The following is a 58815-nucleotide window of genomic DNA, read 5'->3' on the forward strand; positions in this document are numbered from 1 at the left end:
TCTTAATTAAATCAAGAACATCTCAGAATTTTTCCTTTACCTCTTTGTCTTTGGCTGGAGATATGAGGCAGGCAAAGAGTTTGGTGAAGGACCTATCTTTAATGTGTATTACACCAGACACTTCCCTTCTGATCAAGTCTTTGACTTTGTTCTAGGGTGGGGTAGGGACAACTGACTTGTCTGAAATGTGAATTAAAATTTCCTTCCTGAGATGAGGACAGACACTCTACTTTCCTCCATCCTTTCCCTTAATAACGTACAGCAGAGACAAAGAAGACCGACAGCTCATCTAGACAGAGAGAATATATTTTGGGGGGTGCACTCCCCACCTGTTCATTAAAGAAAATGACAGTGCTAGTGCTCTTTAAAGGATACAGAGGAGGGGGAGCCTAGAGGCTGCCCTCACCCTCCGTGGTCTCCATTGGCAGAACAACATTTCCGAGGGGAACCTGGGGACCTAGGGTGGGTTTCTGTATTGAATGGCATAAGCCAATTGAGGACAGTGCCGAGGACAATGTCGGGGCCGGCCTGGTGCTGAGACAGAGCCAAACTGTCGAGGGCCTGGCCGGAGCTTACTGTCTGAAATGTGGGGAGCAGTTAAGAAGGATGCGATCACTGACTTCTCAGAGGGCACAGACTGGGCCTTGGGCCCTCTGCAGTTCTCTGTCTTAGTTTTCTTGGTGGGGCTTTTGGCTTGAGGCAGACCCTTGTCAACATTTTCTTTACTGGTTTTAGCCGCTTTTCCAGGTATTGAGACCATGGGTTCCACATGTGTTTTGCCTTTTATCTTGGGGTTAATTGCATAAAAAAAGGATTTCATCTTAGTTTTCAAGCCAGCCTCTGGAAGGCTGGGGCTAGCATGAGGAGAAATTGGCATCACCTGCCCCTCTGAAATGTGGTCTTGCCGAGTTTGGCCCCCAAAAGGCTTTCCCTGAGTTGGTGGGCGAGGGAAAGGAAGGCCCCGGGAAGCCTGGGAGGCCACAGGCTGGGGGACCTTAGCAACCTTTGCAGGCTTTGGGCTGACATTTACCTTGGCTTGACTGTCTTGCATGTCATGTTCAGGCTCTCTCTCCACCAAGACTTTTGGAGGTGGCTCTGGGAACTCAAGGTCAGGGGGCTCCTGGGGGCTGGGCAGACGGGAATTCTCAAGATGAGAACTCTGCCTCTGCTGTGAGGAGCCTTGGGGTGTCCTGTGCAGAGGCCCTTTTTCTGGCTCCTCATCTCCATCATGGTGCGTTTTTTCACTGGTCGGGGAAAGCCCAAGATCTGCATCCCTCTCTCCAAGGTCCCCCACTGCCTTGGGTTTCCCTGGCTCTTCACTCTTTTCTGTCAGCGTGGGGACGTGGGCTGAGGACTTGCTCTTGCCTTGAGGCTCAGTGCTAAAGGGTTTCTCTAGGCTGGGCTCGTCCCCACTGGTCTCCATCTGAATACAGTACACTTGGGACTCCATCTTATTCCTGAATTTTGAGGCCTTGGAGCCCCACTGGGCAGAACCATGGGGCACTGTTCTGGAACTAGGTTGGCTTGGCTTGTGGCACACAGGCTGCCCTGCAGTGGCTGGCTGTTTTTTAAGGTGGACCCTGTTTGCGTCTGGGGCTGGAGGAGAGTCACTTGAGCCGGGCAGTTTCTGGAGCTCGGTGCCTTCTGGGATACCTAGACTCCTGACAGGCTCCTGCATGGATTCACTCTCTGGGCTGGTTAGAGCTGGCTCTTTGTCCTCCCTTTCCTTCTCAGAAATTCCAAATTGCATTGCTAGGACCTTTTTTTTCAGGTGGAAATTCAGTTTCGCCAAGATATGTGAGTTTAACGAGCGGGCACTGTCATGAGTCTGGCTATCTAGAGGCACCTTCTCTGTCCTTCCTTCCATCTGCACGTCAGGCTGGACCTCTCCTGTAGTGTCCACAGAAGCCTCTTTGTCATCTCGAGTACAAGGCTCAAATGGACCTTCAAGTGAGGTCAGCTGAGTCCGAGGATCTGGTGAGCTTTTGACAGGCCTGGACATCATCTCTGTTGTTCTAGGTTGGCTAGTGACTGTTGGGGATATGGGCCTCGAGAGAGCCACACAGTAAAGGGCGGGCAGGCCTGACAGGAAGGCCAGATACTTATGCTGTAAAGTTGTCTCCAGCTTCTTAATCATTTCCTTAGACAGAGCGTGGGGCCGCTTGCAGTGTTCAACGAGAGTACCCGATGAAGCCCGCTTCTCCTGGTCGAAGGCCCCTGGTTCCAGAGGAACAACTTTGCGATGTAGGTCAGGGTTGCTTTTACTTTCTGCTTGTAGTTCCAGGTGTTGGCCTTGTGGGATTGAAGAGAAGGGAGTCACTACTGCCAGGGTTCCAGGAATTTTGCGTTCCCAAGAGCTCCAGACTTGGGCCGGGACCTTGCCCTGGTGGATCTGTCCACATTTGGAATCAATATGGTTCTTCAACATTGCCTTTGTCTGGGAAAACAAGCGTGGCGTGGAAATTGACCCTTTGTCCACTGCAAGCGCAAACATGTCACCAGACCCATCAGCCTCTGGGTGGCCTGGCTGTGGGATGCTCACATTGGGTAGCGCCCTGCTGCTGCAGGACTGGAACTGTTGGTCGGTAGAGGAGAGTAGTGAGTGAATGGAGCGTTGGATTCTCTGGGGCAGGCCCCAGCGAAGGTGAATCAGCTGCTTCTGGAGGTGGAATTCCAGCAGCCTGTGCACATGCTCTGGGAAGGAGAACTCCCTGGTGGGATATGAGAAGGGTTTCCTTGGCCAGTAAGTTTTTATAGTTTTAGCTTTACTGTGTGGTTCACACAGCGTGTGGCTCCAGGTGTACCGTTTTCTCAGGAAGACAGCTGGCAGGCCCCACTGAAGCTTCACCTGCCTCTCTAGGAGGTGGCATTCCAATGCCTCACACTCAGCCAGAGTCAGAAACGGGACACTGATCTGTGCTCTTTCTTGCTCATGGGGAGTCTTCGCATTTGGAGAGGCTGAGGAAGACGAAGGGACTGACTTACACGGAGTTTTGGGCAAGAAAGGGAGTGAGAGCTCCCTTGTGGGCTGGCAATCCATGGAAGAGGACTTGGATATGTTCTTGGAGACACCTTGAGAGCTCAAGGAAGTAACATCCAGGGACTCACTGTGAAGAGATGGAAGGCCACAGAATAATTGGCCACGATAGTCACTCTGAAGATTGCTCTCTGTGTCATTAGCTTGTGCCTTGCGGGGTGGATAGAAGCCACTTAGGTGTTCAAGTTCATGAGAGGACAAGTAAGTGCAGATTTGTTGCCAGGGCTTTCTTTGTTTCAGGTTTATAAAAGACCATTCAGAAACCCAGCAGGTTTGGGTGGGCTGGTCTGTCAAATACAGTCTATTGGTCTGGCAGGAAATGGTCCCAGTTCTGTCCATAGTGATCTCAGAACCACTGCTCAGAATGGAAGAGAGCGTATTTTTTCTAGATTGACACAATAATGTCCGGTCTGGCATAAGCTGCTTCAGGGACTCCTCCACACGTCTTGGGAGGCCCCACTTCTGGAAATGTATCCATTTTTTTACATGTAGTTCAAGAATCCTTCGGACTTTAGGGCTGAGTAATGGCACCTGGGAAGGCAATACTGAGCTCATATGCAAGGACATGGTATGTGTCAAGTTAGTGGTCTTTGGGTTCAGGGGTAGTAAAGACACAGAGGACTTCAAGTGATGGCGGTCTTGGCTCTCCTGGTCAAACTTTGATTCGTTTTGCGTTAGTTTTTCCTCAATCATTAAAACCACAGGCTCCTTGATCCTCGAAGAAGCCATAGTCTCTGAAATCATGGGCATGTCTGCCAGAGGAAATTTCTGATCTAGCTGGGGATGATCAGCCCAGCATTGTCGGACAGCAACTGCACTGGTCGACTGTGTTAAGTGTTCTGTCAGGTGTGCTAGTATTGGAGTCCCAGATGCTGGTGGAAGACGTCTGGAGTGCCTGGGACGATGCTCCACGTTCTGCTCAAAAGACACTCTGGATATGGGCAACATCTCCAGGCAAGAAGAGCCCGGGGGCAGCCCCGACAAAGCAGGGGAGGTCTGGGTTCTCTCACTCTGCAGCAGCTGCTGGATCTCTAGAGATGCAGCATCACAGATGTGGCAGCAGGGGTCGACACACAGGAGCTGCCGCACATGTTCCTCCTTGGGGAGCCAGCTTTGGCTAGGAAGAGAAAAATGGCCGCCATTAATGATGGAATGATGTCTGCCCCCTTGGAGGAACGTGTCTGGGGACTGCTGTGCTCTATCCTCCGGTCCCACAGTTCCAAGCCTACACTGTGACAAATGAGGTCCTTGTGGGAACCATTCAAAGTATGGGATGTTCCTGCTGCTGTACCCAGGGAATCAATGAGATCATTCACACTCTCTAGAAATTAAGTAGAGGATAAGATGATAGGCTGAAGGTGTCCCAGCAACTGCCCCACCCCCCAGACAGACAGGAGGTGATGTCAGCGGGGTCCAGCCAGACCCAGGGCTTGCTTTGCCCTTGAAAGGGAGGAGCTGGAACAGGTATGACATGGTGACTTCTTCATGCTAAAGCCACTTTCTTGTCAATGTGGTGTCTGAGTGCAACTCCAGCAATGTCCTTTACAGAGTATGCACTAGTCAGTTCTGAACTGCAGAGATCCTAACAGACAGAACTGGGTATCGGGTGGTTCTTCCCTCCTGAGGTGTGAACCATCTCTGCCCTGACAACCCTCTCAGCTGGTGAACTTGCCTCCATGGCATTTCCCCTCCCGTCCATTAGCCCTTCCTCACCCCTGGCACAGAACCAGGCCAAGAAATCATCACAGTTTAGACCACAAATTTCAAGAGGTCACCTTTTCATGATAGTGAGCAGCTCCCAGGGCTTCTCAGCTTCTTCTCGGGAAAGTCTCCTGGCTGAGGAATCAGGACACAGTGTTATGTGGCGAATGAACATTTTAGGAGCATTCTATAGGAAGGCCTTTAGCTCAGCAAGAAGAATCTGAAGATCTAGACTTGGTGCTCTAAGGCATGTGTTTCTATCTAGCAGTACTACTTAAAATTGGCTGTCCTTGCCTAATTTCATTTGATGTTTACAACCATGTGAGGATCATCAGTATCATGCCTATTTTGTGAATGACTGAGTAAGTTGAATTTTACAGGGTCATAAAACTAGTTCTCGATCAGATGTTCTCTTTCCCGTGACAGAACACCTGTTATTAGTAACTTAAGGAAGAGTTTACTGTGGCACTGAGTTCCACTGGGGCAGGAAAAGTTTGGTGACTAGAGGGCCTGTGTGCGAAATTGTGAAAGGGAAGCCCAAGTTATAATGGAGGCCCTAGACTGGTAGACATGCAAAGTTGGACAAGGAGTGCTGTCGGTACCGAGCGTAGCCAGGCAGAGAGAGGGCCTACATGTGTAGCAAGCGGCAGGGCCATGGGAGTGGACCTTCGGGAATTAGGGCCCACCTTCCGTTCTGCCTGAACCTGGCTTCAGATGTACCCTGATGTGAGCAAGTCATGCTGCAAGCTCATGCTGCCATGAGACAAGCCACCCAGGCACTACGCCTTCCCTGCTCTGATGGACTGACCATCTCCGAAGCTGTGAGCAGAATAAGCCGTTCCTCCTAAGTTCTGCTAGGTGGGTCGTCACCATGACGAGAAGGGGGAGCAGAAAACCCTGTTATCTCTGCTGCACAGTGATCTGTATCACGTCCTTAATTGTTCATGCTCAAGGAAATTAGGCAGAACCTTTTTGGAACACTCCCATGTTCTCAGCTCCCACCCACAGCCATCTTCTGGGTAAATCACACATTGTGGAACTAGAGTTTCAGAAGTTACAACACCTGGCTCTTGGCAGTGGAACTCGAAGTTGGGTAGAGGCGGTGGGAGCTCTCCCGGGGGCGGGGAGTCGGGAGACACTGGGCCTTTACCTCTTGATGCTGCATCTCTAGCCCTCTGCCTGACTTTTCGGTGACGCTTCAAGAGAAAAACAGTACAGTGTGAAGCTGGGACTCCATTCTCTTCCTCATGTCCAAACTAGGAGATCATATACATGTCCCTCTACGTTGTATGCTCCCTTACATTGCCTTCCCTAGACCCCACCTTTCTTTCCACCTGAACCTTTCACTTCTCTGCTTATTTCTCATTCACTTAAGGCCCTCTGTCCTCCTTCTCCATGTCTCTACTTCTGTAGAGAGAGTGACACAGGGAGAAAATCTGAACAGACTCAAAGATATTTCTGCCAGCCCGAGGGTTGGCTGCTCACTAAGTCCTCCAAATGGAGAAACTTCCCACTCGGGAGGTCTTCTGAGATCCAGTGTGGTCGTTTTTCTATTATCTAACTCTCAAGACAAATAGGGAGCCTGTTGGCTTTTCAATTGGAGTACATTGCAGGAAGGGCCTGGAATGTAAGGAGTTATTTATAGGTCTTTGTAATCACTTCCTTTCTTTTCTTAGTCCCTGGCACAAAATGGGGGCAATCTAGAGAAGCGCTCAGAATTTAAAAGTTACTTATCTAGGCTTAAAGTAGTTCAAGTTTAATCAGTGTTTTCCTACCCGGCAGCAGCTCTTTTTAGGTTCCAAACTCAATCCCTGGTAACTCCGTCTTATTTGCCAGGCAATTAGAAAAATGATGAAGATGGAGCTATAGGTACATAAAGGATAGCCGATGTCCCACAGAGAACATGCAGAGCTCAACATGACCTAAATCTCCTTAGCACGAGGGGACCAGTCATCTCTGCATCTAGGCATTCAGGGGCCAAGTGCCCAGTGGCTCTCAGCACTGGGCACTGTCATGGCTGCCTCACAGAGGAGAGAGTTAGGACACCAGAACGCATCACAAAGCCCTCTGTTCCACAGAGGGTGTTCCAGTGGAATTTCATTCTGTGTGTGTGTGTGTGTGTGTGTGTGTGTGTGTGTGTGTGTGTGTGTGTGTGGTCATCTGTAAAGGTTATGGAGTCTGAGTCCATAGGTGCCATGCTCACTATATCTATACATAGATGAGATAGATAGATAGAGATCTATCTCCTTTCCTCTACTTCCTCTGTCTCCCATACCAATTTTTTTGTTCAGCTTCCTCATCTACAACTGTACAGTCACTTATCCTCAGAATCTTGAGTTCTTTGGCACACTGGGAACCTTGTGAGAAAGAGTGGCTGGAAGAGAGAACTCCACTAACTCCATACCTGACCTGGAGACACACAGGAGTTTACAGGGTACAGTACGGTTATGGCTTAGAAGTGGAGAGCTTTGATGTTTCAAACAAGGGGTCACCAGAGATCAGAACTACAAGAGGGGCTGGTTATGGCTGATGTGATAAAGCCAAGGTGGCAGTATCTTTAAATGACACCATCCAGGAAAGAAAGACATCTACAGTGTGCGGCTGGAGAGCAACTGTAAACACTGTCCTCCTCCAAGGTACATGGATGTAGCACACTTGTGAAACTCTACCCAAGACTTGAGCTTCTATCCACGTGAAAGCCTCTTCCTGCATGCTTAGGGTGATGAATGCTCCCAAGAGCGGGCTTAGTGGCCATTTCTGTCTGTGGCTACCAATGCCTTGTTGCTTATGGTTGGATGCACGGCTTTTGTCTGGAGTTTTTTTCTCTCTCAAATCTGGATTTAGGAAAATGTCAGTCAAGGCAGCATTTTTCAGTTCATGACCCATCATCACTCCTCCGTCCTAACTGAATATTCCTGCTTGGCCTTTGTGGCTACTGTAAGAGGTCTCTGATTCCCTAGCAGTTCCGAACACCTTTGAGAAGCTTATTCTGGTGACAGTGTTTGCAGGCAAAGGACTCTACGAAGAGACGTTTGTCCTGTCAGCACCCAGTCTTCCACCCTGCTGGTAGTGGACACACAATGTGCTCACCCCTAAACTGCAATGTCAAGAGTAAAGAGACATTTAGGGTGTCTGTGTGTAGTCTCGATCTCAAGAAACAAACAAACAAACAAACAAACAAATCTAGTTGCAAAGATTAATTCAAATAAAGTAAGAATTAACAACAGGATAAATAGAATTTTATGTTCATCTTAGACTTTCAACCATCCTATTTCTGAGAAGAGGAATCATAATAAGGGTCATGGTTGTCAGAGTGGGCTCCTGGACTCCTGGGTACTTAGAATTTGCTTAAAACTGCTGGCTCTGCTCCAGGACTGTTTCTAATAGAATGAGAACTTTCTAACAACTATATGAACCAAGGAATGGGCCACAAAGTTCATCTGGCAGTGGGAAATGCAGGTCTGTTCTTGAAGAGGTGCAGCTGAATGAATAGGTGGAAAGGCAAGAGTGGGAAGATATGAGCAGGGTTGAGACATACCAAGGGAAGACTGACATTTCTTTTATTTGAGTCACTAGCACTGATTTTTTTTCTTAATGTAGGCATATACAGTACAAAATAGGAACACACACATATGGTATAAAATAGGAACACACACACACTACACACACACACACACACACACACACACACACCATACATATACACCATAGGAAAGGCAGAAGGCACATTTCTTTCCCATCTTTATCTCCTTACACTTAATTTTCTTATTCATCTATCTTTCAAAATTATGTTAGCATAATGTTAGTATGGTGGTTTGAATGAGAATGGCCCCGTAGCCTCATGTGTTTGAATGTTTGATCCTCAGTTATTGGAACTGTTTGGGAAGGATTAGGAGGTGTGGTCTTGTTGGAGTAGGTGTGTCACTAGGGGTGGGCTTTTAGGTTTTAGAAGTCTATGCCAGGCTCAGTCTCCCACCCTCCTCTCCCTACAACTTGCATGTTAGATGTGAGCTCTCAACTACTTCTCTAGCACCATGTCTGACTGTCTGCTGCCATGCTTCCTGCCCTGGTAATCATAGACTAACCCTCTGAAACTGTAAGCAAGCCCCCAGTTAAATGCTTCCTTCTACAAGTTGCCTTGATCATGGTGTTTTATCACAGCAATAGAACAGTGAGCAAGACACATAGGAAGCATAAATAATAAACCTGGTCATATGGTTTTTAAGTCTTTGAAGTTGGTTTGTGGAAAGAATGTGGAAGAGTTTGGAGGCACAGATTAGAGAAGCTTTATAATGCTGTACATACAGCTTAATGGGCCATTCCAGAGGGAGAACAAAAGACCAGAATGCTGATAGGAACATGAGCAGCAAATACCATGCTTCAGAGAACAAAGACTTTATTGGGAACCGGACCAGATGTCATTCATTTACACTCTGGTAAAGCATATGGCAATATTAAACCTATGTCCTGAAAGTTTAAGTGAGTCTGAACTTAAAAATAATGGATTAATTTGTTTGACAGAGGAAATTTGAAGACAGCACAGCACCCAGGTTATGTCATGAAATTGCTTACTCTTAGCCAGAACCATGATGAGAGAAAGCAGAAAGATAAGACAAATGTGCAGTTTGGTCAGAAGAGGAGGGTGAACCCAGTTGTGGTAGTTTGAATGAGAATGGCCCCCATAGGCTCTTGTATTTGGTGCTTAGTCACTATGGAGCAGATCTATTGTTTGGGAAGGATTAGAAGGATTAGGATGTGTGGCTTAGTTGAAGTAGGTGTGCTCTTGCTAGAGGAAGTTCATTAGTGGGGGTAGGCTTTGAGGTTTCAGAAATTCACACCAGGCCAGTCTTGCTTTCTCTCCTCTCTCTCTCTCTCTCTCTCTCTCTCTCTCTCTCTCTCTCTCTCTCTGCCTGCTATCTCCAAATCAGGATGTAATGCCCTCAGCTATGGTTACAGCACCATACCTGTTTGCTTCCTTTCTTAATGATCATAGTCTAACCCTCTAAAACTGTAAGACTTCTTATTAAGTATAAAATCTTGGCCTTAGCTTAGGTTTGTTCCCAACTAGCTCTTATGACTTAAATTAACCCATTTATATTAATCTACATTCTGTTACATGGCTCGTTATCTTTCCTCAATATAGTGTATGTCGGTATTCTTCCTCCATATCTCACTGGCGAATTCCCCATGCTTCATATTCCAGAGTTTCTATCTCTCTCTCTCTCTGGAAGTCCTGCCTATCCTTTTCTGCCTAGCTACTGGCCATTCAGATCTTTATTAAACCAATCAGAATGGCTTTATGTGGGGGAGGTTAAATAGAGACACACCTTCACAGTGTACAAAAAGATTATTCCACAACATTTCCCCCCTTTTGTTTAAATGAAAAGGAAATGTTATCACTCTAACACAGTATATTATATATACAACAAGAACAATTATTAAGTAAGATTTTCAATGTCCAGTCTATTTGTATTTGGCAAATTTGGAGAAAGTATTCTATTATCTTGGTGCTTCCAAAGTTTTACACATAAACCATTTTCTATTATAACCTGTATTACCAGCCTAAATATCCCTTTAGACCTTAAAATATTTTCTTAGATAAACAACTTAAATTTTTATGTCTCTCAACCTTTATAAACTTTACATCTCTTTTTTGAGTTTCTTTTCTGAATTTGGTAACAAGGAAAACTGTAAGACTATAACTAATTTAGTCTTCACCCTCATCAAAGATCCCAGAAGGATAAAATATTACCTGGGTAAACAGGAAGTGCAAAGCAAACAACTTTCAAATGAAATGACAGAGACAGCTGGCTGCCAGGACAATCACCCAAGGTTCTTCTGTTGGGGCATCCATCTTTGACCTAAGGGCCTTGAATATCTGAAAGACTTTTCTGTGAAGCAGGAATTTTAAAGGGCTGGACTATCTTGTCTTGGCAAGGTTCAGAAGTTGACTTCCTTTGTGTTCTGCTTGTCCAATTTGGACAGCATGCTGTCAGCAGTTGAGGCAAGGGCAGTTTCTTGCCCAATGGCTAGCTTTGCCACATTGAAAGCAAACTCCATATGGAGGTTCTTTTATGCCTATAATTCTTTTTTGAAGTAAATTGGTGCTGCCAGGAGCAGATGTATCTCAATATTATGAAAAGCCTTAGGTTATTAAAACATCTTAAATGCCATATTCTGTAGATCTGTAAAGTGTTTGAAGACACCTACCTATCTAATAATATATGTTTGACCTTGAAAACATAACCTAACATGACTATAAGTTTGATTGTTATAGATAACTAACTACTAACTTGCATTTCTTAATTATCCTAAACAGTTTATAATAATATCTATCAAGGACTAGAACTTCACAATACATTTTAAAATGAGCTGCATAGGTACAATACCTTAGACAAGAATAGAAACATATATACAGTATATTATAACAAAAATAACCTTAAATTTGTATCAATATAAAAAAATCTATACCAATGTAAAATATTTGAGACTAGTAGTTGCTTTTTAGTAGATCCAATAATCTACCCTTCTATCCTATCATTCCTATATCCCCGTTATTTTCACTAGATAGGAGAGAAAGAAGGATAGAGAAAAGAAAAAGAAAGAAAAAAATCCCTTAATCCAACTTCCTCTGTTTAGTTTCATCTCTGACCATGACCAATAACAATTTGCAACTAACCCCCCTAAACAATTGCAAACATCCATAATCCACTGAATGACCAAACACCATCTACCTCACCTTTCAGGAATATGGGTATCATGTTCTTAAAATTACTTCCAGCTGTCTTGAGGCAACATCATCTTTAGGGGACCCTGAGAAAACTGGGATAATGGTCAAGTCCTGGGAGAGCTAGCTATATCATTTGTTGTTTGGTCTTTGTGGTGGGAAAGTTCAGAGCTTATCTGAAGTCCTGGCTAGAGTAGTCTGTGAGGCTGGACCATCTCAGCTAGCAGCTTTGAAGTTGTTCTGGATGTAGAATTTTGAGGAAATTATAACAGAGGCATTCTGCCATGGCTTCCCTGCACATCCCCTTCTGCTGTGGGATGTTCTGTATGTTAAATGTGTTGCTCTGATTGGTTAATAAATAAAATACTGATTGGCCAGTAGCCAGGCAGGAAGGATAGGCAGGACAAAGAGAGAGGAGAATTCTGGGAAGTGGAAGGCTGAGGCAGAGAGACAACTGCCAGCCGCCGCCATGAGAAGATGTTAAGATATTGGTGAGCCACGAACCATGTGGCAACTTATAGATTAATAGAAATGGGTTAATTTAAGATATAAGAACAGTTAGCAAGAAGTCTGCCATGGCCATACAGTTTGTAAGCAATATAAGTCTCTGTGTGTTTACTTGGTTGGGTCTGAGCGGCTGCAGGACTGGTGGGTGAGTGAGATTTGTCCTGACCCTGGGCCAGGCAGGAAAACTCTAGCTACACCCTGCACACAAACTCTTCCTACTTGAGCTGTTTCTGTCAGTCACAGAGGAAAGCAGTAACCAAGACACTGTGTAAGGAAGAGATGCCTGTCTTCCTACAGTGATTGTTAGATTATTTGAGGAGAGAGTAGAAGTTAGACAGAGGCACTGAGGTGAATTGTCCCTCAGGTGAGGGACATATTACAGAAGCTACTAACAACACAGATAGCACAGCTGGGTTCTGAGAAAAGAGCTTTTAGTCCCATCAAAGCAAAGTGTCTATTCTTAAAGGTTTTTGTAGAGAAGTCCTAAACCAAAGGCAACAGTCTCCCAAACTAGAGAAATAAAAACCACTTAACTACATTTTTATCTCCTACCCTCCTAGTTCTGAAGACTAAACTCAGGGATTCACTGTTTTGTTTTGTTATCAGCTTGACACATGCTTGGATAATCTGAGAAGAGGAAACTTTAGTTAAGAAAATACCTGTATTATATTGATCTGTTGGCATGTCTGAGGGACATTTTCTTGATTAATGATAGACATGGAATGGCCCAGTTCACTCTGAGTATGCTCCCTCTGGGCAGGTGGTCTTGGGTTGTGTAAGAAAGTAGGCTGAGGAACCATGGAGAGCAAGCTGGTAAGGAGTGTTCCTCCATGACCTCTGCTTCAGTTTCTGCCTCCAGATTCTTGCCTCCAGGTTCCTGCCCTGGCTTCCCTCAATGATGGACTGTGATTGGGATGTTGCATTTGGTCATGATCTTTACCACAGCAGTACAAAGCTAACTAGGACAGGGCCTTAAGCATACCAGGCAAGTTCTCCACACTGAGCTACATTTGTAGCCCTTGGCTTGTCATCTGGCCTTGAACTTGCTATCTAGCTCAGGCTGGATTTGAACTTTTAACTCTGTCTTCTGAGTGAAGAGATTATGGGCAAGTGTCACTATGCCCCGATTTAACTCAGTCTTTAATACTTTATAATATATGTCCATCTGTTTCCATGATAAAATACCATGACCAAAAGCCACTTATGGAAGAAAGAGGTTATTTGGCTTTCAATTCCAGAGGGGGAGTCCATAATGGTAGGGAAAGCATGGCTTGGTTGCAGGAGGAGGAAGGTGGCTGATCACATTTCATATGTACATAGGAAGCAGAAGGGGAGAACAGGAAGTGGGGAAAGGCTGTACATTCTTGAAGCCCACTCCCAGTGACGTACTTCCTCCAGTAAAGCTTCACCTCCTAAAGATTCCATTACTTCCCCAAACAGGGTCATCAGCTGGGTGCCAAGTCTTCAAATACTTAAGCCTCTGGGGGACATTCTCATTTAAATACTGTCTTAGTTAGGGCTTCAATTGCTGAGACGAAACACCATGACCAAAAAGCAAGTTGGGGAGGAAAGGGTTTATACGGCTTACACTTTCAGATCATAGTCCATCATTGGAGGAAGTCAGAACAGGAACTCAAGCAGGGCTGGAACCTGGAGGCAGGAGCTGATGCAAAGGCCATGGAGGAGAGCTACTTACTGGCTTACTTTCCATAGCCTTCTCAGTCGGCTTCCTTACTGAGCCAGGACCACCAGCCCAGGGATGGCACCAGCTACAATGGACAGGGCCCTCCTCCATTGATCACTAATGGAGGAAATGGCTTACAGCTGGGTCTCATGGAGGCATTTCCTCAGCTGAGGCTCCTCTTCTCTGATGACTCTAGTTCGTGTCAAGTTGACACACAAAACCATCCAGTACAAACACTATACATCTTTGAAAAAAGTAGTATGTGGTCATCTTTCTGATTTAATGGGTAATTTCAACACGCCATATTTTCTGTTTCCAGAATTTCTAGTTGATCCTATCTCTAACAGAGGTTGCTTTTGGCAAGTTTATCAGTGACACTGGAGAAAAAAAAAATCAGTGTGCATCAAGGTAATTCAATAGAAGTTATCCATGGTGAAATATAAGTGAAAAACAAAACAAAACAAACAAAAAACCAAGACCAAGCATCCAATAGTTGTGACACATATCAATAACACATTATACGTGCAAGACATCCTAGAAACAGAGAGAGAAACACACACACACACAGGGGCAGGGGGAACAAAGTAAGTATTAGAAGAAATAGCCAATAAATTTCCAAAATTAATGAGAAATCAATTAAAATCAAGAAGCTCCACGATTTTTTTTGTGATACTACTAAATAGCATTACTATTTAATAACCCAAATCTTCAAATGATTTACATGATGGAAGTGAAAGGTGAGCTAAGCTTACAGTGTGATATTTCTACATTGCACATGCTTTTCTGTGCTGGAGAGGAAAGTCTGAGTTTTAGAAAATACGTGGGAAATTAGGCACTGGTACAACAGTTTTTGAAAATCAGCTGTCAAATGAATGAAGGAAAAGAGGTTGAGAGCTACCGCTCTGTGGAACAGATTTAGGAGCTGAAGGAATTGCTCAGCTGTGAAGAGCACTTGCTGCTCTTCTAGAAGATGCAGGTTTGATTCCCAGCACCCACAAGGTGGCTCACAGACATCTGTAGCTCCAGTTCTTGGTAGCCAGTACATATTAAAAAGAGAGAGAGCAGATTTAGGGCTGGATGAGACAGGAGGGTAAGGCAGTTACCACCAAGCCTGACAAACCTGGGCTGTCAGGACCCATGTGATAGGAGAGAACCCACTCTTGAAAGCGCTTTCTCTCTCCTCTCTCTCTCTCTCTCTCTCTCTCTCTCTCTCTCTCTCTCTCTCTCTCTCTCTCTGTCTCACACACACACACACACACACACACACACACACACACACAAAATTAATAAATGGAAAAAAGAACAGATCTTGCCAAGATTAGGTCATCTTTGGCCTAGGGACGCTCTCAGTAGGCAGAGGAGGGATATCTGTCATGCCTTTGGAAGGTTTGTTTTTATCTGGATCCATGATAAACTCATGAATCACTTACTGCACTAGCCAGACAGGTGTTCAACAGGAATCTCGGGTTAGTTACAACTTGACAGGAATATATTGGCACTGAGCAAAGAGACAGAGTCGCCTCCTAACCATCAGCCTAGGGCAGAGGCTGGTGTCATTGCTGACATGGATGCTAACAGAGTAGCAGGGGTGTACTGAACACATAGAGATGGAGGAGGGGTAGAGCAAAGAGTAGCTAACTGGTAGACTAGCCCTGTGACCCAGGAGAGGTCAGGAAGGAGTTGAAATGGCCTGAATATAAATTCTTGAACGGGGGAATTGTTGATTCTGGTCCTGCATCCCCCTTCTGCTCTTCCATACCTGGTTTCTTGTATGGAAAGCTTCATTGGCCAAAACTGTGAGCCATACATAAGAGCAGTAGAGAGGACAACTCTATCTTCCTCTCATCTGTCACCTTCACTGCATGGGTAATGAGTTCACTGGAGTGTTCCAAGTAGCTGCAAATCTCTTGGAAGAAAACACAAGAAGAATTTCCTAGCTTTCGGGGGAAATGGTGTTTATAGTAAGGTGTAGCTAGGTGTCATGCCTGGTTTATTGTCAAAACAAGCTAAAGTCATTTGGGAAGAGCTCTCAATTGAAAAAATATCTCTATGAGAATTGCCTGTAGGAAGTATGTAGTGCATGTTCTTAATTAATGATTGATGTTGGTAAGTCCAACCCATCATGGGTGGGGCCACCTCTGGGCAAGTTCCTGCTTCCAGGTTCCTGCCTTGAGTTCTCGTCCCAGCTTCCTTGGATGATAGACTGCAAGCTACAAAATAAAATAAATCTTTTCTTTCTCCAAGTTCTCTTGGTCATGGTGTGTTACCACAGCAACAGAGACCCTGTCTAAGATGCTAGGTAAAAATGCTAGTTAGAATAAGGTTATTGTGGGAAATTAATTGAGTACCACAAGTCTAACCATGTAAAAATGTGACCTTGATAAAAAAGAACAGAAGGAAATACCCCATACTGAACCAGAGTTGCTTGTATGTGTTTTGACTCATTTTGGTGGGGCTCTCCTATGGTTTGAATAATTCCACCAAAATGCATGTTGAAATATAGTTCCTATCATGAGATGGGTTCTATTAAGAGATGCGATCACAAAATAAAAAGGAAAAAGAAGGAAGAGGAGGAGGGGAAGGGAGAGAAGTGCACGAGGTATTAAGAGGTGACCATTTGGAACTGGACAGCCAATCAGTGGGTTAGTTTCTGGGGGAAGACTGCCTCTCCCGGCTTTTCTCAATTGCCTGTTTTTCTTTATGTAGAGTTGAGGCCCTGTGGACTTTTTCCATTCACTTTGGCATAGCCATTGATGAGCAGGTTATATTTAGGAATATATATATATATATATACATATATATATATACATATATATATATACATATATGTGTGTGTGTGTGTGTGTGTGTGTGTGTATCTGTAATAATGATGAAAAAAGGGGCCATGAATTTGAAGAAGAGCAAGGAGGGCTATATGGGAAGGTTTGGAGAGAGAACAGGGAAGGGAGAAAGGTTGTAATTGTATGTATACTTATATATATACATACACACATATACATATCTATATAATGTTGTAATTAGTCTCAAGATAAATAAAAGAGGTGATTATGAGGGCTCCGTCTTTGTGAATTTATTAATCCCCTCATGGATTAATATGTCAGTGAACTAAAAAGTTGTTGCTTGAGTGTTTCGTTATAAAGTCAAGCTCTTTGTGCTTAGCTTGCTCTGTGTCACCATGGCCTCCACAGATGCCAGGTGGATGTTACTGCCTTGCTCCAGAACTTTGAGGAAATAGATGTTTTCTTTATAAAGTTTTCTTCATAAGTTATGCCACCTGTGGCATTCTGTTACAGCAACAGAAAATGGACTATCCCATGGTTTTAGGGAGGTCACAACAAATCATAAAGCTTCTAGAATACAACATAGAATGTCTTCATTAGGACTTTTTAAAAATAGTGCTGCAGATCCAACCAAGGGTCTGTGCATACCAGGCAAACAGTCTTCCACCAAGTCACATCTCCAGCCCTTTCACTGGGAAATTCTTTAGGGTAGACAAAATTTCTTTAAGAATCATAATAAGCACTAATCTTAAAGGAAGATGGATACATTGGACTATATATTTTTTTTAAAGAGTAGTATGGTGGTTTGAATAAGAATTGCCCCACAGGCTCATAGTTTGAATGCTTAGTGGTCAGGGAGTGGCACTATTGAGAAGGATTAAGAGGTGTGGCCTTGTTGGAGGAAGTGGGTCACTGGGGGTGGGCTTTGAGGTTTCAAAAGCCAGGCATAGTGTCTCTCTCTTCTTGCTTCCTGCAGATCCAGATGTGGATCTCTCAGTTATTTCTCCAGCACCATATCTGCCTGTGCGCCGCCATGCTCCCTGCCATGACATGGACTAAACCTCTGAAACTGTAAGCTAGCCCCAGTCAAATGCCTTCTTTTATAAGAGCTGCTGTGGTCATGGTGTCTCTTGACTATGGCCATGGTCACAGCAGTAGAACACCGACTAAGACAGCTGGGAAAAGATTTATTACTTGCAGCAAGGAAGAAAAAGCACTAGAGTAATTTCCAAAGCAGTGGCTCCCACAAACAAAGGAAGCATGAGGATTTTTATGGGGGGGGGGAGGTTATCCACAGTCACATAAGAAAGCACATTAGAATGGGCATATTCCTGAGTTTGCTCAGTTAAGGAGCATGTTCCTGTGTTGTTACAGCTTAAGGTCATTGTCTTTGTTAGGATTTCTACTGCTGAGATAAAGACCCAACCAAAGCAAGTTGGGAATTTATCTTACACTTCCAGGTAATTGTCCATCACTGACGGAAATCAGGCCAAGAACTCAAACAGGGCAGGGACCTGGAGGCAGGAGCTGATGCAGAGGCCATGGAGGGGTGCTGCTTACTGGCTTGATCAGCCTGTTTTCTTATAGAACCCAGGACCACCAGGTCAGGGATGGCCCCACCCACAAGGGGCTGGGCCTGCCCACATCAGTAACTAAGAAAATGGCCCACAGGGTTGCCTATAGGCCAATCCATGGAGGCATTTTCTCAGCTGTAGTTCCCTTTCTCAGATAATTTTGGCTTGTATCAAGTAGATAAAAACAAAACAAACCAAAACCCAACCAGGACAGTTCAAGAAAGAACAGTGGCTGACACATTTTGGCCCTGCTAAGTTCAAGGTTCTGGAACACAAGCTTAAGAGGTTAAATCAGCCGACATGCACATTTTGAGGCATGCCCCATTGAGGTCCTAGATATGGCTGACAGGAATGCCTATAGGTAGACTCCATTTTCTCCAACAAGTTTGAGTATTTTCACTCCTGTACCCTATTTCTCTGGTGTGATGACTCCAGGAAGTCAGACTTTGATATATGTTACAGATCTATTATTACAGGATGGAAATGTCCACAATCTCTCAAACCTTAAATCTCTGCCAGAGATCTCTTTCAGTCTTTCAGGACCTCTCTGAAGTGTGTGTGTATATACAGGTGCATGTGTGTGCAAGTATGCACATGTGTGTGTATACAGGTGCACGTGTGTGCAAGTACACACACATGTATATACAGGTGCATGTGTGTCCAAATGCGCACGTGTGTGTGTACATATGGCAGCCAGAGGACAACTTTAACTGAGATTTTAAAGATGCTGTTCACCTTGTGTTTTGAGACAGGGTCTATCATTGGTCTTGAGCTCACCGACTAGGCTGGCTGGCTAGTGAGCCAGATGTTTTGCCTCTCTAGCACTGAGATTTCGAGTATTTGCCATCATGCCCTGATGTTTAGGATGTGGTTCTGGGGCTCAAACTCCGGTCCTCATACTTGCAAGGCAAGGACCTTATAGACTGCGCTACTGTCCTTGGCTCTCCTCTGCAGTATTTATGGCCAGATGGCCTTGACAAGGCTTCCCTTTAAGACAGGGGCTCCTTTCAGTCTCCTGTGCCTCTGGAGTTAGTCTGGAGAAAGGTTATTTCCAAGCCCTGCCAGACCTCAGGGCCAGCATGTAATCTCAGACCTCAGGCTGACCCTTGTGTACTTTCTACTCCCTCAAGTTCTTCTTTACTCTGTTCTCAAAACTCTCATGGCCAACTCAGGGTCTGGCCCTATCCATTGCTTTTGTGAACAAAAGATTTGGAGTAGCTTCCAAGTCCACCCAGAAGCACACTAGCGGTGTTGGATGGTGGGATGGTCCTGTGCAGGGCACAAGCATGGCCCTTCTTCATGGACTCTCTTGTGTCAAGTTGACATAAGACTATCCAGTACAGACAGAGAACTAAACAAGACATGTGGGCAAAGGACCCAACGTGTTTCTTGGAAGAAAGCCTCTGTCCTGGTTAGTTTATGTCACTTGATGACAGTTAGAGTCATCAGAGAGAAGGGAACCTCAATTGAGAAAATGCATCCATAAGATCTGGCTGTAGGCAAGCCTGTGGATGCATTTTCTTAATTATTGATTGATACAAGAGGGCTCAGCCCCATTGTGGGTGGTGTTATCCCTAGGCTATGAGACGCCTATGTCACGCTCTGTGGACTCTGGGTGTCCACGGCACAGTAAAGGACCCTTACTCACTTGTTTCTAGGAAACGTGCGGAAGTCAGACTGTTTCCATTGTCAGGGTAGTGCCACAATTATCGTCATCAGGTTTCTCCAGGAAGCTGTTCGTGGCTGTAAGCTCAGAGGTGCTGTGGGTCACATAGCCTTGTAAAGAAAACTGAGCAGATGTGCCTCTGACAACCCCTCACAGAAGCGTTTACAGGAGCTCTGCTGTGTCTTCTGCTCATAAAATACTAATGGACACCTAAGATGCATCAAGGTTCTGAGGAGAGAAATTTTTTTTTTAATACATGAGCATCTTTGTTAATGCCCAAAGCCAAAGTTTTTAGCAAGTTTGACAGGAAAGCTCAACGTTGTGTCAAATATGAGACTGCCTAAGCTTCAGGTGGATTAGTACTCTATGCGCCGGTGCAGGGCAATCACCAGACAGGAGCCAGGGAGCGCTAGAGGATGGCACCCACACATCCTACATGCCCAGGCAGGGGCAGGCTCTGCATTAGCTGGAATCTTTTAGGTCAGTTGCTCGTGAATCTCAAGGCTGGCTTTTCGTCGGATTCATCAACGGCTTGTTAAAAACAAGGCTGGCTGAATTATTTGCAGGACCCAGGTGAAAATGAAAGGGTCAGGCCCTGTGCTGGCTGATTCTGTGCCAGCTTGGCACAGGCTAGAGTCATTTGAGAGATGAGAACCTCAGTTGAGGAAATGCCTCCATAAGATTGGGCTGCAGGCAAGAATGTAGGGCATTTCCCTAATTAGTGATTGGTGAGGGTGGAGCCACCCCTGGGCTGGTGGTCCTGGGTTCTATGAGAAAGCAGGCTGAGCAAGCCATGAGGAGCAAGCCAGCAAGCAGCACCCCTCCATGGCCTCTGCATCAGCTCCTTCCTCTAGAATCCTACCCTGATTTGAGTTCCTGTCCTGACTTCCTCCAAAGATGGACTACAATGTGGAAGCGTAAGCTATATAAACCCTTCCCTCCTCAACTTGCTTTTGGTGATGGTGTTTCGTCACAGTAATAGAAACCCTGACTAAGACAGGCCCCTTGTTTTAAAAGTAGGAAATATTAAAGGTAATAATTAGAAAAATTTACACCCCCCTCAATGGGGTTTCTGTGTAACAGTCCTGGATGACCTGGAACTTGCTTTGTAGACCAGGTTGGCCTTGAACCCACAGAGATCCACCTGCCTCTGCCTCGGGAGTTCTGGAATTAAAGGCGTGCACCACCACTCATGGCTGAACTTTACCCTTCTTCTCTCTCTCATGTTCTAAATCTCAAGGTTAAACAATATGCATGAATTTTAATTGTTCATGTTTATCCTGTATGCTGTCAGTTTTAAGCATAAGTATCAGAGAACTTTATGTATTTACTGACAGTCCATAATTCATACATATAGTTTACTGATACAGATGGATGTTCTTCTTCTTAGCAGAACCATGGAAATACTCATAGCATCATCATTTTTATTTTTCATCTTGATCCGTGGGCATCTCCACTGCCCTGTGGAAGTCAGTGGCCTCGCCAACACACTTATCTTATACTCACTTCAGGTCTCACCCACGGGTTCACCAGAATTCTGAGCTCCTGGGCATTGCAATGCTACATGTCAGTGACAGATAAACACTGCATGGGTTTCCTGTACCTGTGCCAATCCTCAGTTATACCACGGGGCAGCCCCAACAGATGACAAGTTCAAAGTTCAAATTATACCCCACACACAAGTTTCATTTCAAATGGCAACCCCAAAGCCACTCAGGAGTCCCCTCATGTAGCCTTGTTAAGTAGCTTAAACCCGAGTCCTGCTGAAGCTATGGACAATAGTCCAGGGGTGGATGGGGTATTTCTCAGCAGCAGAACACCTGCTGAGCATGCACAAGGCCTTGGGTTCAATTCTAAGTAGGCGGGTAGGAAGAGGAGAAGGAGAAGCAGGAGAAGGGAAGGGAGGGTGCGCGGAGGAGGTGAAAGAAGGGGAAAGACTCATACTCCGCGGAGCCACTGAAAATGGGAAAGAAACATATACAGGAGAAAATTTCCTATGTAATACCAGAATTAGGTTAGACCAGATCCGATGGTGGTTCTGATAAGAGATATATTGTAAGAGCAGCCACTAAGAAAGTAACTGTAAGAGAAAAAACATGAAATAAATCGAAATCATACTAGGATTATTCACTAAATGCAAAACAAGGCATCAAAGAGGAACACCAAGGAAAAGCAAACTGTGAGCCTTAAATTTAACCATAAAAACAGCATTGGAGAATATGTGCTAAATAATGCAGCTAGCGGGCAGATTGTTACCTCAGATCACAGATGAGGGCCTGATGGCTCAGCGGTAAGGAGCATTTACTGTTCTTGCAGAGGACCCAGGTCTGACTCCCAGCATTACAGCTCACAATGGTCTGTAACTCCACTTTCAGGAGACCTGATGCCCCCTTCTGGCCTCCAAGGACACCAGGCATGCATGTGGTATACACAGATACATGCAGGCAAATCACCATACACATCAAATAAACAGACCTTAACTATGAGGTGCCGGGAGGTGGACTCAGCCGGTGAGGTGCTTACCGTGAAGCTGAGGGCCTGAATTTGGATCCCCAGGACATACATTAAAAAACAAAGGCGGCAGAGCCAGGCGGATCTCTGTGAGTTCGAGGCCAGCCTGGGCTACCAAGTGAGTTCCAGGAAAGGCGCAAAGCTACACAGAGAAACCCTGTCTCGAAAAACCAAAAAAAAAAAAAAAAAAAAAAAAAAAACAAAGGCGGCCTTGTGTTCACATGTGCCTGTGAGCTTTGTGGATGTGCTGCTTCCTTTCGTCAACTTGACATAAACTGGAGTCGCTTGAGAAGAGGGAACCTCAACTGAAGAATTACTTTCATTAGATTGGCCCATGGTCATGTCTGTAGGGCATTTTCTTGATTAATGATTGATGAGGAAGGACCCAGCACACCCCTGGGCAGGTATTCCCCAGCTACATAAAGAGGAAGGCAGAGCAAACCACAGGGCAAGCCAGGAAGTGGTCTTTCTCTGTGGCCTCTGCCTCAGTTCCTGCCTCCAGGTTCTTGCCTTGGACTCCTGTTGGGGCTTCCCTTGGTGAGATGGACTGTTACCTGGAAGTTTAAGATGGACCCTTCTCTCCAGGTTGGTGTTTGTGTTTTATTACAGCAACAGAGAGCAAAGTAAGGGCCTCAGGACACCATCCTCTCTAGTCAAAGATTTCTATTACAATCTACCAAAGTGTGTGTGTGTGTGTGTGTGTGTGTGTGTGTGTGTGTGTGTGAGAGAGAGAGAGAGAGAGAGAGAGAGAGAGAGAGAGAGAGAGAGAGAGAGAGAGAGAGAGAGAAAGTGTGTAGGCCAGTGGTTCATATCAGGTATTTTGCTCAATTGCTTTTCCCTTATTTCTCTAGATGGTCTTCTCTCATTTTTCCAGATAGGGTCTCTTTCAGTGAAATTTGAGCTCCTCAATTCTTCTAGGCTGGCTGATGGGTTCCAGAAACGTACCTGTTTCCACCCCATCTCTCATCACTGGAATGGCAGGTGTGGGCCTTTATGTGGGTGCTAAGGATATGAATTCAGGTCCTCATTTGTACATGGCAAGGATTTGCCAACTGTCTTAGGGGTTTCTCTTACTGTGAAGAGACACCATGACCACAGGAACTCTTCTAAAGGAAAAACATTTAATTGGGGTGGCTTACATTTTCAGAGGTTTAGTCCATTATCATCATGGTGTGACACTGTGGCATGCAGGCAGACATGGTGCTGGAGTAGGAGCTGAGCATCTTGACATCTTGATCTGAAGGCAACAGGAAGTTAACTGAGCACTGGGTGTGGCTTGAGCTGAGACCTCAGAGCCCACCTCCACAGTGACATACTTCCTCCAACAAGACCACACCCACTCCAACAAGGCCACACCTCCTAAGAGTGCCACTCCCTTTGGGGGGCATTTTCTTTCAAACTACCACACCAACTAAGTCATGTCCCCAGTCCTGTTTATTTCTGCCTTTAATGAAAGGTCCTTCATGTGTGCCAAGAGTTCCCCTTTTATCATCTGTTCCTTTAACAGACATTCATCTTCCCCCTTCCCTGGGACTATATTGGAGGAATGGCTGGAGGGGAACATGGTTTGATATGGGCAAACAATTGTGAAAGGGATGCCAAGGAAAATGTAACTTAACTCACTATCAGAATACTAAAATTAGGCTGGGTGGTGGTGACTCATGCTTTTAAACCCAGCACTTTGGAGGCAGAGGCAGGTGGATCTCTGAGTTTAAGGCCAGCCTGGTCTACAGAGCAAGTTCCAGGACAGCCATGGATACACAGAGAAACCCTGTCTCAAACAACAAAACAAAATAAGTATCTATCTATCTATCTATCTATCTATCTATCTATCTATCTATCTACCTACCTACCTACCTACCTACCTACCTATATATGTAGTAGAATATTATTTTAAGGTGTGTGGCTTTTGTTTATGTTGCATTTGCTTAACTCTGTGAAGCTGTGTTACTTTGCCTGTCTAAAACACCTGATGGTCTAATAAAGATCTGAACAGCCAATAGCAAGGCAGGAGAAAGGATAGGCAGGTCTGGCAGGCAAAGAGAATCTATAGAAGGAGAAATCTGATAAGAGAGATCTAGGAACAAGAGAGAAGGAGGAAAACATCAGGGCTAGCCACCTAGCTATACAGCAAGCCATGGAGTAAGAGTAAGATTTACAGAAGTAAGAGAATGGGAAAAGCCCAGAGGCGTAAGGTAGATGGGATAATTTAAGTCAAGAAAAGCTGGCTAGAAACTAAGCCAAGGTAAAGGCCGGGCATTCATAATTAACACTAAGCCTCCATGTGTGATTTATTTGGGAGCTGGGTGGTGGGCCCCCCAAAGAGTAAAAAGCAAACAACAACTGTAGCTGAAGTTTTCTCCAGTCCTGCCTGGCCCACGGTCAGGACAAATTTCTCTCACCCTCCAGTCCCATAGCCGCTCAGACCCAACTGAGTAAACACACAGAGACTTATATTGCTTACAAACTGTATGGCTGTGGCAGGCTTCTTGCTATCTAGTTCTTCTATCGTAAATTAACCCATTTCTATTAATCTATAAGTTGCCACATGGCTTGTGGCTTACCAGTATCTTTACATGTTTCTTGTCATGGCGGCTGCTGGCATCATCTCCTGACTCAGCCTTCCTGTTCCCAGAATTCTCTTCTCTGCTTGTCCTGCCTATACTTCCTGCCTGGCTACTGGCCAATCAGCATTTTATTTATACAGACCGATATCCACAGCACTTCCCTCCCCTTTTTTTTTCTTCAAAAAGGAAGGTTTTAACTTTCGGCAGTGAGGTGTAAGAAGGAGGTTTTAGTTTCAGATCTTAGCTACTGCTCTGACCTCTTGGGCTTTTAACTCTGCATTCGGCTCTGTGTTTCTTATTTAATAAGACCGTTACATCTACATCTGGTGCCCAACATTTGTGGTACAACTTCACAAAAGAGCTGTTTGCCTGTGGCCTTGTGGGCCCCAGCTCAGGCCCGAGCTACAATCAGCCGGTTGTGGTGGTGCATACCAATTGGATTTACTGAAGGAGGCAGAGGCAGGAGGATCCCAAGTTTGAGTCCGGCCTAGGAGGCTTGTTGAGGAGAAGCTGCGGCTGGGGCTGAACTAAAAACAGTGATGGTGGTGGTGGCGGTGGTGTTGGCGGCGGCGATGGCAGTGGGACCATGGAGGTGATGGCTGCTGCTCCGAGTTGCCAGCTGCTTCCCATCTTGATGGTGGCAGTGATGCTGTTACTGGGGATGAAAGGTTTACTGCTGCTTGTTCAGAGAAGAATTGCTAGGACCATCATGTTACAAGAAAGCATCAGCAAAGGTCAGTTTGGAAAAGTTTGGAAGACAAATGGTGGGAAGAAATTGCTGTGAAGATTTTCTCTTCTAGGGAAGAACATTCATGGTTCTGAGAGATAGACATTTATCAGACTGTGATTGCTCCAAACCACAGAGGAGGCACAAAAAAAAAAAAAATCTGCCGGGAATCATGACCATGCCTAACAGCAACTTTGAAATCTACAAAAGGATGATGGGACCCAACAGGGACTGACAATTCCACATGGACTATGATAATACCATTAAGCTGATTAACACCATTCAATGTTCGGTTTTGGACTATGAACTGCACAGGACAATTTCAAGATGACTAGCTGAGATGATCCAGCCTGACAGACTACTGGAACAAGGACTTGAGACAAGCCCTGCACTTTCACATTATGCAGAGACTGGACAAATGATACAAGACTTGACAATTAACCCCAAAATTTTCTTTTCAGGATTCCCTAAAGATGTCTTCACCCCCAGAAAGCAGGAAGTAATTTTAAGAAAACAACGCCCCCATTCCCAAGAGGTGGGGTGGGTATTCTTTGGTCGATGAATGACTTATGGATAATTGTCATTGTTTATGATGGTTGGTTACAAGTTGTTAATTGTTAATGGTCAGGAAAAAAGCTGAGTAAGGAGATTAGATTCAGAGTTTTGTTTAAAAAAAAGAGAGTATAGATATGAGGTAGATCATTGAATCTACTCTGAGAAAAAAGATAAAGAAATAATAGAATAAATGGGTAGATCATTGAATCTACTCTAAAAAGAAAAAGGGGAAGATATAAAAATGACAAAAGGTAGATTATTGAATCTATTATGAAAAGAAAAAAGAGAGAAATTGGATATAATAAGATAAAAAGGGAGATTATTGAATCTACTTTTAAAAAGGAACTACTTGTTTTAAATAGGATAAGTAATGAAAATTTTTTGTCTGAATTTATCAAATGTTAATGGACTAGACATCGTTAATGTAATTCTTGACGGTATATATTATATATACTTATTGGATATAGTTTTTCTTGTATTAGTTATAAGCTTTTTTAAATTTTAGACAAAAAAGGGAAAATGTGGTGGTATTGTGTTCCCCAAAATATTGTGCACTCTAATAAACTTATCTGGGGTCAGAGAACAGAACAGCCACAATATTAAACATAGAGGTTAGGCAGTGGTAGCACATGCCTTTAATCCTAGCATTCCAGAGGCAGAAATCCATGTGTTCAAGGATACAGCCAAGCATGGTGACTCACGCCTTTAATCCCAGGAAGTAATGGCAGGAAGCAGAAAGGTATTTAAGGCATGAGGACAAGGAACTATAGCCTGGTTAAACTTTTAGGCTTTTTTTTTTTTTTTTAAAGATTTATTTATTTATTTATTACGTATACAGCATGTATGACTGCAGGCCAGAAGAGGGCACCAGATCTCGTTACAAATGGTTGTGAGCCACCATGTGGTTGCTGGGAATCAAACTCAGGACCTCTGGAAGAGCAGTCAGTGCTCTTAACCTCTGAGCCATCTCTCCAGCCCCAAATTTTAGGCTTTTGAGCATCAGTTCAGCTGAGATTCATTCTGGATGAGGACTCAGAGGCTTCCAGTCTGAGGAATTGGCGAGGTGAGGAAGCTGTGGCTTGTTCTGCTTCTCTGATCTTCCAGCATTCACCCCAATAACTGGCCTCAGGTTTGATTTTATTAATAAGAATTTTTAAGATTCATGCTACAAACAACAACAACAACAACACACACACATATATGTACATATATATTAAAATTATTAACTTAATTTCTGTCTCTGCTACATACGTGGACTCTAAGAATTCTGAGGTCTCTTCATCCTGCTACTGTTTTATTACCAGCATCCAGCCCAGGGCCTGTTATTCAGTCAACACTCGTGGAAAACCAATGGAATAAACAGTTGAGAAGAACAATGTATGCTAAGCAGTTTGCTCTCTTGGCACTGGGATCCTTTGCAGGACTTGGAGCAGAGGACTGAAGTGATCAGGTATGGAGGTTATCAAGTGTTTTCAGGTTGTCACAATCACTATGAGTAGCAGTCTGTATTAAGTACTAACTGTTAACTGCCACGTGACATAGTATAGGGAGAACTCACTACGGTAAATATTAAAATCTACAAGTCTCCTGAGAGGAGCTGAGAAAGATTTATGAGGCACTAAGTACCCCTGACGCCCTGGAATTATCACCCTCTTTTCCACTTTGCTCCTTAACACTGGCCCTTTAGTCAGCCGAACTAGCTAGGTAGAGACCCTGTCACAGTTTTGGCTGAGATTTGGATACTCAGCCTGCTTTACTGTGATATTTGCATTTCATACTAAATTTGTCTATAACATTATAAATTTCACACTCCTACATTTCTGTTATAACATCATAATCACAAAAATGACATTTTTGTCTTCTCTTTTGCAAGTGAAATGAGCATTTCCATATATAAATAGAGAAGAGAAATTGCTGGTCATCTCCCGAAATGGTTTAGGGGCTTGCTACAAGGCTGAGGCTTAAGTACTCAGTGTCTGGAAGGAGCCACATCCTGTGTGGGTTCAGAGTTGTCCTCATGACTTAGGTGCTCTCCCGGTCGTCGACATTTCTTTCACTGAAACTGAAGGAGCTTGAGACAAGACACAGTTTGGGAGTTGTTCTCTGAAATGTTTACCATTGATCACTCTAACTACTCATACAAGATTTCTGGCGGAGGAAGGTGCCTCACTAAAGAGAGTGTGCAGAGTCCTGCAGGCCTAAGATATAGGCTAAAGACAGCTGGGAGAGGGACAGAGACAGGGAGCGGGGGAGGGGAGAGAAAGGGGGAGAGAGAAAGAGAGGGTCTTTGTAGCTGGTGCTCGCCTCAGAGTGGAAAGGATATGTGCAGATCCCCCCGGGGCATCATGAAGCAATACAGCCCAGCGTCCGCTTCTCTAAAGACCAGGGTCACTTCCTGACATCATGTATGAAGATTCTAGCAACCATAGACTATTATATGAACTCTTACCACCGGAAAGCTACACCGTAAGCAAGCCAAAGAAACTAATGAACACATCTCAGAGAGGGTCAGGGACATGGAGAACTAGCCTAGGCGAACTTGAACTTGACATTTTCCCCTCAATTTTATAACCCCAATGATAGCCTTCAAAAAAGACTCATAAGCTTGTGTCAATGTTTGTAAGGAGAGAGTGAAATTGTGAAACTTCATCTTCATTGGAGATGAATTTAGGGAAGAACTCAGCCAGAGTTAACATTGTTGGAAGAAGTCATACTCTCTGCCTAAACGATTCCAAATCAGTGCATTTCAAGATTGTCTCGAAGGGACCTTGGCTTTGCTCTCTACACATAGGCTAAACCTCAAATGACAGGAAAATATAGGGGTTATTGGGGTAACAGCAGCTATTTTCTGCAGAAATCACTTGCAAGTAGAAATCCAGGGCTCCTTCCAAGTTCCAGAATCTTCTGTCTAGTCTGCAGATGCCTGGTATATTTCAGGCCTGTAATTCCTTCTAGTCTGCTCATCTTGATTTGCTTTTTCTCAGCACCGCCAACATTCCCCTTCTTGGCCTATTCAAATTGTCTTGGTGTCTTAGACTAGAGAACTTAAAAACAATAAAAGTCTATTGCTTACATTTCTGGAGACTGAGCCATCCAAGGTTAAAATGCCAGCATATTTGGTGTTGGGTAAGGTTTTGCCATGAATTCACCCCAAGCTTTCTCACGTGGCTCTTAACGACCTTTTTTTTTTTTTTTTTGGTTTTTCGAGACAGGGTTTCTCTGTGTAGCTTTGCGCCTTTCTTGGAACTCACTTGGTAGTCCAGGCTGGCCTTGAACTCACAGAGATCCGCCTGGCTCTGCCTCCTGAGTGCTGGGATTAAAGGCGTGCGCCACCACCGCCCGGCAACCTTTTTTTTTTTAAGACAAGGTCTCTCTATGTAGCCCCCACTGACCTGGAACTCCTTATGTAGACCAGGCTGGCCTGGAACTCACTGAGATCCTCTGGCCTCTGCTGGCCCTTAAGTATATGGTTTGGTAGAATTAAGAACATTCACACTGGTGAATAATCACCATCACCATCCATCTCCAGAACTCTTATTATGCTGTAAGACTGCAAGTATCCCCACTAACGGGGTCACCTTCTCCTCTCCTCCACCACGGGCACCCACCACTCTTCTTGTGTCTATGATTTTGACTCCTCTGAGCACCTCATATAAATGGACTCATACAACATTTGTCTTTTTCTGGCTGGATTGTTTTATTTAGGTCCGTCTGTGTTGTAGCGTGTCACAGAATTTCCTTCCTTTCTAAAAATGAATATTTTATTACTTTGATATGCAGCATTTTATGTATCTACTGACCTGCATTGGCTAGTTGAGTTGTTTTTATGTTTTATCTATTGTAGATTGTGCTGCCATGACTGTAGGTATAAAATTTCTTTACAAATATGGAGTGCTATAGAAGTGCAAAAACATCTTCAAGAGAGTAAGTAGTTTTTCTTTCATTTTTATTAATAAATTTTATTTTATTACACACACACACACACACACACACACACACACACACACACACACACTGACCACTTCTCCCTATTTCCTCCCTCTTTCCAGCCCCTTCTCTACAAACATCCCTCCCATATTCATGTTTTATTAAAAATTATGTCCTACAGAATTTACCCAGGGCCATCTGTCTGTGTGACCATGGCTGTGAAACTGTCCATTAGAACAGTGGTTTTCAACTTGTGGGTCATGATCTTTGGGGGCGGTGTCAAATGACCCTTTCACAGGGGTCACCTAAGACCATTGGAAAACACAGATATTTACATTATGATTCATAATAGCAAAATTACAGTTATGAGCTAACCATGAAAATAATTTTATGGTTGGGGGTCACCACAACATGAGGAACTGTATTAAAGGGTCACACATTAGGGAGGTTGAGAATCACTGCTGTAGAGCCAATTATACTTAGAGAGGTAACTGAGACCCAAAAGACAAATGTGGCATGTCTCCCTCACATGTGGATCCTTGCTGTGACTCTTTAGTTTCATGTGTCTAATTTGGAGCACCCCAGGAAGCCAAGAAACTAGAAGGCAGTTGGGTTTTGGAGTGGAGGTGACAGTAGCACATAGGTAAAGTGATAGGCTGTTGTTGAATATTTGACTATGCAAAGATGTGTTGCATTTGTTTAATTATGTAAATATGTGTTGCTGTTTTACCTTGCCTGCCTAAGGCACCTGATTGGTCCAATAAAAAGCTGAATAGCCAATAGCAAAGGTGGAACTTGATGGCAGGGGGAATAAGTAGGAGGAGGAATTTAGACTAAGGGGAGAAAGAAAAGGAGATTTCAGGGAGATGCCAGGAACCAGACAGGCAGACAGGGAGGAAGCAGGAAAGTAGGACATACAGAATGCAAAAAAAAGAGGTAATAAGCCCTGAGGCAAAATGTAGATGAATAGAAAAAGATTAAATTAAATTAAAAGAGCTAGTAAGACATGCCTAAGCTAAGGCCAAGCATTCATAATTAATAATAAATCTCCGTGTCTTTATTTGGGAGCTGGTTGGTGGCCCAAAGAAAACACCAACTAGAATAGGTGAGAGGCAGAGAATACTGGGGGCAGGAAGGCTCATACAGGGAGAAGGATGAGAGATGGGGGTGGGCAGGAGAAGGTCAATCAAAAGAAAAGGGAATATGACAAACCACACTCAAGTCCACTATCTGGCAACCCAATTAAAAAAAAATTAAAGAGGATTTGAAGGCAGTTATCATGCAAGGGTAGATAATGCCAGTCCTAGAAGTAAAGGCCACCAGACCAAAGGAAAAATAAAAGCAGTGACAGATATGGGATGCCTCCATAGCAGTTGTTGGTCAAGGGGGACTCAAAGCCCACCCCCCCCAATAATTCAGGCACTTGTCATTTCTCTTGTCTTCCCACCAGAATAAGATTCTATGACTGAAGACACCATATCCTTGAATGCAAGACGTAGAAAAGTCAAGCTGAAGCTGAGCTGTACGTCTCCCAGTGGCTGGCTGGCTTCCATAGTGCCAGATGAGGCTGGGCAGGCCACTGGGGGACAAAGGCACTAGTGGTCTTAGCCTCTGTGAACTCTACAAACTATAATGCATCTGCCAGGCAAGATGTGCCCATTGCTGAGACAGTGGCACAGCTGTTAGGGGGTAACCAACTACCTCCATAACCGGATATGAGGCCCCCTCAGGAGAGGATCCATACTCAGTAATTAGTTTTTCTAATCACTATCTCTACTATCTGTGTGGAACTCTTTCCCAAAATTCATTTCAGGAGTTTAATGACCCTTCCTCTCCTTTTTTCAGATCCCTCATTGATTCTAGACGCAGAACCCCCTTTTCCTTTCTTTTCCTTCATTCATTTCAGCTGCTGAACTTCCCCCCTTCCTTTCTACTCCCAGATGGTCAGACAAGACCAAATCCTGTGACTTGAAGTTCTCCGAAGAAGTAAAATCCACATTGAAGGTCCCTCAGACTGACCTTGGCTGATAGAACACTGTGATTATGGAGAGAGGGAATGTTACAGATCAGGAGCTAATGTTGGCATCTCAAGATGCTGGTATAGACACAGAACTCTCCCGAGGATGAATTTGGTATGTAATTTCAGAAAGAGATGAGAAATATGGAAAGGCAAGTAAGGGCTGTAGTAGTAAACAGCATCAACAAGAAACTAGATACAATAAAAATAGTGACTATCAGATTCATAAAGGAAACTACAGACCCAGACTTAGAGTCCTGAGCAAAGTGGTTGGGGAAAGGGAAAATGCCCTCCCCCCAACACTCTGGGTCCTCAAAAAGAAGCGGAAAAGAGACTTAGCAGAAGCAAACAGAGCAATAACAAACTTTTAGACAGTAGATTTGCAGGCTATGTGATGTGGATGTGGGGGGAGGGTTCCAGGGTAGGTGGCGACAATGACTCCCAGATTCGTCAAACACCCCACAGGAGCTGACCGGACACCAGTCTACTCAGACAAAGGCTGTAGGATGGTAGAGAGGTAGCCCAAACCTAGATAGGATGAGAATGTCCAGCTGCAAATGTAAGTCCCCCCAGAACCTCAAACATGGAAACCCACGTGGGAAAAGGACAAACATCCTGTGCAGGTGGAAGACAGTAGCTGTCAGGGTAGATCCTGGCTTGAGGAGCCCTGCACTTACGTAAAGGGCTGGGAAACTCGTGGTGTGGGTGGGCGGGGCACATAGACGCTGACTCCAGAACGCAGTAGTTCAACTCAGTGAAGAAGACGTGACAGACACAGACAGCGTGCATCCAGCTCATTCTGGTCTAACCTGCTCCAGCTCCGGAGACACAAGCAGCTGTTCTTGCCATAAGCATCTCGGCAAGAAGAGTGACTGATGTTGTAATACCTTGTTTTCATTTTATTTTATTTTTATCCTCGCTTCTGTATTAACTCTCATTGTTTTCAGTCCTGATTTCACTCAGGTATGGTTGTCCTGTCTTCCTTTGTACCTGTTTCCTTCTTCTGTTCTTTCCTTATCCACAGCTAATGGTTGCCCTCTCATCCCTACATTACTTCTTCTTTCGCTCTTTCCAGTCCCTCTTCTTTTTACTGCCTTTTTTTTTTGGGTGGAGAACAATGTCTCACTGTGTATACCTGATTAGCCCGATACTGGCTAAGCTGTCCTTGAACTCACAGAAATCACCTCTGTCTCCTCAGTATTGAAACTAAAGGCAATGAACCACCACATCTGCTCTCTTTTTACTTCTTAATTATATAATCTTTAAACTAACATTATTCATGAGGTCCAAACAATGGGAAAGGAGGAGGGTCGTGGGAGGGCGGAAGGCTGAAGACTCTGCAAGGGGCTGTAGACAGACGAGACATTCTTTATTTACTCAGGTGAAGGCTGCCACAGACCACGAGGCACAGGCTGGCACACATGGGCTGCACACAGGAAGGCAAATGCACATGTAGACCAGAACCAAGGTGTGTGGATGTAGACACACAGGCCTACAGATGGACACACAGGCAGGCTGGTGAAGGCTCAGACAAATGCCCTTGATCTCAATGCCATATTCACACATAAAACCCACATAAAAGTGGCATCCTGCCCGCCATTTCGTGGACGCAAGGGAACGGAGAGCATCTGCGGAAGCAGATCCCGAAGGGCACGGGTGGGCCTGTCGGAGTGTTGGGATTTGAGCTTCAACTGTTTGAACCCAGGATCTCGAAATACATCGTGATTCCTGTCCATTAGATTGTAAGGTGTATGTAGGTAATCTTGGAAACAATGGGAATAAGATTGAATTAGAACGGGCTTTTGGCTATCATGGACCACTCCGAAGTGTGTGGGTTGCTCGAAACCCTCCTGGCTTTGTGTTCGTTGAATTTGAGGATCCCCGAGATGCTGTCCGAGAGCTAGATGGAAGAACACTATGTGGCTGCCGTGTGAGAGGGGAACTTTCGAATGGCGAAAAGAGAAGTCGGAACCGTGGCCCACCTCCCTCCTGGGGTCGTCGTCCTCCGCCTCGGCGAAGATCTCCAAGGAGAAGCTTCTCTCGAAGCCGGAGCAGGTCACTTTCTAGAGATAGGAGAAGAGAAAGGTCTCTGTCTCGCGAGAGAAATCACAAGCCGTCTTGATTCTTCTCTAGGTCTCGTAGCCGATCTAGGTCAAATGAAAGGAAGTAGAAGACCAGTTTGCAAAAAAGGTGATGTACAGGAAAGAACTTCATTTGACAGGAGTATGTACAGGAAATTCAAGTTTGTTTGAGACTTCATAAGCTTGGTGCATTTTTAAGATGTTTTAGCTGTTCAAATTTGTTTTGTCTCTTGGAACAGTGACACACAACGATGTAATTCTCTATGGTTCCAAGTGGATCCTAGGAGGCATGTAATATCAAGAAGTGTTACTTTACAATGTTCCCTTAAGCAAGATTGAATTTGCTTTGAACTTTAGTTTTTCATAGACTGAAATAAACCTAGATCCTGCCCAGTTAAAGTGTGATGTGCTAATGATATAGAAAGAGCTGGCAGAAACGGAAAAGCTGTAGTTTCTCTAGTAGCTGGGATACGTGTGGAGCTGTGGGGGAATGATAAGCAGTCTTTAAACGCTGCTGTGAGCACAAGCCAACAGGTAAAGGGTGGGAACTGCACTCCGAAGGCTTGCAGAGAGGTTCCTCACCGATTGCTATAGACGGACAGAAAGCTGTTTGTAACATTTTATTTGAAATGGAAGGCTTTAAGTTAGCAGTGTCCTATCAGTTTAAGGGTACATTGTAGAGCTGAACTTTTGAGTTACTGTGCAAGATATCTTTTCCATGCTGTCATTTGTAATATGTTTGTGAGAATCCTTGGGATTAAAGTTTTGGTTACAAATTGTTGTTTCACTTGAAAGCCTGTTTTTCCTTGTACACTCAGATCTGTGAGCTTGGTCTCAAGTCCAAGTATAACATTCCTATTGGAAGCCATACTTATATTTTCCTGTAAAGTGCTTTGGATTAAGAAAATACTAGCATACCTGTGTAGTGGTCAAAAAAAAAAAAAAGTGGCATTCTGCCAAAAGTAGTTAAATACAAATTATATCACTGTTTATGTTGGGGTTCCTGGATCACCCAGTGTCCACCATTTTGTGCTGACTCAGACCCCTGGCTGTCCAATGTCAGTCACTTGGATCCATATCAGTGCTATAAATATAAAGCGGCCATGTGCCTTCTGTTCCCTACAGTGTCCTAACTCCTTTGATTTCTGTCTTTATGGGGGACATAACTGAAGTGTCAAGTGCTTTTACTGCATTTTAATACCAAGTTTGTTGTCAAATTATTATAGTATTGCTGCTTGCTTCTCTTCCCAGTGTCTTTCAGTCTGGGGTGTTTTGCTCCCACTCTTTTTTCTTTTTTCTTTTTTTGGTTTTTCAAGACAGGGTTTCTCTGTGTAGCTTTGCGCCTTTCCTGGAACTTGCTTTGTAGACCAGGCTGGCCTCAAACTCACAGAGATCCGCCTGCCTCTGCCTCTCGGGTGCTGGGATTAAAGGTGTGCGCCAACACCGCCGCCACCACCACTCGGCCCTTCTCTTTCTATTAGTTCATTTTTTGTGGGTCTTCCACATAAAACCCCACTCAGATCCCATTCTCTTATCTAAAAATCATCTAATAGGGTGATTAAAAAAAAATAACTGAAGAGCTGGGTATAGTGGTGCATAACTTAAATCCCAGCACTCAAGAGGCAAAGGCAGGTGGTTCACTGTGAGTTTGAGGTCAGCCTGGTCTACAGAGTGAGTTCTGGAAAACCAGGGATATATGTAAAGACTGTCTAAAAAAATAAAGAAAAACATTTAAACAAATATATACGAGTAATTGTGCTCTACTAGGAGGAAGTAGCCTTGCTACCTCTATCTTCTGCCCTTTCATACGGTGTTTCAGCTGGTAAAGGAGGTTGCCTCTAATTCTGATGGCCTGAGTTTGATCTCTAGGACCCACATGACAGGGGGAGAGAAGCCACTTCTGCAGACTGTCCTCTGGCTTCCACTGGTACACTGTGGGATGTGTGGGCCTGCTCCCCCAGTAAGTAAATAAAATGTAAACTACAAATTTTAAAGAGGCAAAATTGTACCACTCCTCCCCTTCCTTAAAATTATGGTGTTACCAAGGACACAGAGGAGAGGCTTGAAGCTGATCATGATGCTGGGTTCTGCCCTCAATGACCTTCAGGCCTGCTAATTTCCAGTTAGTTACCCAACAGCACTGTTCACAATAGCCAAGTTGTGGACTCATCTTAGGTGTTCCTTAGCAGAGGGAAAGATAAAGAAATGTGGTGCATACACACCATGAAGCCTTATCCAGCTATGAAGGAGAATGAATTGCCATCTGCAGAAGAATGGATGGAATTGGAGACCATGTGAGCCCAACCCAGAAAGACAAATACTAAAAGTTTTCTTTCATAAGTGGAACCTGCACACACACACACACACACACACACACACACACACACACACACGGCGAGACAATAGAAGTAAGACTATTTTAGAAGAGGAAAGGGACTACGAGGAAGGAGTAGGAGAGAAGGGAGAGGAGAATGGGGAATGGATCTGGCCAAAGCACTTGAACAGAAACGTCGTCACGAGACCCATGGCTCTGTACAATGAATATATGCTGATAAGCAAAGGAGCCAATGTTATCTTCAGTCTCCTCAATAACTATTTATAGCAACCTCTGTGTCTAACCTAATAGCTTCCCAACCTCTAGATAAAATTCTTGTAGTGTATTGACACAACTCTAGCCTCTACTACCCTGTAAGCTAAGAATGTGACACTAAGGGCTGAGGAGATGGCTCAGCTGGTGGTGTTTGGCACGTCAGTGTGAGGACCTGAGATGATCTCCAGAGCCATGTAAGAAAGCCTGGTGTCTCAGTCGGGGTTTCTATTGCTGTGAAGAGACACCACGACCACGGCGACTCTTATAAAGGAAAACATTTAATTGGGGCTGCTTACACTTTCAGAGGTTTAGTCCATCATTGCCACGAGGGGAAGCATAGTGGCATGCGGGCAGATATGGTGTGGAGAAGGAGCTGAGGGTCCTACATCTGGATTGGCGGGCAGCAGGAAGAGAGAGTGAGCCACTAGGCTTGCTTTGAGCTGTTGAAACCTCAAAGCCCACCCACAATGACACACTTCCTCCAACAAGGCCACACCTCCTAATAGTGCCACTCCCTATGAGCCGATGGGGGCCATTTTCATTCAGACTACCATACCAGGTGTGGTGCTGGGAGGTGGACACAGGAGGGTCTCTGGAGCTCATTGAAAAGCAAGTCTAGCTGAATCAGCAAGGTCCAAATTCAGTCAGAGACCGTGTCTCAAAAAAATAAGGTGGAGAGTGACTGAGGAGGACTGACCTTTGGTACCATATGCATTTACACACATGTGCATGTATGTTCTCTCTCTCTCTCTCTCTCTCTCTCTCTCTCTCCCCACCCCTCTCTCTCTCTCTCACACACACACACACACACACACAAAGAGAGGCAGGGAAGCATAGGAAACAGTTCAGTAAACTGAGTCTCCACTTGGTTTGGGCGATACCCAGACCTGTCTTCTAAGAACATGCTCTGCAGCCTAGGAACAGCACCTGCATGTACTGTGTATACCCCCAAGTAATTGGCAACACGTTAGCAGCCAAGACCTTCCCCACCTGCATCAAGCTGCATGCACAAACTTCTCTCCAAACAATGGAATAATTTCTCCTTCCTTTAACAGCCACCCAGCATAGTTTCTATTCAAATGTGCTCCAGTTATACTGGGCACAAGGGTAGGAGGACCAATGCAGCCTGAACTAGTTTTAGGTATATGTGTGATAGGGCAAACTGCGTCCTCTGAAAGGATAGAGGAGAATCTCCTATTTACCATCTTATGTCTATGCATGTTTGGGTGTGCATATGATTAAAATCAGATGCATTGTGGGAAGAGACATGTATAGTAGAAGAAAAGATTATATAATTCAAATCTGTCAATCAAAATATAGAACCATCCAATTGCGTCATGTAGTAAACAGCTCCTTCTTTCTTTAGACCCCATAAAAGAAGCCCCAGGCATGAACTTGGGACCCTGAATGTTCTCTCACTCCCGTAGCCCACTGTCACTCTTGTTAGCATAGTTCTGGTCTGTTCTATCATCTTGATTTTGAATAGCTTCCTGGCTACTTTGCAGCCTCTGTGTGCTTATTTCAATTCCTGGAATATGGTGCCAAGAATCCAGAAACACCTGGTCCAGATAGAAACGACTGATAACACAAGACTATGATAATATACCAGGGCTGGAGAGATGGTTCAGCAGTTGCGAGCACTGGCTGCTCTTCCAGAGGATCCAGGTTCAATTCCCAGCCTCCATGGGCACCAGGCGCACATGGTGGCTGCACAGATGTACATGCAGGCAAAGCACTCAAATTCATAAAATAAAATAAATATAATGAAAGAACAAACATCTAAGTCCTGCAAAAGAAATCTCCACTATCCAAAGACCCCACCTGTGAATTTTCTTTCTTCTGTCACAATGGAAGTTCATATTGTTGGGTGTGGTCGAGTACGCCTCTAATCCCAGCATTTGGGAAGTGGAGGCAGGCGGATCTCTATGAGTTCAAGGCTGGCCTGGTCTTTATAGCAATTTCCAGGTGAGCTAGGGTTACACAGTGAGACCCTGCCTCAAAAAATAAAAAAGGCTCATATAACTTCTTTCCTGGTGGAACATGCCATCCAGTGTAACTTGCATCCATGTTCCCAGGTCAAGGTCACTCATATTTTGTTGATAATCAGGTATTTTGGTATTTTATTAAAGCAAAATGGTTTATGTTGGCAACATATTTTTTTGAGACTATATATAGCCCTGGCTGTCCTGGAACTCATGTAGACCAGACTGGCTTCAAACTCATAGAGACCCTCCTGACTCTGCCTTCAGAGAACTGGAATTAAAGGTGTGTGCCACCATGCTTGGTGATCATATTGATAATACTAGGACAAAAGAGATCTACATGAGCCTCGAGCCTTGCAAATCCAACCTACAGACAGAAATTGAGCACAAGCCCAGAGAGATATGCAGATGTTTTAAAACAAGTCCCTGCCCTCCCACAGAGGAAGGGATTTTTCCTTCCTGTGAGCTCTGGGAAGCTCAGTAGTTGCAGTAAAATAGTTTATGAATCATAAGGAAACCTTTCTGCCGTGTCCTAGTTTAATTGTAAAAGGGAAGCAGATGGAAAGGAGGAGGAGAATTAGTCATAATCTACAGACCAAAAGGACACAGACTATTTTACAATCTCGAATGTATATTAAAGTCCAAACTCAAATACTATCATTATTCCTTAGGTATTTTGCTTGTGGTCCAACCTACCCAGCACCAACCATCGCTTCTTCCTAAGGACTTTTCTCCTGTTCTAAAACGTTCCCTGTCACACCTAATGCTGCCTCTCCTGTGAATAGCCTTCGTAGGCTCAGTGTATACACTTTCTATTGTTAAGAAGGCATTTTATAGCAGGTTTAAGTGCTTAGGAAGGACTGGAATGATTCACACTCGATTAGGATAATGAATATTTTCAGTCAAAAAATCATACTGACTCATTGTTGAAGCCACATTGCTATCAGCCGGGCAAGAAGTAATTCCCTGTGTGAAATGTCTAGGAACACAGATGTCCTCAAAATAGAAACTTTACGGAGACCCAAGAAATTATATGGACTTGCTTGATGTAATTACTTGTTATGTTAGTGACTTTCCTGTTGCTTTGATAAAATATCTTGAAAAAAAGGAACTTGGGAAGCCTGGTGGTGGTGGTAGTGGTGGTGGTGATAGTGGTGGTGGTGGTGCAAACCTTTAATCCCAGCACTCGAGAGGCAGAGGCAGACAGATCTCTATGAGTTCGAGACCAGTCTAGTCTACATACCAAATTCCAGGACAGCCAGGGCTACCCAGAGAAATCCTGTCTCAAAACAAAACAAAACAAAACAAAAAACCAACCAAACAAAAAACAACAAAAAGGGAAGAGAGTTTCCAGCTGATAGTTCCAGGACAGAACCCTCCATCATAGTGGGGAAGGCAAAGGACCAGGGAAAGCACAGCAGCAGAAGCAGGAAGCTGGCTGCCCACAGCTGCATCCTTCAGTCAGGCTCTACCTGGGAAAGGCTCCATGACCTCCCCAAACAGCACCACCCACTTGGGACCAAGTGTTTAGAGACTTGAGCCTTAAGGAAACAGCCTCACTCAAACCCCATAGCTGTGTTCAGATGGTTGTACCTTATGGAAGCCAAGTGAATGCTAAGACAAGCACAAGATGCCTGGAGCACCAAAGAATCCTGCATCTTAAATACACCAGAGTGCCAAAGAATCCCGCATATCTTTTTATTTGTTTGTTTGTTTTTGAGACAGGGTTTCTCTGTGTAGCCCTAGCTGTCCTGGAACTCACTCTGTAGACCAGGCTGGCCTCAAACTCTCAGAGATCCACCTGGCTCTGCCTCCCGAGTGCTGGGATTAAAGGCGTGCACCACCACCATGCCCAGCAGAACCCTGCATCTTTTTCTTTTTCTTTTTTTTTTTTTCTTTCTTTGATTTTCGAGACAGGGTTTCTCTGTGTAGTTTTGGTGCCTGTCCTGGATCTTGCTCTGTAGACCAGGCTGGCCTCGAACTCACAGAGACCCACCTGCCTCTGCCTCCTGAATGCTGGGATTAAAGGTGTGCACCACCACTGCCCAGCTAGAATCCTGCATCTTGAATACAGTCTTCGACCTAATAGAACAAACGTTTTCATTCAACTTGCTTTCTGCCTTATTTCACATTTGTTATTTTTAAAAATGTATTTATTTTATTTCATGTGTATGAGTGTTTTGCCAATATGCATATATATGCACCACATACATGCTTGGTGCCCGAGGGAGTCAGAAGAAGGCATCAGATTCCTTAAACTGGAGTTACAAGTGTATGAGAGCCACCATGTGGGTGCTGGGAACTCAACCCAGGTCCTCTCCAAGAACATCCGGTGCTCTTCACTGCAGAGCACCTCTCCAGGCCCTCATCTGTTATTTACTGATGTCTCATCTTGGTATTCCAATGTTGTCTCAGCTGTACAAGGGAGGGCCTCACGAAAGTCTGCAGTCCCTGTGAGAGTCAATATGGTGATATTTTATTTGTATTAAAATGTTATTTATATGTTAATAAATAAAGTTGCCCAGGGGTCAGAGCTATTAGCAAGCCATAGGAAAGCAGGGCAGTGGTGGCATACACTTGTCATCCCAGCACTTGGTAGGCAGAGCTGGGTAAGTCTCTGTGTGTTCAGGGATACAGCCATTATTGGATACACACGCCTTTAATCTCAATACCAATCATGGAAAACCTGGAGGCCTATACAGACAGGTCATGACGAGGCGGTCATGTGGTTGGGTTTACAACTAATGAGAAGGCAGAACAGGAACTCTATATAAAGACTTTAACACGGTGGGGGGGGGGTAACTCTGGTTCAGAGAGGTAGGACCACTGCAGGAGGAAGGGTAAGGTTTTAGCTCTTAGCTCTGACCTCTTGGCTTTCTTCTTTGCATTGGTTCTGTGTTTCTTATTTAATAAGAAGGTTGGTTACATCTACAAGTCAATGGTAAGGAAAAGTAGTTCCCCCACAAGACAGAAACTGTGGCCAGGGAAGGCAAATCATTGCCATAAAAACAGTAACTAGGCACAAAATCCAGGCAGCCTCTGCTTCTCCTTTCTAGTGTTTATATTTTTCTTCCTTTCTCCTCTTTTTTCTCTTTCTTCTTTTTCTTCTTGAGACAGGGTTTCTCTGCATAGCCTTGGCTGTCCTGGAACTCACTATGTAGACCAGGCTGGCCTTGAACTCACAGATATCCACTTGCCTCTGCCTCCTGAGTTCTAGTTTTAAAAGCATGCACGTGACTTAATAGAACAAACATTTTCATTCAATTTGCTTCCTGTGGAAGCTTTTGGCCTGTGGACAGCTTAGATCCAAGCCCTTGAGTGGCAGGGAAAAAAATTTTCCCTGAGACAGATGTAGGTGAGACAAAAAAAATTATACCATCAGAATTAGTTTCCTCTTGGTCATGAAGCCAAGAATAAGGAAGAGAAATCTTGGGAAAAACTTAGTAATTTCTCTCTAAAAAACTGAAAGCTTTTCAGGTCTTTCCTTCTTAGATTTCTTTTCTTTCTGTAAGGGCGAAATTAGATTCACCTGGAAGGAACATCTATCAGTATGGAGAAGCCACCTTTAATTGCCCTAGAAAGGACACCTCTTGGAACATGGCAAACCCTCTGTGCTAGTCCTGTCTCCCCTTCAAGCCAGTATTAGAAAAACAGAAGACACTTTGGACCATTGTCAGAGTCCCCCGCAGCTAGTGCCTACTGGGAGAATGCAGGTGGAAAGCCCAGCAGGGGCAGCTTCCCCCCAGGGTGGAGCCATAGCAGAGGCAGTGCAAGACCTGGGGAAAAGCTACTGGCATGGAGAAAGCAGTTAGCAGAGCCTGAGCAGTGTGGTGGTGGCAGGGACTCTGCATCTGGGGAGAGGAGACAAGCCAGGACAAAGAAGATCTATCTGGGGGAAAAAATCTTTCTGAAAAAAAAAAAAGCTTTTATTTCAAGTACTTTCATCTTCTTTCACTGACCTAGTAAGGTGGGAGAGCAAAGCTTTGAAAGGTATTTTGCTTTTGACACCAAGTGCTGATCCATAAGCGCATGCGGGCAGGCATAGCCCACTCTGGGGATAGTGCAAGGTGAAAAGCTTAATCTTGACTCAAAAACCTCCCATGGCAAAAACAAAAACAAAAAAAACCAACCTTGATCTTGATTTTAGTATGAACACAGACCATGTAAACGGAAACAGGAATGAGGTGGCCACCATTGGCCACAGCTAGGTTTGCTCCTGGACCCAAAAGCCAGCTTGGGAAATGTAGTTCATAACAGTGTGATAGTACAGAGAAAGGCAGCTTGGAAAATGTAGTTTGTAACAGCATGGTGGTATAGGCAAGCCCAGAAGAAAATGCAAACAGAAAAAAACAAAACAAAACAACAACAACAATAAAACAACCTTTCAAATGTCCCCCATAACAGAGCAACAAAAATCCTGAGGGAAATACTGCCAGTACTGTGCTGCCCAAAAAACTCTGCTTTTTCCCAAGTGCTGCCAGAAAGCTTAGCTTTACTTCCTGAAAACAAGAAACAGGTGATGCCTGTCAGGAGGCAATTAAGATGCCAATGATGATTCTCAAGTCATTTTGAAACCCTTAAGGAAGCAAGGCAAAGTGGTCCATACATTGGGAAATTGCTTTGGGTATGAAAAAACTTAGGGGCAAATAAAAAACTTGGGTCATGCTATGAGATACTAGAGGGGACAAATGAGGATAATCAGAGTTCTTTGCCTTTTGAACAGCAGCATGCAGTGAGTGATTCCTCTGCAAATCTAATGGGGGAACAAGGAAGCATAGATTCAGAAAGGAGTGACTGCTTTGTAGATGGGGACCAAACTCCAGAAAATCCAGCTATCTTACAAAATAGAGTCACTTCATTTGAAAGTTCCCTACAAGAAAACAATGCTTAATTAGAATGCTTGCTTAATGAATGCACTGATGTTTGTGAGAATAGGAAAAATGTGCCAAGTACTGAAGGTTGAAAAATTACAACTACATGACAGCTGAATGACTCATGATTAGAGTGTATCACGGCAACTAGTAAAATGGCATCAGGGGTTGAGAAGATAGTGAATGAAGTGAATGAACTAATGAAAGATATGTTTCATGATAAATAAAACAACACATCTATGTTCTTGACTCCTTTGGATAGTAGCAGTTTCTGTGAACAAACAACCTGTCAGAAACATTGGGCTAGTAAAAATCTATCAAAGACAAGGCATCGTTGGAAGAGCTCATGGAAATCTAAAAAAGCAGCTTCAAAAAATTAAGAAGGGGGAAAATTGTATCCTTAGTCACTAAATGAAGCTTGTTGGCTGCCTGAGTTTGGTCTGAAACTAACATTTTTCTTGCTTTATCAGAAAAATCTAAAGACTATCAATTATAGATGATTGAGATTAATGATCTACTGAACAATGTTTTATGAGTAATGTTTTACATATTATGCTATATATTTGATCTAGACCTTTAATTTCATAAATAGTACCATAAGAGAAGTATTCTTATTTCTACTTTTCAAATGAAGTCCAAAGAAATTACTCTCTGACTTGTTGGAAAAATAATATAAATAGTTCTTTTAAGAAATCTCTCCTAGATAGGTGCTAAAGTTTGTAAAATAGTTCTATAGAGTTTCCACTTGAATCTAAGTTTGTAAAAAGTGTAAATATGTATAATGATATTCGTGCTACTTGTAAATATGTTGAATGTAAGTTTGTAAAAAGTGTAAATGTTAAATATAAAAGGTGTAAATGTTGAATGTAAATCTGTAAAAAATGTAAATGTTGAATGTAAGTTTGTAAAAAGTGTATAGTGATGTTCATACTAGAATTGTTTTTTATTACTCTTTACCTTCATATATATTTGAACACTTTATGATAGCTTAAAATATAATTTTATGGTCTCAGTGGCCCCTGGAAAACTTAAGCAAAAGTGTCACAGTCATAATTAGGGGAGCTTTTCTGTCTTCTTCCTAAAAGTTACCACTCCTCCTCTGTTTCTGTTTAGAAAGGGGTAGGCCTCCCATAAAGGGGTAGGCCTCCCACAATCGAGTTAGTTTGTACAGAAATTCTAGTGCTGTAGAAGGAACACATGTATATATAAGCTACTTAAACAGCTAAAAGTGTCTTTATAATTAGCATGGTTTTTTGTTTACTTGAGTGAATACTTTGAAGTATTTTGAAATGACTGTTTTCTCATGGGAATCAAAATAGTCTCTTGAAAATTTTATTGAACATCTGTTAGGAGACAGTTTTGATTTAGAAAAAGGCTTGGTGCAGCTAAGACTGCTGTAGTCTCCATTAGACCCATTCCAAAAAAAGGATATTCTATCTTTATTATTCTTTACTCCTTTACTGGGAGGTGTGGCAGCTATGGAGATTGCTGTGGATGTTTGCAAGCTCATAGTAGAGACATGAGTCAGAGCTGAGTTAAGCTCTGTACCCCCTCCTGCCAGAGGCTGGTAGCCAAAGATGGGCAACTTTCTTCTTGATAGTTTTCAACCTAAGCCAGAGTGTGCTTGATGGAAAGTGTATCTTCATGGTGGGTAAGGAAGATTATTCAAGAAGGACAAATCAAGACAGGCACAGTCTATCTGAGGGACCTGGGGGACTCCTTTATTATATCAAGAAGGGTGAGTTGTGGAGGCCCACAAAGGTTTGCTAATGAGATCTGAGCTTGCTTTACCCAGCAGGGCTGCATTAGAAGATTGCTTGACCATGTATGTAGTTACCAGGTGATTGGAAGAGTCTGCACTTGGCTGTGCTAGGGGGAGGTTTTTGCTCCATTCCTTGGTGTTCCTATAAAATGTCCTTTAGAAGATGTAGGAGAGCCTGGTGGATGTTGATCCAGGCACTTCTGAGGCTATGCTATGTTTCTATCTGTTTCTATCCTCTCTATTTTTCTACCTAATATCTCTTACCCTTCTCTCCTCAAGAGTACCCTGGGGAAAAAAGTGGTGGCAGGTTCCCCCACGCTTGGTATTTTATTTAATTAAGAAGAGCAGCCGGGTGGTGGTGGTGCACCCCTTTAATCCCAGCACTCGGGAGTGAGTTCAAGGCCAGCCTGGGCTACAGAGTGAGTTCCAGGAAAGGCTCAAAGCTACACAGAGAAACCCTGTCTCGAAAAACAAAACAAAACAAAACAAAAAAGAACCAAGAAGAGCATAACATCCTTGTACAATCATATCTTTTGTTATAATTCTAAAACCATAAAATCTATAGCTCTAAAGTCATTAAATATTTTACTACAGTTATCCTAAGATCAGATGTGCACTAACACAATGTCTCTCTTGCAAAATGGAACTCAAAAATTTCAAGATTTACCTCTCCAGAAGAGGTAAGCTTGTCCACTGGGGTCCTCCTAGCCTTTGGGGCTCTCTTACATCAAGAACCGCTACCAACTCTAGGGACCTGCTTTCAACAGACCCAGAAACTATCTGTGTCTTTGAAGAGCAGAAACAGGATTATTAGGAGAGGTTTCAGTTCTGAGTAAAATACATTAAGCACATCCCAGCCAGTCTCCTCCACTCACTGAAGCTGGAAAAAAAATAATAATACCAGTGGGATAAGAGGGAAAGGCCAGAGCCCAAAGTATTAAAATACCAGTGTTGGTTTTATGATTTTTTCCTAACTTAAGTTTAACCCAGTCTGAAACCTATACACTATCATGGGCAGAGAGGATTTAGTAGAAGCCCTGTAATAATTCTGGCTTAAAGAGGTCTTCTAGTACCCATCCAGATTTTTATCTATTTATATATCTGTGTGTCTCTGTCTCTCTGTCTCTGTCTCTCTGTCTCTCTCTCTGTCTCTGTCTCTCTGTCTCTTTCTCCCTCCCTCCCTTCCTCCAATTTCTGATAGTACCCCAGCCTCTCTCTCATCACTTTAGCAATGGCACTAATAAGGAGCAGCTGAGGTCCCCAGAGGATGGGGTGAACTCCTCCTGCTGTTTGGTCCGAATACATTTGTGGGACGTGGTTGAGCGGGATAAACAAAACCCTGGCTTTCAACCCTCAACTGTGTACATGGTCTCTGGGAGCCTTTCTACGGAAAGAGCGCTGTTCAAATCCCACACTGGACATGCAGGAGTGCTGTTCAAATCCCACACTGGACATGCAGGTGGTGAACATGTGGGAAGGACTAGAATAGTGCTGTAAAGGCTGTGAAAACTGAGCTGACATTGAAGCACAGCTCACAGAAGGCCACTTAGAGTCTGAGTCCAGCTGGATCCATTGTCTGCTAAAGTTAAAACATCATCTGTAGGGTTTAAGAAACACTTGAAGTTCCATAAAGTAACATCCGAGATGTCTAGGACCAATGCAGTTATTCAGCACATGAAAAGCTAGAAAAATCTCTGGTGGAAAAATATAAGTGATAACAAGGCCAGGATTGGCCAAATATTGAAGTAATATAATAGAAAGTTAAAGTAAATGAAACAAAAGGAAAATTAGAAAATTCCTATAAAGAAATAGTTTTAGCTGAGTATAGAGTCATACACCTTTAATTCCAGCACTGGGGAGGCAGAGGCAGGTGGATCTCTGTGAGTCTGAGGCCAGTATGGTCTACAGAGTGAGTTCTGGAACAGCCAGGGCTGCATAGTGAGACCTTGCCTCAAAAAAAAAAATTTTTTTTTTCTGAAAACTTCCTAATTTGGAGAAAAATACAAACATCAATTTTAAAAGCCTAAAAATACCTGGAATAGGAATAAATACAAGGGACTTTATGCTCAGACACATAATAAAGCGATGAAAAACAGAGACACAGAAGCAATTTTGAAAGCAACCAGAAAAAAAAGCAACATATTCATGAAGAGGAATGAAATTTCAGTGAGCATAGATTCTCACGAGAAACCATGACGACCAGAAGAAAATGGAACGATACTTTTCAAATGCTGAAAGGAAATAATTGCCAGGATAGAATTCTATAGCTACTAAAATATTCTTCAGAACGAAGACAAAAGGAAGACATCGGAGAAAAATGAAGGAAAATGAAGAATCCGCTACTGGAAGAACTCGTCTGTGATTATTGCTTGAGAGAAACACTAACAGAAGGAACTCAGAACATTAGGAGTGAAGGAACAGAAACACTAATTTCTGTGTAAATATCCTAATTGTCTTTCCTCTGCACCTGAAAAGCTTGGCCACTGAAAGCAGAAATGGTGACCTGGTATCAGCTTCTTTCCCCACAGCTGTGATCAAACACCAGATAAAAGCCCCATGAAGAAGGAAGGGGTTCAGTCTACCATGGCAAGGAAAGCAGGGTGGCAGGAACATGAAGCAGCTGGTCAGGCGTGCACTCGGAAAGCAGAGAGAGATGGACGCTGGTGCTCAGGTCACGTTGTCCTTTTTATTTAGTCTGGCAGTGGTGTTGTCCACACTCAGGACATGTTTTCCCTCTTTGGTTAAAGCTTCTTGGAGACACCCTTGTAGACACACCAGAGGTGTTTCCAACGTGATTCTCAATCCAATCAACTTGATGATGAAGACTACTCATCTCAGCTGTCTAGCACTTTGTTTCATACAGCTGGGGATTGAACCCAGGGCCTCACACATGCTAGAAAAGTGTCCTCCACCGAGCTACAGCTCCAGTCTGAGATGAGGTTTCCAGTGAGTGTAATATATCAGACAGCAGCATAAAAGGGGAGATATACCAAACCATATGGTAGTAAGGTGATTTTCCTAAAAGGAAGAATAGTTTTTAAAAAGAGAAACGGTATTGGGGGGAACCATATCACCTAACTCTAAGACTTCCTATAAATACAGTTGCTGTTTTTTGGTCAGCTTAGTGGCTGCTCCTGAATCTACTGATGTTTTAACTACCATCTGTGGCCCCATGCCTCTCCATCAGCGCCTCATCAGTACCAGCTCTGCCACTGCCGCCAAATACAGTTTTTAACTAAGTATCTATTGTCCTATTTAACCTACAAAGACTCAGGAGTCAGATGTTGGGGTGAAAACTTGCTAGATCAGAGAGGCTGAGAAGCAACCAGCTGACCTTCCTCTTTGGCTGGAAACCCAGCAAGAGAGAGCATCTCTCCAGCTGTCCCAAACTAAAAAGATGTGAAACTCCAAATCCCTCTCTACTCCTTCCTGTGCATCTCTCTGTCTTCCTGGCTTCTTTGTACTTATTTTCTATGGCTAATTCCTGGCAACAGTTGCTGGCTCCACCTGCTGATCCCAGGTTGATTTTATTAACACAGTCTCAGGTTTCACAGTGTGATCAAATATCCCGTAACATACAGTACTCTACACAGGTAGTACAGAGAAAGATATAACCATAAGAGAATTAGCCAGTGATTCTAGAGGTCTATACAGTAGACGTGGCCAATATTTGAATTTGTATATAACAGACATTGGACAAAGATCTTTTTTCATCAAGTAATGTTGATTGTAACATCCATATGCAAAAAAGACAACCACATCCTAAACCTCACACCTCATATAAAAGTTAATTTATAGTGTATCCCGGTGGTACCGGGCTTGTCTGGAATGCTGGAGGCCTTGGTTAGACTCCTAAAACCAACAGCAAAGCAAAATCAAACTCCTAAAAACTCAAAATGGGTCATAATTGAAATGTGACATGTGCAATTATAAAGCTTTTGAAAGAAGATCTTTGCTACTGTGAATTAGGTTAGAATTCTTGTATATGATACTGAAATAATAAATGGTGCATAAAAACTACTGGATTTCATTTTTAAAAATTCTGCAAAAGATGCTATTTAAAAAAAAAAAAGAAAGAGAAGGGTGGGGGACTAAAGAGATGGAGCAGCAGTTAAGAGCGCTTGCTGCTCTTCCAGAGGACCTGAGTTCAATTCCTAGAACCATGTCAGGTGGCCCACGACCGACTGTAACACACACACACACACACACCCCGCGCTGATGTCCTCTGGAACCTGCACTCATGACCACACATCCACACGTAGACACACACACCTACACATAATTAAAAACTATAAAAATCCATGGGAAGATAAGCTACAGTTGGCAGGAAATACTTGTAAATCAAACGTTGGACAGAGGATTTATATGCAGAATATATTTTGTTTATTTAAAATTTTAAAATTAGTATACAAAGTGTTAGACACCAAAGCTGCCATGGGCTCTTCTCCACCCTCCCCTTCCTCTGTGCTCATCCCCCTTCCGCACCCATCCCCACCCCTGTCTCTTTCCCTTTTTCTGGTCAGGGGTCCGCTGGTCCACCCCTCGATGACCTTCCTCACCATCCATTTTTCTCTTCCTTGGTCTTCTTTCTAGCTTGTCTCAGGTTTGACCCACATTTATACCCTTTAAACACGCGTTACAGACAGGATCCACATATATGAAAGACCATGTGGTGTTCGTTTTTCTGAGTTTGGGTCACTGTACTTAGTACTATACTTCCCAGACCATCCATTTTCCTGCAAATTCCATCTTTCTTTACAGCTGAGTGAAGTTCCATCGTGCATCTGTACCACATTGTCCTTATCCATCTGTCCATCTCTTGATGGACACCTAAGGTGATTTCCGATTCCTTGGTATTATAAACATGATAGCACAGAATTTTTTTAATGGTTAAAATGCAACAGGGAGAAAATAAATAATTCAATTAAAAACAGTCAGATTGTTTAAATTTTATGTGTATGGGTGCTCTGTCTGCAAAAATAGCCAGACTGAAAAGGCGCTTGACCAGAGTGTGTATGGATGCCAGTTAAGCACACGAAAAGATGTACAACATCCGTTTGGAAAGATCAAATTGGAGAGAGCAAGTGTTCCAAGTACTAGATGCAAACGCTGACCATTCTTTCTGTGCACTCTAGCCTGAAGAGCAAAATGATGTTTTCAGCCCTGCAAGCCTTCTCTCAAGTGAAACAAATTCTGGATTAAAACTGTCTGACTTGGGACTGGAAAGGTGGCTAGAGGTTAAGAGCATTTTTTGCTCTTGGAGAGGACCCAGGTTCAGTTTCCAGTATCCACATGGCAGCTCACAACCATTTGTAACTCTAGTTCCAGGGGACCCAAAACCCTCTTCTGGCCTCTGTGGGCAACTGTAGGTACGTAGTGCGCATACAGACAAGAAAACAAACACATATATACATAAATTTTAAAAAGTCTGACTTAATTGCAGGTTACACAATTAGGTAAATCTGATTTAAAATCTATAAAACTGCTCAAGGAGTTAAGAAGACACTCCCTCTAATGGACAGGATTTCGCCATCTGTCTGTGGTACATCTTAAATGCTGACAAGGCTGACCCTCTGGCCCATTTGATCTGGCTACCCAATACAAAACCTCAAAGCATAGTTTCTGGATGTGGATGAGTTCTGCTGGCACTTTACTGACTCAGACTAGAAATAGCCCGACCGCAAATCTCCTCTGATTAGAACTGTAATAGGCTTTGGTTCAGCAAGGAAAAGCAAATCCCCCTGCCCCACGCACACACACACAGACACCGAATCTCATTCTCAATGTGCTCTCTTCAAACCACACCTCAGGGGATATGTGTGTCTCATGCTCTCGCACTGAGACATCTAAAAATATTTTCTATTTTTGACTATAAGTCATGGAAGAAGGCACAGATGAATTTCCAGGCTACAAAAAAGGCCCCTGGGGAATTCTGGTGCAAGTTCAGCTTGTCAATCAAGAACTATATTCCAGGTGGTGACAAGTATTAGCATCATTCCGGTGGATGCCATTTAAAGACTTCCTACCCTGGGGAAACTGGAGTAAAGAGCAACCTTTGAAATATTCGGAACACTCCAGATGAGTATCTTTTTAGTATATCTGGAAGTCTCTAATCAAGCTTCTTTTGTGGGAGGTCATTAATTCTTCTAAATTCTTTTTTTTTAAAGATTTATTTATTATGTACACAGTGTTCTGCCTGCATGCCACAAGAGGGCGTCAGATCTCATTACAGATGGCTGTGAGCCACCATGTGGTTGCTGGGAATTGAACTCAGGACCTCTGCAAGAACAGCCAGAACTCTTAACCTCTGAGCCATCTCTCCAGCCCCCAATTTTCCTGAATTCTTAAAAAACAAAACAACAGCGAAAAAAGTAGCAGTTCACTGACATTCCAGAATGTCAGTATATTCTGATTCAGTTAGAAGGCCAGGAAGGCTGAAGCAGGAGAATATTTGAGTCTGAGAGCTCAAGGTCAGTCTGAGCAACACAGTGAGATTTGGTTCAAAAAACAAACAAAACAAACATCTTGGGATCGTTGATCTTTCTTGGTAACTTTTTGGGATCTGGAATCCAGAGCTATGCCTCTGGGTGTGTTCTGTGTTGGGGATTTCCAGTAAAGACCTCTTTACAGAGTGTGCAGAACCTTCCTGCCCAGGTACAAAGCGGTCTGATGGAAAGGGAGTGGCGCTTAGCCTACCTGCCTTTGTTCCTGGCCGAGGTTCTACTCTGATGCCCTGGCTACCATCCTCTGCCGACACCGAAACCTAGTCTCTTTAGCTTTCCAGTGTAGACTAAATACCAGCAGCTCTCCAGGAACCTCCCAGGCCTCCAGTGCCAGATTGGAACCATGGAGGCATCCAGCCCCAAGGAACCTCTGGTTCTCAGCCTCTCCAATATGCAGATGGCTACTCCTAGGTGTATGGAACAAAGCTAGTAACATCCTCAAATGATCCAACACTGTTAGAGTCTTGAAGAAATGCTTTGGGATGGGAGGTGACCAGAATGCCATTCCCAGGTGAAATAGTCACATTCTTGGCTCAGTAACAACTAGCTCTGTGTAGTCGACCCTTTAAGTCCTAAAACAAGATTCACATTTGAGAGCTGGAGAGAGCGTTATGTAACAGTCTAAAGCCATGATATCCATGTTAGTATGCATCATTGTTATATGATATCCAGGACGATGTGAACACGCATCCATTCACTCCAGATATAGCACTGAGAATGGCCTAGAGAAACGGTTCATCCAAGTCTAGCTCACTGAAGCGGTGAGTTTAATTGGGGGTTACTTACAGGAGCATGGACGGCTACACCAAGAAAGAAGGGTCTCCTCCTCCAGCAATTCTGTCTGTCTGTCTGTCTCTCTTCTCTCTCTCTGTCTCTCTGTCTCTCTGTCTCTCTGTCTCTCTCTCTCTCTCTCTCTCTCTCTCTCTCTCTCTCTCTGTGTGTGTGTGTGTGTGTGTGTGTGTGTGTGTGTGTGTGTGTGTGTATAGACAGGGTCTCTCTAGGTAGTCCTGGCTGCCCTGGAACTTGATGCAGGCCAGGTTGGCCTTAGATTTACAGAGACCCTCCTGCCTCTGCCACCTAAGTGCTGGGATCACGGGTGTGCACCACCACCATGCCAGGCCGACCCCCAACAATTGGTAATGGGTCTCCATCCCAGTTCACGCTCCCTTCCTCCTTCTGCAAGGGAAGTGACCCTTGTAGTGCTGTGGTCCACCATGGCTGCTTTTTATTTTAAGACAGCAATGGCCTGACCATGTCTAGAGGACAGAGTACCACAATCTTGCCAAACCTCTCTTACATTTAGAAAATACATAATTCACATACCTTCTGGAAGAAATCTCTTAGATTTTAAAAAGTTGGTTTTGTTATTGTTTTGTTTTGTTTCTGTGGAACTGGTTCAGCAGGTAAGAGCATTGGAACTCTCCCAGAGGACATGGGTTTGGTTCCCAGAACCCACACAGCAGCTCACAACCATCTGTAATTCCAGTTCCAGTGGATCCAACACCCACAGGCAATGCATGCATGTGGCACCAGACATAGATGCAGGCAAAACATCCTTACACATAGAATAAAAATCAACAAATCTTAACTTTAAAAAATTACAATGAGTGTGTATGTATTTGTTGTGTGTGTGGTGTGTGTGTGTATGTGTGTGGTGTGTGTGTATGTGTGTGGTGTGTGTGTGGTATGTGTATGTGTGTGTGATGTATGTGTGGTGTGGTGTGTGTGTGTGTGTGTGTGGTGTGTGTGTGTATGTGTGTGGTGTGTGTGTGTGGTGTGTGTGGTGTGTGTGTGTGTGGTATGTGTATATGTGTGGTGTGTGTGTGTGTGGTGTGTGTGATGTATGTGTGTGGTGTGTGTGTGTGTGTAGTGTGTGTGTGTGGTGTGGTGTGTGTGTGGTGTGTGTGTGTGGTGTGGTGTGTGTGTGTGGTGTGGTGTGTGTGATGTATGTGTGTGGTGTGTGTGTGTGTGGTGTCTGTGTGTGGTGTGTGTGGTGTGTGTGTGTGTGGTGTATGTGTGTGATGTATGTGTGTGGTGTGTGTGTGATGTATGTGTGTGTTTGGTGTGTGTGTGTGTGTGGTGTGTGTGATGTATGTGTGTGGTGTACGTGTGTGTGTGGTGTGTGTGTGGTGTGTGTGTGTGTGTGTGTATGTGTGTGGTGTGTGTGTGGTATGTGTATGTGTGTGTGATGTATGTGTGGTGTGGTGTGTGTGTGTGTGTGGTGTGTGTGTGTGTATGTGTGTGGTGTGTGTGTGTGGTGTGTGTGGTGTGTGTGTGTGTGTGGTATGTGTATATGTGTGGTGTGTGTGTGTGTGGTGTGTGTGATGTATGTGTGTGGTGTGTGTGTGTGTAGTGTGTGTGTGTGGTGTGGTGTGTGTGTGGTGTGTGTGTGTGGTGTGGTGTGTGTGTGTGGTGTGGTGTGTGTGTGTGTGGTGTGTGTGATGTATGTGTGTGGTGTGTGTGTGTGTGGTGTCTGTGTGTGGTGTGTGTGGTGTGTGTGTGTGGTGTATGTGTGTGATGTATGTGTGTGGTGTGTGTGTGATGTATGTGTGTGTTTGGTGTGTGTGTGTGTGTGGTGTGTGTGATGTATGTGTGTGGTGTATGTGTGTGTGTGGTGTGTGTGTGGTGTGTGTGTGTGTGTGTGTGTGTGTGTGTGTGTGTGTGTGTGTGTGTGCAGGAGCTATAGCCCCATGTGGAAGTCAGAGAACAACTTGCAGGAGCCAGTGCTCTCTTTCCACCATGTGGTACTTGGAGATAGAACTCAGACTTGGTGGCAACTACCTTTAAGCTGAGCCATCTTGCCAACCCGCCCTTAGATTTAAAGACAGATTCTAAGACAGAGAGAATGCTGAGTAAACCCAAGGCCTCCAAACGCCTCAGCATCCTGTGTTGAAAACTTGGAGAACTCAATAGGAGTCTGGACACCTACAATTCATACAACTCTCAGCCTGGAGACAAGGGTCGGCACCAGGTCAGACCACAAGCAGCCACAGTGTTCTCCTGTGTTAGGAACAAAGAGGACCAGGGTCCAGGGCTGAAGGCCTCGAGGATTAACAGCCAGTGCACACTCTCCACTAGTTACCAGACCTATCTTCTTCCTGTTTCACTCTTTAAAGACAGAAACAGCCAGTAGCCTTCATTACACATCAGACCTTACTCTTAGATCTGCAGAACATTTGTAAGGACAAGGTGCTGTGACCTCCTCCAAAGACACTGGAAATGCTTCCCTCCGAGAGAGAGAGAGAGAGAGAGAGAGAGAGAGAGGGTAGAGGGAGAGACAGAGGGAGGAAGGGAGGGAGGGGACTCACTTTCTCCTAGGACGGCTAATTGAAATGACATAATTTTGAGGTTACCTCCAGTTACACTCTTACTTTCCCAGCCTGGCAAAACCCAAGCTCAGTAGGAGAGTGAAGGCCACAGAGAGACCCAAGATTGAAGAGAATTTGTTACAGAGTGGAGACTCTGTCTCTGGATGCCCAACTTCCTATCATGAAAACCAGTGAATTCCTTATCATTTCAGGTTTGTTTAAGTTGTATTTCTGCCACTTGCAAATGAAAAAGAGCTCGGAAAGCTGAATAGAGAATTGACGAGTAAATCTGAGGTGATGGGAGTAAAAAATGAGGGTCAATGTCAGAACAAGAAAGTCAATATTTCCAAGCCGACAAATACAATGCCTAAACTTTAAAAAATATCTTTTTTTTTTTTTTTTTTGTGTGTGTGTGTGTGTGTGTGTGTGTGTGTGTGTGTGTGTACATGCTCACAGGTGCACATTCCTGTGTGCTCCGAGGCAGGAGAGGGCACTGGATCCCTTGGAACTGCGGTACTTGGCTTGTTATGTGAGCACTGGCTCATGACTGCACAGTGAACGCTCTTGACGCTGAGCTCTAACTCATCCTATCTAAACTTCCTATACGACAAGTTCTATGTCTCGGGGCCACTGTCTTAGAGTGTAATACAAAGGAAGTGGTGCTGTCTGTGAAATTAGAATTCAGCTCTAAAAATTTTGTCGTTTTGGAACATAGCTGACATTTACTAAGTGTTTACTTGATTCCAGGCATTATACTCCCTAGTATGTTTTGTTTTTAATAGATCATCATTTCAAAGACAAGAAGATTGAGACTCAGATGTATGAATTCTTTAAATTGCCAAGGAGATTTGGAGAACTCACGAAATTGAATGTACTCCAAAGGTCCATGTGTCGAGGGTTTGGCCCCCAAGATGGTGCCATTTGGAAGCTCTGGGGCCTTTAGGAGATGGGGCTTTAGAGGAAGCTGTTAGATCACTGGGGATGTGCCTGTCAAAGGACATCGTGAGACTTTGCTGTTTTCTTGCCCTTTGCTCCCTGGCTGGTGAGGTAAATGTGTTTGCTCTACCGTGTGTGGGCCCCCTACCATTGCCAACTGGTAAACCCCACAGAGGACTGAAATAACTCCCATCAGCTTTAAACTCTACAGCCATCGAGCTCTGTAAACCTTTTCTCGTGGAGTTGTCTGAGGTATTTCGTTGCAGTGATAGACAGTTGACTAACATGGGTTCTATACGTAAATTTCTCTGATGTTAGAACACATACTTGCTTTTTATTTTAAAAATATATTTACTAAATTATGGCAGGCGTTGGTGACACACGCCTTTAATCCCAGCACTCGGGAGGCAGAGGCAGGTGGATCTTTGTGAGTTCGAGGCCAGCCTGGGCTACCAAGTGAGTTCCAGGAAAGGCGCAAAGCCACACAGAAAAACCCTGTCTCGAAGAAAAAAAAAAAAAAAAAAAAAAAAAAAGAAAAAGAAAAAAGAAAAAAGAAAAGAAAAAAAAAGAAAAGCAAAAATATATATATTTACTAAATTAGGTGCGGTGGCATCTGCTGTCATCCCAGCACTTGGGAGACTGAAGCAGGGGGATCATAAGGACAAGGACAGCCTGGGCTACATAGTGAAACTCTATCATAAAAAAGTGAGATATAAGCCGGGTGGTGGTGGTACACCCCTTTAATCCCAGCACTTGGGAGGCAGAGGCAGGCGGATCTCTGTGAGTTCAAGGCCAGCCTGGGCTACAGAACGAGATCCAGAACAGGCACCAAAACTACACAGAGAAATCTTTCTTGCCTCGGAAAAAAAAAGTGAGATATAATTTACAAACTTTAATATATATCAAATTGATCAATTTATGATACAGTGCTCAGTGTTTTTGGTATACTCAGAGGTAACAAACCATCACTACAATTTTAGTACATATTCATCACCTTAAAAGATAACTCTTTATTATCTATCATCTTAGTGTTTCTTTTCTGACTATGACAAAATTCCACATGTGAAAGCAAAGAGCTTTTATTTTCAAGCTCTGAGCTTGGTCCCTCTGTCTGTCCCACACAGCGGTGAAAGCAGAGAGCCCTGAGCTCGGGTGGTGTAGGGTTTTTATCATAGCAGAGGTTGGGGTGAGGGGATTTCCAGGGTCCAGGACTCTGATTGGCTGACAATTATCTAGGGGTATTTGTAAAACAAAAATAGGCATGTGCTAGACTCAGGGACATCTGGCTACCTTATCTAATGGTTGGAATGTTTGAGATGTTAGGTACTTCGGTTAGATGTAGGCCCTGCCTGGGTGGGGTCAGCTTATGGCTTTTCCTGGATCTGGGTGTTGCCCGTCAGTAAGCCTGTCACAGAAGCTGTGTCTGGGCCCCTAAGCCTGTCATGGCAGCTGTGTGGTCAAGCTATTTTGGGGTCCCTCCACAATTACAGTTAAGAGATTGCATGGATCTCCAAAGAGACTTTAAACTTTAAACTTTTAAATAAGTTTGGGACTGTGATAGACTATGAGGACTTTAGACTAAGTGCATTTTGCATTATGATATTGTTACAAGCTTATGGGGACCAGGGAGTGGAATGTGGTAGTTGGAATATAATTAGCTTCCATAAGCTCATAGAGTGTGTTACTATTAGGAGGTGTGGCCTTTTTGAAGTAGATGTGGCCTTACTGGAGGAAGTGTGTCACTATGGGAACAGGCTTTGAGGTCTCTTTTGCTCAAGCTTCACTCAATGTGACAGTCCACTTCCTGCTGCTTTCTGATCAAGATGTTGCCAGCACCATATCAGCCTGCACACCACCAGGCTCCCTGCCTGAACCTCTGAACTGTAAGTGAGCCACCCCAAATAAATGTTTTCCTTTGTAAGAATTGCCATGAGCATGGTGTCTCTTCACAATAGAAACCCTAGCTAAGACATCCAGCCTTGTGGACTGAACAACTTACTGGATTCTTGGACAACCCATTGGCAGACTGCCACTGTTGGACTAGCTTAACCACAGCCTGTAAGCCTAATAAATCTGAAAAGCCAATCTAATAAATCATATATATAAATCATATATATGTAAATATATTTATTTATATTATAAATCATATATATTCATTTATACAAAAATTATATATATTCATCCTATGAGTTATGTTCCTCTAGAGAACTCTGATTAATACAACACCTGAATCAAGTTTGAGATAATGATCACAGAGAATTGCTGCATGCAGCTGGTGTAGAATCCTTTCCAGTTTGATGAGCTCATGATGCCCAATCTTTATGGGAACATTATTGACAATTTGGCTGCCAGTTTTGTTAGAGGAACTGGTGTGGTCCTTAGTGAGAGTATGCAGTCTTCGAGATGAGGGCCTGGCATCCATTTTCCCAGGTGGTAGCAGGAAAGGAGCCAATGCAATGGTATGCTACCATCAGGTCCCAACATGCTGAGACATCTCAGTCTTGAATATCATTCCAGCATGATACAGAAAAAGGTGATCAAGGTTGAAATGATGGAGACTCAAGACTTGGGTGGCTGCAGCACCACAATGAGCTTCATCAGGTCTGTCACAGGCCACCTGCACACCTTTACTCTAACCAACTTCAAAGGCACCACGATACCTATACACCCCCTCCGTACAGTGTGCTAGGGAAGAGAACATTGAACCTCTAGACAGTAAACCATAATTCCTTTTCTGGACAGAGGCTAGGTTGTCCTGGGGCTGGTTTCCTTAAGGAGTGTGGTGGTTTGAATAGGAATGGC

At 43.9% G+C, this 58815-nt stretch overlaps 1 protein-coding gene, 1 long non-coding RNA gene and 1 pseudogene across 7 annotated transcripts; 2 read left to right on the forward strand and 1 right to left on the reverse strand.

Annotated features, from left to right (window-relative positions):
• Window positions 1–290: 290 nt before the first annotated feature.
• Spata31f1 (SPATA31 subfamily F member 1) lies at window positions 291–23441 on the reverse strand. 4 transcript variants are annotated; one of them, XM_059254171.1, is made up of 4 exons: window positions 23327–23441; window positions 5889–5934; window positions 4813–4873; window positions 291–4154 (listed from the first exon to the last, which is right to left on the reverse strand). In XM_059254171.1, the coding sequence occupies exons 3-4, from the start codon at window positions 4818–4820 to the stop codon at window positions 458–460; spliced, it is 3705 nt and encodes a 1234-aa protein (XP_059110154.1). In that variant the 5' UTR covers window positions 4821–4873; window positions 5889–5934; window positions 23327–23441; the 3' UTR covers window positions 291–457. The 4 variants fall into 4 exon arrangements, with proteins under 4 accessions (XP_059110154.1, XP_059110153.1, XP_059110152.1 ...); XM_059254170.1 differs by lacking the exon at window positions 23327–23441 and adding an exon at window positions 6514–6779; XM_059254169.1 differs by lacking the exon at window positions 23327–23441 and adding an exon at window positions 6514–6779 and having other exon boundaries at window positions 5802–5934.
• Window positions 6877–32258, forward strand: LOC131903545 (uncharacterized). Of its 3 annotated transcripts, XR_009377536.1 has the most exons (5): window positions 6877–7374; window positions 27341–27486; window positions 29881–29960; window positions 31414–31710; window positions 31904–32258. It is a non-coding gene; the product is annotated as an uncharacterized LOC131903545 (long non-coding RNA). The 3 variants fall into 3 exon arrangements; XR_009377535.1 differs by having other exon boundaries at window positions 31414–32258; XR_009377537.1 differs by lacking the exon at window positions 31414–31710.
• A 156-nt stretch (window positions 32259–32414) lies between these two features.
• Window positions 32415–34837, forward strand: LOC131904752 (serine/arginine-rich splicing factor 3-like; annotated as a pseudogene).
• The last annotated feature ends 23978 nt before the right edge of the window (window positions 34838–58815 follow it).

Source organism: Peromyscus eremicus, chromosome 2 (genome assembly GCF_949786415.1).
Source record: "Peromyscus eremicus chromosome 2, PerEre_H2_v1, whole genome shotgun sequence".
Taxonomy (NCBI): Eukaryota; Metazoa; Chordata; class Mammalia; order Rodentia; family Cricetidae; genus Peromyscus; species Peromyscus eremicus.

What these genes read in the sequence shown, in the direction of transcription:
- Spata31f1 (XM_059254169.1), bottom strand. Translation starts at nt 6,657, where the DNA reads ATGTTGAGCTCTGCATGTTCTCTGTGGGACATCGGCTATCCTTTATGT. An exon ending in GTTCCACTGCCAAGAGCCAG is followed by an intron (nt 4,874 to 5,801) that starts GTGTTGTAACTT and finishes CTGATTCCTCAG; the next exon opens with CCAGGAGACTTTCCCGAGAA. An exon ending in CTGCTCACTATCATGAAAAG is followed by an intron (nt 4,155 to 4,812) that starts GTGACCTCTTGA and finishes TTCTCTTCCTAG; the next exon opens with CCAAAGCTGGCTCCCCAAGG.